Here is a 72,089-nt window from a genome sequence, read left to right on the forward strand (position 1 = left end):
GAAGCTATAAAGAAATCATGTACACTCAGTATAGGCTTTTGCCTTGTGCACCAAAACTCTTTGTAATACAGCATGATTACTCTTCGAAAAAAAATGTTAGAGTTGCTGCTGCTATTATTATGCAGTATGTGCAACAGGCTTTAAATCAGGGTGTTGCTGCTGCTGCCAGACCTTGGACAGGAAGTAGGGTGTTTAAATCCAGATGGACTGCATGACACAGAAATTGTTGAGAGATACAAGGTAGACAGGGAAACACTGGTGGAAATGTGCTTCTCTGCCACCCCTACACAGCCCCCAGGGAAATCATGGAGAACCCATCTCAGAGGAAATAAAGGCAGGTTTATTGTTACATAAACTAGATTCTGATACTTTTCAGAGACCCATGTAGATATACTAGGTGTGTCACAGGTATCAGCCTCTAGAAGATTACATCGGTTTTTAAATGCAATGCTGCAATATGGTCCCCACAGGAGAGAGCAAGAACCACCCAGGAATTCTATGCGGTAGCACACTTCCTTAAAGTTTTCCAAGCCATAGATTGCTCACACATAGAAAAAAATCCCCACCTGGGGAACAAGGTAGGAGGTACAGCAAATGAAAAGGTCTCCATTCTGTAAACTGTCAGTGTGTTGGTAAGGCCCAAGGGATCACCTCCAATGTCTGTAACCAAGGCAATTTCCACAATTCACATATATGGCACACTCATGAGCTATATAAGTTTGCTAGGGGTGACATTCCTGAAGTTCATCTAGTGGGGGATGCAACTTATGTGCTGGAGCCTCGGCTCATGACACCCATGAATACCCCACACAACTCACTGAGCAAGGATACGATGATACTCGTGCTCAAACTATGAATATCATAGAATGTGTGTTTGGATTGCTGAAATCAAGGTTCCATTGACTAGGCACATCAGGATGTGCATTGCAGTACAACCCAGGCAACTCACCCAAAATCTTTATAGTCTGGACCCTGTTACATGATATAATATTCAGGACGCATCTTCAACAAGGAGTGCAAGGGGTAGGACCACAGTATCAAGGACAACAGGCAGGGCTAGCAGCAGCAGCAGCAGGCACATATGAGGAATCTGAGGGAGAACCACCACCTGCAGATGGTGCTGGCAGACAGAAGCATGCACAGTATGCCCTGGCTCTGGTTAAAGGGCAAAGGATAGCACACACACTCACTACCTAGCTCAAAGCCTAAGATCCTACCCACATACAAATAGAAAAGCTGATGCATTTCAAACAGCACAAACTTTACTTAACCATGTAGTGGCTTTGTTCTGAGACCATCAGTCAGGGAAAACTCCACGGACAAGATTTGTACCTGCAATAATGACAATTTAAGTGTGGAACCTGTAAAGAAAAACATTACATAGCTGATTGCTCTTATATGGGAATATGTATAAACCCCTAAGCAGAGCATTTGTCTGAGGTATATAGTTATGTCAGTAATATCTCTGATGGTAGATTTTTGCTATATTTACTTGTGTATTACAAACAATACCATGCATCAAGCATTTCAGTTGTCCATCATCTATAAAACATGGAAGAGATTGATTGTATCCTCATTTGCACAACTATATCAAGAAGCAAGACTAAAGTCCCTAGTGCTTCCAATGCTGTAACGGCACTAACTGAAATGTAATAATGTTCAACAATTATAGAATTGATCATTTACAAATGAGTATGAACAATAAATCAACAACATTTTTTCTACAATCCATATTGATAAATGCAAACTTGTGAATACACAAACATTAGCTATCCGGTGTGTGCATCAGACAAATGTGCAACCCTAAGTCACTAAGACTTGTGCAAAGGGCATGACATAGTTATCATCATTTGCACAGGGTGGGAGCAGGATAGGTTCAAGGCTATCACCAAAGAACTGAGTGCATGCAGGTAAGAAATACATGTATCTCTGAGAATACAGTGTTCAGGGCCAGTAACAGCAGATGTTCAGCAGTGAACAGTACTATTTAAGACAGTTTGTATGTGTGTGAAGTGGTATGAGCAAGTTATTTTTTTTTTATATTTGTGTGTGCTTCTGTATGAACACAATCAAACACTGTGCTAGCACTATGTCCTTGCATCTCAGACAGGTGTGAGCAATGCATAGTAGAATAGTCAGCTCAGTGTCATCACCTCCGACCACAAGAACCACCTCTGTCAGGAGTTGTAGTGCTACATTCATGGCCCTAGCTAATAATCAGAGTGATACCTGAATATGAGTGATATCTGCTGGATGAGCTCTCCTTGTGACTACATCCAGGACCATGACCCCATGGCTTACCATATCTGGGTGCAGACACCACAATTGCTGATGAAGCAGTGGATGTAGTGTCACTATGGGAGCAGGACCTTGCACATCCCTGTCTGCTAACATGAGAAGATGTAGCAGTTCTCTGGCCACATGGATGCCCACCCTCCCTCAACAGACATTCCATCAGAGACACTGCCAGATTTAGTGTGTCATTCATTCTGTCCAGTGAGTTGCCCATATGGTTTAAGGAGTCACTCACATTAGAAAGCACACTTAGTAGTAGAACTATCTCTTCTGAGGCTCTAATGGAACATGCTTGTGCCTTCACTACTGAGCTACACATATGCAGGACCTAATGGCACACCATCATCAGGAGGAGAGTAGACAGCAGGCATGCTCTGAGCATCCCCACCAATCCTCCTGTGTGGCAAAACACCATCACAATGGCTACCAGTTGAAGCAACCAGATCTGCAACTGGAGTAAACACACTACCCTGATCAACTATGTCACTCTCAACCTGTCCTATATAAGAGGTCTCTATGTCATGGATATAAGTAGACATACTGATTGTGTCCAAATATGGGCAGGTGATGTGAGAGCCACAACACCAGTGCCAGACTGACCTTTGACACGCACAGACTGAGTCTCTTTCTAACCATCATCCTCACCAGTGGCTCTGACCTCAGGTGGTATGAGATCCAAACTGTCAATTTCAGAATCATATTTGATAACAAGCAATAAACACAATAAACAGAAAAGGAATAAAACTGATCACATATATTTGTTATACGATAGGCATGCTAAACTTTAACAGATGCTGAAGCAAAACAAACTTTACTCTTATATAAACAAGAATCTACTGTATATAAAGTAATAGCAATAACCAAATGTGAGCTTACATTTGCTGATGAAGCAATGGATGTAGTGTCACTATGGGAGCAGGACCTTGCACATCCCTGTCTGCTAACACGAGAAGATGTAGCAGTTCTCTGGCCACATGGATGCCCACCCTCCCTCAACAGACATTCCATCAGAGACACTGCCAGATTTAGTGTGTCATTCATTCTGTCTAGTGAGTTGCCCCCATGGTTTAAAGAGTCACTCACATTAGAAAGCACACTTAGTAGTGGGCTGGAAGCCTGCAATCCAGAAGTTCCTGTATTTGAAGAATGGAATGGAAAGAAGTCTGCTAAGTATCACACTACAAATTAAACAAGAATAAGCAGACAATCCTCTTCACAAGTACACATTAAAAATGTTGTCATACAAAGACATAGTGAGCAGTTGGAGTCCCCACCACCAAAACACCCTCCATATTTCTTAATGACTGTAGTCTGGCTCATAGTTAATGCTATCTCTCTGTCTCTGTATCTCTCTCTCTCTCTCTCTCTGTATATCTGTATTTATCTATATATATATATATATATATATATATATATATATATATATATATATATATACATATATATATATGTATATCAGACATCTAAGATCAACACATATAAAGATACAAAAATGACACTTGCATTTTACATACCTGGTAGGTCTACTTGTGACACTTTGTGTCTGTCAGTCACATCTGAAGCAACATTAAAGATTCTTTGTGAACCCTCTACTGAGTTATCTGGAGAGGAACTCCTCTATTTCAGTTAGTGATAGTTCGGTAGCTAGACTACCCTCCCCTATAGCCACCTCTCTCTAGGTAATTGCAGGCACCTTAGATCATGCAGAAGTTATCATAACACTTTTCTGGTGTCATATCTCAGAGTAAGTTTGCCCCTACCCTCCCACAGCATTAATGTTGTAGAGCACTTACTGCCATATCATATCTCAGGTAGATTGGTCACCTCTGCCTTTTCCTAACAGAAGAGATACCTGGTGGCATAAATCCTGGATAATGACCTAATTTTCTGCATAAGTGTATGGTGGCTTGAGGTGTATATATTTCTTCGGTGCTATATCCTGCAGAAAACTGACATGCATAATTACTTATATAATGCACAGACAGGATGGCTGTGAACTCAGCTATGTGTGACTTGACGCATCTGGCATGCACCCAGCAATTTAAAAGTTAATGCTCGCAATGACTACACTAAAATTAGTACAACCCCGCACCCCCCAAAAATCTAAATCAAATATCAACAACAATCTAAAACAGTTCTTTAATACAGATTACACAGGTTTAACTATGTAATACATTGCAACATTAACAATAACAATTAAAAATGTAAGCTGAAACTATTATAAGTGCATCTCAACTAATGTGGAGGGCAGTCAGGTAGAAATCCACAAACATGACATCTTTTTCTTTTTCTTCAAACACAAGCAAAAATGACATACTTTACTACAAAGCCATACTACACTCATCTGCAATAATTGTGCAAACACAGTTTAAAAAAATAGGTCATGCAGCACTCTGATGCATACTTGTTGTAATACAGACATGGTTATGCCAAAAGAAAGGGATAAAGATAAAACAATTAAGATAAAAAAGAAAAAAAATGCTTTTCAGTGGCGAGTATAATTCATCTTTTAATGTTAAACTTAAAGCTTTATGTTAGAAATAGCAACATACATTGACTATATAGGCGTGGAGAAAATAAATAATTCTCCAAAACTGGTGTTTTTAGCAGTATCAAGCTGTCTAGATCCTAACAGTCTCTCCATTATGGTTCAAGGCATTAACTGCATGATTATCTTTATATAGGGCAGAGTCAGCCATATGAGTACTGTGAGTGTAATGAGTTGAAAAATCATTAGCATTCCTGAATACTACAGTCTAAACTAAGTGTAGGGAATATAAACATAGTGTAAGGACCTAAATAATTACATATACACTCCCTAGCAATGCAAGGATCAGCAATGAGTCGTTTTCCATGTTAATGGCTTTCAGATGTTTATGATTACTCTGAATGCAGAAACAGTCAGGTTTCAAAGCCTATCTTCTTTAATGTACACCTACTGAGGGTGGGTCAGGTAGAAGAGACTTGCCAAAAGGATTGAAAGCACATTGACTGATTTAGGAGACTGACATTTTTAACATTCAAATGCTGGATTTAATGACCACAGATACTGCCCCTTGGCAAAAAATTTGTTTATTCAAGGGAGTACTTTAGGCAGTGATAAAGATAATATATAAAACAGAGACAGAATTTAAATAAGAAAGCATAGATATAGGAATGAGGCTCCATACCAAAGAAAGGAATACACCTGCAGTGTTTGCAGTTTATGTTTAATAATATGTCAGTACATAGGCAACCTAAATGTTTGCAATGTCCCAGTCACCAAGACACTTCCTGTCAAATGAGAAAGGACAACTTCTGTAACTTGTTTTTGTTGCACTTTCAAAGTGACTTGATACAATGTCACATTAACAGTGCATCTAAATACTTTTTCTCCTTGCTAACATGTGTCTTTGTCTGTCACAACTATGGGAAAAAACTCTTAAATGATTGCTCTCGCTACCCTTGTTTGACTGTTCAAATCCATACAGGTTCCTGTTGCAAGATAACAAAGTTGCTTAAACATGTGAAATATACATTTAAAGTATTTGTTCAATGTTTTTTTTTTCTTTTATCATTTGGATGCTGTTTGGTATTGTGCTTCATTGACTGGCAGTGGTCAGTAGCAGTGAATGGCATTTCACTGGCCAACTTAGCAAATGACACTATTTGATTTGGACTGTTTGAATAGTGCAATGAAGACTAGCATTGCCATGCTTTCCTCAGGAACCTGGAAAGTAATGAGTGAGGAAATCCAAGTTGTTATACTCCTCTCTCTGTGGCTTAATGTGCAAACATATTGATCTTAGAGAAACAGTACATGTGATGCAGGGTTCAAACCTATTTAGAGATATTTTACTAAGGAAAAGCATACTACATATTGATACTCATTTTGGTGTATGAATGTGTTGAAGTGCAAAAATCAAGTAAAGTCAGTATGGATTAAAAGTGACAGACAGAAAAGTCCTTTGAAATTATGTCAATATTAAGTGTGTTTGCTGTATGAACAATAAAAGTAATTCTGCTGTTCCCTGTACCCTTCTCCATTCCCATGGCATTGGGTAAAGTCCTGATATTGTGAGACATACCTGATAGTACTGATGTGGAAAGGAGATATGAGAAGGCTGAGTGTATCACTGTAATGCCATAGTAGCTCATTGCTATGCATACACTGTGATTCATTTCATATGTTTTTAAGTGATTATTCACAACAAATAATTTGAATGCTTCTGATAATTATTGCCTTCTGCATTTGTGTGCCACTTGGCAGCATGAAATTTACTTTCACAGCTTAAGGAAAAAAGTAAAAAAAAATAAATATAGACTGTGTTATGTAGTGCAAACAAGAACAGTGCCATTGAGTGGATGTCAGCACTGTAGGTAGCACTTAGTGAAGAAAATATACCTGTCATGTAACTTTCATTGTGAAACAAGGTGGAGGTGCAGTGAGCTTTGTAAAAAGAACAGCTGATGCATGGTTTAAGTCCACTTAACTGATTATTTCACATAGGGTGGTCTAAATATATACATTTAATCATATTTTGTGATACAATTGTGCTGTTGTTTAAAAAGCAGCTCTTGCCACTATTGCTAACAACATGTGATTTTTTTGTCTGTCTGCTTTCATATTATTTGTCATTAAGTACCAGTTTGATATTGTGTTCCACAAAGTGCATTTCTGAGGTTGCAATGATGAGTGAGAAGGATGAATGTGTCACTTGAATGGACTTTTTGCTCTGGTCATTGCTACATATACCAATTAATTATTAATTTCAATTAATTTATTTTAGCCTTTTTCTCTATCATATATACATTATATATATTCCTAATGCCTTTTCCATTTGCTCAGTCACTGGCTAAAGAACACTTTAAGTGGCTTTATGTATAACACAGATGTACCTGATGTCAAATTCTGTGGCACAAGGTGTAACTGAAGTGAATTGAAGGAAAGAAGGCACATGAAGCATTGTTTGAATCTAGTTTAGAGCTCATTTTTCAATTACTTACAATATCTATTTTTTTAGTTGTTTTAATTTGTATTTATTCTCGACTTGGCAGTGCACAAACACAGTTCACTATCTAAGGAATAAATGAAACATTTTTAGGCTGCCTTATGTAGAGATAATATGACAAATGTTATTGTACCACCCTAGACACCATGGATAGTATTTACTGCAGAGAATGCCCCTGACAGATGTCCAATTCTGTGGAGCAAGGTGCAAATGAAGTGAATTGAGAGAAAGAAAGCTCATGAAGCATTGTTCAAATCATGTTTACAGATCACATTGCTATTATTTACCATATCTATGCATTTATTTGCACTTTGATAAATAAAAAAAATAAATATTGTAAATAATTACAGTGTGGCCTGTAAACATGATTTGAACAATGCTTCATGAGCTTATGTTTAGTTTCAAGTAATTTTAGTGTGCATTTGCTTTCTGCTTAGCAGTGCACAAATACTGTTTACTAAGGAACATTTTCAAATATTTAGTTACTGTTTACTAAGGAACATTTTCAAATATTTAGTTTAGGCTGCCTTATGTTGAGTAAATATGCCTGGCATCATTGGACACTGTTCTACATCTTGGATAGTACTTACTACAGAGTATCAACCTAAAAATCTTCTAATTCTGTGACCCAAGTGGAAACTGAAGTCAATTGAGAGAAACAAGTCAAAATGTATCATTGTTCGAATCATGTTTAGCAATACATTGTAATTATTTACAATATGTATTTATTTTAGTCATTTTAACTTGCATTTTATCTCTGCTTAGCAACATGGAAACATGGTTCACTACCTAAGGAAAAAGTGAAAATAATTAGTTTTTGTTGCCTTATGTAGTGCAATCATGCTTGGCAATGGTATGCTTTCCTCAGCACTCTGGACAGTACTTAGTAGAGAAATTCCACCTGTCACATACCTACTTCTGTGTCTCAAGGTATAACTGCAGTTAGTTTAGATAAAGAACACCATTGATTAAGGGTTAGAATCTAGCTAAAATGATACTTTTACAATGGGTTCCTATTACTTGATCGAAGTTTTGAAATTTCAAACACAATATCGAACTTGTCTGTTCGAAGTTTCAAAACTTCAAACACAGTAAAAAAAAAGATGCAACAGAAAACTAACAGTTGCAAGCAGGGGAGCAAGCCCCCCTGCACCCCCCCCACACCACCGCTCTTTAAATATACCAACTCCGAGATCGCACTACAGTACAGTAAAGGGAGTTTACTGTTGCATCTTTTATTTATATTTTTTTTATGTATTCAAAGTTCAGCAAGTTCGACTATATGGTTTCGATCATATAGGGTTCGAACTTGTTGAAGTTCGATAACGTAATAGGAACCCTTTTACAATGTGTGTAAGAATGCCATTTGTAACATTTTGGTTAGAATTGTATCACTAAAAATTATACTATTAAACATGTTTCTTGCAAGCAAATATCAGTAATGCTTACATAAGTGAACTTTTATATTTAGTGTATACCGTTAGTGTTTCACATATAATGACCTCAAGCTAATGTGTGTCCAATTTCTTCAACCTGAGAATGATAAGATTTACTATAAAATTAATTTACATATGTATGATGGCACAATAAATTTGTTATAATTATCATTACTCATCACATGCTCAAACTATGTTTTTAAGACAGTTATGTCTTATGGAGTAAGTGTATAACACAACATATGTTTTCATATTTCTGTAAATACCTCAATAAACATGCACTCATAAAAGAAGTTTGTGTTGTCATGTGAATGCTTATGTCTGGCTAACAAAAGTGTTCTATCAATATATGTGCAGGTTGTACAGTTCCCAAGATATGACAATTTGTTTGTTAAAGTTTAGCAAAAAATATAATTTGGGGTTGTGTGCATTATAATATATTATAGTATTTATGGAAAGGCTATGAATGTACTGAATATTATCACTGTAAAGAATATATTTTACTGATAATGTTATCTGTGCAGTTTTAATAGAATTTACTGTTCTGAAAATATTGACATTTATCTATATAATGCTTTTTAAGTTTGTTTTTCAGAAAATACTCAGGAATGTAAACATTATCTATGCTGCTGGAGGGGTGGCATTTCATACCACAAAGGTCTTAATAAGCTAGCATTGTGTAAGCCCCAACATCAGAATATTTCATAGTTAAGTTTCTTTCTCCTTTCAAACTGCAATAAATGAAAACTATTATATTAAGAGTTGTATTGTTAATCACTGGAACCTGTGCCAATATATTAAGCACAACACATGGCAAAGCTCAATGCACATTTCACACCTTTACAGCTATGTGATATAAGTAGTTCTGATGTGTCTGACATGGAGTCCATTTGCTTTTAAACATGCAAATGCAGTTGGCAAGGATGTTCATCCTTGTTCTCAACCATTTACCTGCAAGATCTGAACTGGGCACCAATTCAGACATTTTATTAGCCTGACTTTTGCAGAAATGTCTGGCAAGGGAGAGGGAATAGTGCTAAATTTAGAAAAGAAACGTGGGGTGTTGAGGAGTTCAGGATATTTGAGGCACTCTTCTTGAAGCACTATAACCATAGGCTGCTTCAATGGGATTATACTGGGTCTCTGTATAAGGCTGAGGCTTCAAATAGCTTAGCAAAAGGCCATCTCCAATGCAACAGGCATTCCATGCACTGGGGAACAATGTAATCACCACTATAGTGACCTTAGAAAGAGCAAGTAGGTCCTCCTAAGCCAATGGGAGGCTGACTTTCGGACTGCATAGACCTCATAGTTGTGCATGTATACTGACTCATAACCTGTCTTTGATATAGCATTAATGATGTAGCCTGCCAACACAGCTACTCATTATGCTTTCATATTTATTTCTTTTCTTTTTGTACTGTACAGCTACAGTGGAGGTAGCTGCAAACTATGAGGTACACCAGGAGAGCTTAACTTGCCCTAGAGAGGCATGGGGGAAATAACTCATGCCAGAAATTTCTTCTTATTCCCTCAAGCACTACCATCTTAAGCAGGCATACCTCAACCTGCATATCAAGCATGTATTCCTCCCCAGTAACTCTTGTTGCTTGCATTAGGCAATGAGAAATGCAGTAATCTGGGTGTGGATTCAGTACCCAGAAGCAGCAATTCATTTTACTGCTGGATAAGTATTTATAAATTATTAACAACAATAATATGTCATAATGAATTAAATTATGGTAATTGCAATTACTAAATTTGAATGCATATTTCCTATCTGACATTGAGAATTAAAGGCTGTTCTTTGTTATATTATAGCAGTGAAATTTGTTTATTTTATAACACACAAGTATCCTTCCATCATATATAGATGTTACAAAGGTGTACAGCAGTAAATTATTATAATTCCTTATGTGTTACTAAACAAAGTTTATTGAAAAAAATACAGTACTATGACATGCCTAGTATATAATTATCTATTTTGTTTGTTTTCTCCCACCACTTCTGTCTCATTTTAATAAATTTTTGGGGGTATATAATTTATTAACAATCTGCTGGTTATGTAACTTGCTGCTAAAAAATGAATGGTCAATACCACAGAGAGGTAGACCAACCACTGCTGCTATGTCCACCATACCTCCACAGATGGCAGCATAGACTCCAGCACTTTAGGATCACAACCCCTGCCCAGTTTGCTCCAACTCTGTCAGGTAGCTCTGTCCTGGCTGCTGGTACAGTAGTACCCTCAAGGAGAAGTAGTAATGGAGGTTGTGATTTTTGTCACCTGGCAGGAGTTGACAGGGCTGGTGGAGGATAACATGAAAAAGGGCTTTGGTGAACACATCAGTAGAGTAGAAAATGTCATGCATCAGATTCCAAAAGTGATGCCAAGTACAGCATTGACGTAGGGAGCTGCTTCAAGAGACAGTGATGACAGTTCTGAGGGCAAGGACTATATTTTCACTGTTTTCAAGCTGCATATGGATGCACATCCAATGTCCTTTACCTATCCCCATTCATTGTATCCCCCAACCTTTTGTCTCCATCACCATCCCTGACTGTCTTGTATGCCCTGTATGTCTGCACATGCTTGATGACCTACCCTGCTTACCTGATCCTCTCATTCCTAAGCTCCTTTCCCGACACTCCAAAAAAACAATAAAACATTGTCACTTGTACCACAACAATTTGCTCTCAATACATAGCTTCCCACTTACAAAGAATACAACATTGTCACTTGTACCACAACAATTCATTGTCACTTGTACCACAACAATTTACTCTCAATACATAGCACAAAGAATACAACATTGTCACTTGTACCACAACAATTTACTCTCAATACATAGCTTCCCACTTACAAAGAATACAACATTGTCACTTGTACCACAACAATTTACTCTCAATACATAGCTTCCCACTTTGCCTGCATGTTTTCTTGACAAAGTTGATTTGATCCAATTGTCTATACAGTTTTATTCTGTTGTTATCAACCGTCACTAGTGTGGTGACTCTGCAAAGCCATGAAATTGTGTGTACAATTTTACATTTATCTCATGAAAAATTGGACAGCTATGGTGCTGTCCCATGACTGACCTGCATATTCTTGTATTCTTCCCCCTGTGTCCTACAGTCTGCTTGCCAACCCCATTTTCATCACTGTCCTATACACACCTTTTTCACATTTAATCTTGTCAAAAAATAGATGCACACACAAAACACATGGCTAGAAATGGCCCATGGAAAAGTCTACAATTTTTGCCCACTGGATTTGTGCAGAGGTTGGCATAGTACAGCAATGCTGAGTGACATTGAACATCATTTAATTTCTTATTGCAAAAGCTGAGGATTTCAATGTAATCTGCAGTGCTTCAGTTACTGCTTAGCAAATATGGTTGAATCTACTGCACTGTGAGAATGCAGAGTAAAGGCCAACTAAATGCAGTACAGTGGAACAGTTAATGTAACAGTTCTTAGGCTGCTGGATTTAATAAAGCAGGCATCAAATGTGGCATGTTGAGATGATTACCCTGTTTGTAGCCTGATGTTTTTGCATAGTGCCATGTGTTCAATTACAACAGTAGATTAATTTATTAATTCTATACAGTTCATATTCCTATGAAAATTTTAACTTCAAATGTCTGTATTTCTCTCCATGTAAAAAAATCATTAGCACACCATTTGAATTGTGAGCAAGACCTCATTTGCAAAAACATTGCAGCCCCAACATGGAGAGTTATTAAGTCATTCCTGTCCTGTTTATTGCATCCTCTTGCCCCTTATTTGTATCTATAGCATTGTATACTTTATTGTACCGAGTATGACAGTTTAAAGATGTTTTAATAAGTAAGAGTAACTCACAATGCAGATGTTTCAACATGTTACACAAGACATTTTGTTGCAGTTCCTCTCTGCATCTGTCTCTGTTCACCCTTTTTGCTTCAGTAAGTTGTTGCTGTACTTCAGTTATATCATTTTAATGTTGTAAAGTAGTAATTCCTTTCTGGCATGAGTGAATGCTCTCATGTATAGAATGATTTTTGATTTATTTTATGAGTTCACTATTTTATGTGCACCCATTGGCTACATCTTGTTATGAGCCACCATTATGATTCCATCATAAGCTACTTTGTCCCTGCATCCATCTCACCCTGTTAATGCATCTTCTTCCTTTTGTATCATTATTTATCCACCTCTGCATTTGTGCAATGCCTGGCACCGGACAGAAGTTGCAACTAGGGCTAAATGGATGTACACAGCTTATGACAATGTTTTGTGATTTTATTGCATTCTTCTGCATTCCTGTGTTACACTTCACACCACTGTGCTAAGCTATGTTTATTCAGTTTAGTGTACATTTTAACAAGGTGTATAGTTGAATGTACAGATTACAGTGGTCAATAGGCTAATGAAGGTGAATATGTACATTTACATTTGCTGAAATGTGGTGTCAAATGTTAACTATCAGAAATATGATTTCCTACATGGTATACTTAGATAACATTCAGACATAAGTATTTTTTCTTGCAATACTGTAAAGGTTCAAATCCAGATTGATAAAAATGTTTCAGGATGTTTTGTCTTACTTCTGTGGTTGTAAATGTTATCTATATCTTTTCTTAGCACATCCTTATCCTGCTGCTACATTAATGTGCCTGCTAGTCATTGTAAATCCTGTCTTGTATAGATCTACTAATTTCTGTTGCAACTTCAGCTCTTCACAATATCATTGCACTGATATAAGCAGCACAGTTTAGCTTAGCAGCATTGTGCTTGAGTAAAAAAAATCAAATTATTGTATTAGGTTGCACAAAATGTTTGTGTCTATATTACTTTTTTCAACAGGTGATCTTGATTTCAGAATGATTTTGATCCAGTGACTTCAGTTGTTTTTGCTCAACAATGTTTACAATTGCAACTGTGCTGCAAGTTTGGTTAAACTATTCTCACATAATCCACCACTGTTATTATGAAGTGCATCATCCAATGTATTGACTGTATGTTTGTCTTGGCAATGCATGTACTGCAAATATTAACAATACAAGTGTGCAATCATGCCAACATGAATTTACAGGAAAATGTGATAATCCACTAGAGCACAACAAACAGTACATATGTCATTTCATAATTTGAAACATGTCAATATCCCTCACAGTATTGCAATGTACATGAAGGACAGTATCAACATATTAGTGGAAAAGTATGTTGTTACATGTGACAATCATGATGATGTTACATTGTCCTGTGGGTACATATGCATTTGCTGCTTAACCTGTGATGCATAGTACCATCTGTTCCAAACAGTGGATTTTAAAACAGATTAAATGTCCTATTTTACATCACTGACATAAGTCCTCTCTAGTGGTGCTTGCAATTTATACAGCACTCTTCATATTGTGTAACTTGATTGATAGGAGGTTTGATGCCCAACATGGGAAATGTGTGTTTGTGTGTGTGTGTGTGTGTGTGTGTGTGTGTGTGTGTGTGTGTGTGTGTGTGTGTGTGACTGTGTGTAATACGTGATTCTGTATCTACTTCCCTGAGAATAAAGCATTTAACTCTTCACACAACTCCCTTATCCTACTTCTTACTTAAAAATCCTCTGTAGAACACACTGATGATGTCATCCTGACAAAAGTGAATTCTCTATCTTTGAGTGTGAGATTTCTCCTGTGGACCCTGTGAATAATACAGTATTCTTTAGATTGTGTAACTAGATGGGTAGGAGGTTCAATGCCAAACATGGGAAACTTGTGTGTGGGGGCATGTGTAACGCTGCTGTATCCACCTCTCCTGAGAAGAATGTATTTATCTCTTCACACAGCTACCTTATCCTACTTTTTTACTTAGACATCCTCTGAAACACACTGATAAGGTTATCCTGAAAAAAGTACACTATCTAACCTTAAGAGTCAGACATCTCCAGTAGTGCTTGCGACTAATGCAGCTCTCTCTAGACTGTGTAACTAGATAGATAGAGGACTCAATGCTAAACTTGGGAAACTGTTGTTTGTATAACACTTGGTTCTGTATCCACTCACCCAAGAAGAATGCATTTAAATGGGCATACAACTTCCTTATTACACTTTTTACTGAAATGCCAGCTCACTCACCCTAGTTTTTACAGCTACCTTATCCTACTTTTTTACTTAGACATCCTCCATGAAATAAACTGATGAGGTTATCCTAACAAAAGTGTGTTTCTACCATTAAGAGTCAGACTTCTCTTGTGGTTCTTTTAACTAATACAGTGATTCTAGATAGTGCAATTAGATAGGTACAAGGTTTGATGCTAAAAATGAGAAATGTCTGTCTGTGTGAAAGTATGTGCAATGTTTGGTGTTGTGTCCATTGCAAGATATTAATCATGTAGGTGCTCTTATAAATACCTTAGAATGCAAAGAAGTTCTCTGACAAATCATTCCTGATGTTGATGAATTTACTGGTTTAAATGAGTGTGTTAATGTAAAATGTTTTTTAAAGATTTGATTTTCGCAAATACAATTTTTAAAGTTGTAATTTTATAATATAATATATCTGGCAATATACTGCCCTTTTAAGAGTTTTAAAACAGTTTATTTACAGCCATATTTCTTTGGTATTTAGAAAGCATGCAATTATGACTAATTGTTATTTAAAAACTTGTTTGTCTATGGTATGTTAGTCTGAAGAAGTTCTTGGTATCAATTCAAGATACAAAAAGCACTTACTGTACTTCATGTTGTGTAGACTTGATTATTTGATTTTTAGAGGCTGAACATTTTTGTTGCTTTTATTCATTTCTTACCATTGTTCTGTCACTGGTCATTTTTTATGTGTACTGAATCACCTTTTGAGTCTGGAAAAACACTTTAAACTGTTAGATGACTCCACCAACCACTAATCCCAAACTGCAACTTCTTTGCAACTCAAGGATACAGATTGTATGCAACTGCGTACACTTTTCTATCCATTACTTAAAGAAACCATGGCTTTTTTAGGCTGTACAATGTCCATAGATATCTGACATAATGCTTTTAATAAGAGTCTCACACACTGAAAAAAATATATGCATTTCATGTATTTAGAGGGAAGTCATGCAGTAAGCAAACACAATTGCAACATTATATTCTCTGCCTACACCCCTGGTGCAACACATTGATGATGTAATTCTTTAAAAAGTGAACTGCTGAAAATTAAATGTCAAACTTCTACAAGTGTGTCTGTGTGTGTGTGTGTGTGTGTGTGTGTGTGTGTGTGTGTGTGTGTGTGTGTATGTGTATGTGTGACAACAAACTAATTCAGGATTGGTTTACATAAATTTGCAGTGCCAATCTTTACAACCCCAGATGCCTATAAAAGTAATTTTACAATTTGCAGTACAACGATGATGTCGTACTTTCACTGATGCTGCAAGCTACACTTGTACACAGTAAATTTTTGTGTGTAGATGGTGTAAGTGAAGAGCTTGGTGTTTTAATTCCATCAGTGGTTAAATAGTGTGACTCTGATTACTGTCATAAACCACTGGCCACTTCAGAACCACATTTATGCACATTTCAACTTATGAGATGGATTTATGGTGGCACATTGTTGCAGTAGCAAATCTTAGCATCCATAGAAAATCACTTTTTGGCCACACAATAATTATATAATGCTACCAGGACTGTAGTATCTCAAAGGTGGAGTGTAAATTCTCCTTTGTTGTGTGACTTTGATACAGTGTTTTGTGAACTGTGTAACTACATATATAGGATGTCTGAGACCAGCTGTGAGTGTGTCTGTCACCCTCATACTGTGAATAGCTCTCTTCAAAAAAAAAAAAAAATATATATATATATATATATATATAGATATATATATATATATATATATATATATATATATATATATATATATATATATATATATATACACGTGTGTGTGTGTGTTAGGTAGCTGTACAGTGTTATGCACTTCAACCACTTTTTAGCATAAACATCCAGCTGATAAACAGTGGTGATGTCATCCACAGAAATGTGTAGTGACCCAGTATTACTGCAACATGTCTTATGATATTTGTGATTCAGACACTAACGTTTAGCTTGTGATCTTTGTTAGTTAGTTCAAATCCAGACATTACTGCTCAGACTACATTGTGTCAGTCTTATTGTGACTGTACATGTAACAAACACTGGTGTCAAATGCATCTGTTGTGTAGTTTTATAGATGTTGATTCCTGGTACAAAAAGCTTTGATAATTTCTCACATATCAACATTTTTCTCAGAGTGGTTGCATTTTCATTGCATAACATATGTAGAAAGTGTTATACTCTGGCACAAAGTAGTGAGATAACATTGCTGTATGTTGTTGACTTAATGCAGCATTTACAGGTACACGTATCCATTGCAGCAATGACATGATATAATGCCTTCATATACTGACATTTCTCACAATCGTAGGAACACTTTTACTTTGGTGCATTCATCTTGTACAGTGTTATGTATTTTGTGTTGTCAAATGCTCATGTGTTCAACATCCACATTCAGTGTATGTTAGCATTGTTGGATCTAATGGCATGCACTACAGTTATAATTTGCCCATTTACAGTGGGAGAAGCTGTCATCATCTCAAAGATAATGTTTTCAACACATACATCTGATGAAATAAGTTAGTACAGGCGGAGGTTCACAGCTGTGTTAAGTTTTCTAATGTGGCGCTTTTGGTTAATAAGTATGACATTAGTTGGTGTAGTCACATAGCTTGCTCTTCAATTCCTGAAAGGGCAGTACTATTTGAATGTACTGACATTACATGAACATCATTGTATCTGGTTATTATTCCATTTTTATGTTAGGTAATGATATATCATCACAGGCTGTGATTCCATGGCAGTGAAATGGTCATTTGGGTCATGTCATGCTGTGAATGCTTCTGTGGCATGTGCATTGAGTAATGGCTTAGATAGCATACCTACACAGATAGACTGTGATACATTTCTGGAACAGTGTGTTTAATATATGCGGGAAACAGCTTCCTTGCCAAAGATGCATTGATGTCATTCTGCCCACTATTGTATGGACAGTAACATGTATAGCTCCTTTCCAGCACTCTGACTAACTCTGGCTGCTCATATTATATTTATAATTTCTTTCTTAATGTACACATTTAATTCAGTTATTTGTGACAGCCTCCATTGCTATGTGATATGGCACATGCAGTCAATACAGATGTGTAAAGAGAGCTTAGTATAATAAGCAGGAGTATAAATCTGGTAACATCTGCCTGTCAGAAAAATGTATCAAACAGCCATGGCATGCACTCATACAATAGTTATGGCACACTCAGAAGGCCACCTTTTTCAGGTCTTGTTCTACAAGGTAGGGCATCCATGCCCATTATGATAGGAAAGTGCTGTAACCCTTTCAGGAGTATTATTCATGACATGGTCAATATGCATATTTCTGTGGCTTCCATGATTCCATGCATCTGTTTCTTACATCTGTCCTGGTATGTGTTCCAAAATTACAAGATTCGAATGGTTATCTTGCCATTCATTGCTCACAGTCATTGCCTGTTCCCAAGATAATTATGTTCTGTATTACATGTTTTCATCCGGACATATCTTTATTACTGCAAATGTTTTCGTCACACTATACAGTTTAATGGCAGATGAAGGATTGCATAAACATTTCATAGTCTATGGCATGCTGCCATACCATCAGAAATCGTGATTGTTCCTCTGTTACAACACCTTCTTGTGTGTTACATCTGTTGAATTACTGTAATGTTACTGTTTCCTACAATTCCATGAGAACATGCCCACTATAATGATGTCTGATATGTTTGCAAATCAGCAATGGAAAACTTGAACTCATGACATGTTAATCGCTCTGTGTTGTCATTGTCGTTTGTTACTTGCTTGTCTTGCATTACATGTTCATGGGTGCTAAACCCCTTTACTATGGCTGTCAGTGCGATTTCTTTCAAATACATATCCATTTCTGATATACATGACATTACAGCTGTAAGATTAATCTGCTCTTGTGTATACTTGCTGAGGTGGAGAATATACAGTGGTGTCAGCTTGCTTACATAAATTCCTAGTATATATATCGCATATGCATTTACTGCAGTCTATGCATTCATCCCATAAAGTATCTTTTGTCCTTGTTAACTGTTATCTCAACTCAGCAGTTAATTAACATGTATAACACAATGTTACACTGCAGCTTTATCGCACTATCAATCTGTTGTTAGCATGTTAGCTTTTATTTATGTACAGAACTCTGGTATTGTCACTGACATTAATTATCATTACTTCAGTATTGCAGGGTTTATGTCAGAAATGCTTCTTTGACACTTCAGCACTTTTTCTTGTAGTGTACGACTACACTTTACACTTCCCCTTCCACATTAATTAATTATGCAGTATAAAACAGTTATTATTTTGGCAGAATTATCCCATTTCACTTCTCCTCCTCTAGTACTCTCACTTTACTTGCCCTTAATATTTAAGTGCTAGCCGTGTGCTTATATGTGAGCTTTGCCTATATCCAAGCTGTTTTGATTGCCTTTGGTGGTCATGCTTGCAAGTACCTTTCAAAGGTTGTGAGCACTATTGCTGGCCACAAGAATGTACCTGCAAATGTGTATGTACTATGAGCAGCATGCATGTTCAATTAGCGCCAACATGCTTATATCATGTAGGCAAAGTGCGGCACCTACACAATTCTTACTACATCCCAGGGCATGCCTTCCACTTCCAATAATCTAAACCTATCATCTTTTAATAAAATAAATGAAAACAAGGAGAGGCAGTGACAGGCTATCTTTGTGGGCCCAAAGTTCTCTACGATAGTGAGTTGGGCCATAAAATTAAATGACACACACTTCTGGGGAGGACAGCTGTGGCAAATCCGTAAAAAATATTAAAAGGCCAAGACATTGCATTGTCATTAACAGTTCATATGCTAAAAGTATTGTTTTCCCAACAACAATACCAAGCTGAGAGAGATTGGCCTTTAAGTAATGTGTGCTTTGAAAATTAATACTTTTGATGCAAATGGTGCTGGAAAACATTTGAAAATGCTGTGAATTTCGAGAAGATTAAATTGGTGAAATTTTAGGAAATAAAACAAAATTTTTACTTGAAGATCTGGTAGTAAAACTTAAAGTGATATAGTTTCCATATATACAACAAAGACAAAGACAGGCTTCTACAACTAAACCACTGATGTATAAAGGGTACTATTGAAGCACTGTACATGAGCTTATAAAAATTTAAAGAAGTATAGGTGAACAGGCAGGCCTGATATTTTAAACTCCTTGGGGTCATGAATAGCCAGATTCAATTAAATGACTAAACAACAACAGCAGCAGTAGAATTTCATCATCTTTTACATTTTATTTGAAACAATAAAGGTATCTGTAATTTATTGTTTTTTATCCTATACTGTTGAGAGTATGTTCATTAACTACAACTCATCGGCTGCATAACTGCTAAGGGACTGCTGTTATAATCTTCATTATAGAATTACCTAAGGTTACAGTTCATTTCTTCTGTGGTAAATTTCAGGATTTATGGGTTATTATGTTTTCACACTTTGACAACACACTTCTTGCTATTTGTTTTCTTGGTGATTAGTTCAGTGAGCATCTTCTACTTCATTAATATCTGCTTCAGACAGTGTTTAATGTTTGCTTATTTTGAGTTGCTTTCTGAATTACTTGCAGTTTCTGTGGTAAGGGATTTTATGACTGTACTGTTTTCTTATTTTTTCTTCCATTTTTTATGATACTTTCTGGTTCTTTTGTTAAAGATATGAGGAAGTTGGTTGAAGTATCTTCTCACTTTGCAGATCAGAATCAGTGAGGAGAAAAATTAAACATGCTGCCAGTGAGACCTTAGAATTTCTAAAGCCAAAAGGATCTGAGATTGAATGTTAAGTCAAAACGGCCTATTCTTTTTTTTTCGGGTACTATGAAGGCCAGATAAATTAAATTTTGTTTTCGGTTACCATTTTCTACATACATTGTTCATGACAGTTGTTCTGTCTGTTAACAAAAGAATGGTATGCAGGGGTGATGATATATAATATTTACCTATGCTAGTAACTTTGTGTGGTTAATGCTTGGGAAAAGCCTGATACCTAGTTTTTAGCCAAGGCAGGGTAAATAAGAACCCATCATGGAAATCCGTGACCAGAATTTTACATTTATGGAGATAATCTAGCTTAATAAATGATTCTTCCCATGTTTAGAGAGAAACTGAAGGACAGGAAATCACTAACAACTCTACCATTCCTTGTCACATTGTACTCTTAAGCAATAATTTATTTGCAGTGCACTTGACTTGTCTATCTGACATGTAACTATTGAACTGAGTTGTCTTATTCATTCTTTAAGGAAGTCTCACGTTCAGAACTATATCTGACTGGGTGTTGTGTATGCAGAATATATTGTAAATGTATATGTTTTTTATTTCTCTTTCCTCTTGTTCTTCTAGATTATGGCTGGTGCTTTGCAGCATGAGACAAAACATGTAAGAACAACTGCATAGGAGATAGTGCCGTAAGAATAACTCAATTAGCAAGTTTCACCTGAAAAAGAGTAACTATCCAACTGTTATCAATGTTAACCTTTAGCAATGCTCATCACAACATAAATAAATCATAAAAACTATAAAGAAGCAGACTTAAAGCAATTAAAATGTATAAAATACTTTAAAATTCTACAAAAGGCCCTTACAGAAACAGATGCCTGGTGCCAGAGCCATGGGCTTGAGCTTAATGCCAAGAAATGTATAGTTATCCCCTTTGGAAAAAAACATGTACCCATGAATTACCACATAGGTGGCAGGACACTAAACATTGAAAGTGTGATGAGAGACTTAGGGACACAGGTGGACAGTGGTCTCACTTTCAATAACCACATTGCCACAACAGTCAGGAAATCCTTCTATGTGGCACACCTCATCACTAAGGGCTTTTCATCCAGAAAAAAGGAGGTCATTGCCCCAATGTACTCATCCCTCATTAGACCCATTATAGAGTATAATGCCCCGTTTGGTATGTACCTCACAAGGCATCTGCAACAGCTTGAAAGGCCACAGAAATACCTCACTAAAAGAATCATAGGCCTAAAGCAGATGTCATATACTGACCATCTAAAAAAACTCCAGATATACTCTGTGACATATCATTTACTCAGAGGCAATCTCTGCTTAACATACAAGGCCATGTCAAACCCTGAGCTGTTGGACATACTCCACTTAAAGAAATCCCAATCCCTCAGAGCCACATGCTCCAGGGATCTAAACCTTGTCATCACAATGAACAAAACATGCTGGAGGGATAGGTTCCTGACCCAGAGACTCCCCATACTCTGGAATAGACTGCCCATACATATTAAGCAGAGTGCCTCTTTGGCCCTCTTCAAAAGGAACCTTGATGATTGGATGGGAAATAGGAAATTCACCCCGGGGATCATGTCAGTCACCCTGCTAGACAGGGGCCTGGAGAAGTAAATATCGTGGGAAGAAATATCCAGGGAATTGTTATGGCTAGGCTTGCATAGGCCCTAGGGCCAATAGCCTAGTACCAACCTATGAACCTATGAACCTATGTGCAATGTGTGATTTATTTTGATCCATCATGCTAAAAATGAAATGTGAGGTATCCATGCAGAATGCACATTTTGAAGTGGAAGTTGAATTAAATTATTTGATATGGCAAGATAAAGGAAACTACAGATTTGCAGCACAAAATGGTAACTATCATGTATGCATCTGCTGGTATACATATCACAGATGTGTCTATCATCACAGCTGAGTTTTTATTCATTGCAAATTCCTTGAGAAGGATGGGACAGGAATGCCACCTGCCCCAAATGCTAACCTACAGGATGTATTATCTGTCTAAGCAATCTTGATAACAGTCACTTAATGACAATTTGTAAACTTTCAAATTGTTCTTTTTTAAGGTTAACAATGAATTATGAGGTTAACAAACATACTTCTTATAAACCTCTCTGCTGCAGCTAAGCTATTACTGTACAGTTGAAGTGATAGTTGCATTTTAATACTGCCACCCACATTACAATTCTTTTAAGTCCTAGATGAAAGAACTTACAAATAGCATGATCACACAAATAGTTTTCATTGTGTGACATCCCTAAAATCAAGAAATGTGTGAAAGGGTTGAAGTAAACTACTTCTTTTGTGTCAATTGTGATGGGCCCAGGGGTACGTGCTTTAAATATACACCACTGTCATTGTCACTAATAGCCATCAGTGCAATGATCTTTCATTTAACACTAGCTGCAGCAAACACCATTGTTTGTATCCATCTCTCTCTCTCTCTCTCTCTATACATATATATATATATATATATATATATATAGAGAGAGAGAGAGAGAGATACAGAAAGAGAGAGAGAAACATATATGTCTACTAAATCATCAAGGCAAATGTAAACATGTCACTACACATGCACCAAAGGAATTTCACACACCATGCAATTAAAACAAAACAAACAAACAAATAAAAAGATAAACAAATAAACAGAACAAACTATTATGCAGGGGCACAAGCCCCTTTGCACCCCAAACACCCCTTGTTAATTATATATGATAATTTTGAGCTTGCACAATACTGGTGAAAGAGTGTATTCCACAACCCAGTGATTGTGTGATCTTGCACACCCGCTGACCATTTGTTTAGTTGACAACACAAAACAAAACAGAAAAATCTTTCTTGTTTAGCTTGGCAGCTTTACAATCATGACTACCATCCACCATACAGAAAACAAAAAGTTGTACATTTTTTCTAATAACAATTACTTCCCTGGCAGAGAAAAAAATCACCATGTACAACTTGCAGTTAGATAGCTACAACTCCTGTGTGTGTGTGTGTGTGTGTGTGTGTGTGTGTGTGTGTATTTATGTGTATTGTAACATATTTTTACATAACAATTTGTAAAGTTTTCTCTTCTACATATCTGCTGTACATTTTGTGATTTATACATGCTTGCTGTATTTCAAAGATGAACATAGTTGTAAGTTTTCAATAATTTATATATTTTACAGGGTAAATCACGCGTTTATATTTTTATGCTATTAAAAACAGTTGCAAGTTCAAACACATACTCACATTTTATATTTGGAATATACCCACACTAGCTGCAGTTTATAACATCATTCTCACATTTGTCAATATTTTTTTGCAGAACTGGATAAGTGGTTACCTCTTTAATAATAGTTTGCTGTAGATAATATGTTCATTGCTACATGTGGTGGCTTATATACCAAGATGCAGACTTGCCACTCCTAAACAAAGGGGGCTGTTTTTTATAATAAAAAGCTTTATAAACTTTTTATTAAGCCTCAATTCGAAAAAATCTGTTTTATTCTCCAGTGATATCATGGCAGACATAGCATGTATGCATTAAAGGACTTTATTGGAAGTGCCTTACATAGGCACAGAGATGTGTCCATTAAAGTCTAAGGATGACAGGAGTTATAGAGGTCAACTGACATCAAATGAAAGAAATTGTTAAGTATTGCAAAAGATATTATGTAGACAAATTCAAGAAACAGAATGAATGAAAGGGGCAAAATTTACTAGACTTCAAAAATCATGTTAGCGTGCAAAACAAATATGTCAAACATTTGTGACAAATTCATTAAGAAGTTAAAATGTTTTATAAATAAAATCACAGTATTATGTCCATGAATTCCTCACAAAAATGTCTTGATTACTTTATAGAAGGCATGGAAGATTATCCTACATCTCCACTGCACGATGCTCAACAGATGAAGAATATTCAGACTATTGATCAACATCTCTGCTGCTCACAATGACTGCAGTTATATGCCCTTCCAGCAGCTGAGCCTGAATTTGTGACTTCACTAAGATCTTCAAGCATACTAACTGGTATAAAAATATGTTCATGGGGGCTTTGGAACAGAGGCATAGAGGAATAAGGCCCAAACTACATTCTAGTCATGTCTCATTCAGCTAATGGTTTCAATACTGCAAGGGATAAAACAGGGATGTGAGCTGTTGCTGGCTACATAGAAGCACTACCACTCCTGACTTGCATATGTAATTGCTGAACCTATTGATCCTCAGTTACATGATATGAACAAGAGGGATAACACCAAGGTAATAAAATGACAGGTTTGTTAAGGATAAAAACATAAATACTGAACAAGCAATATTATATCAGAGGATGAGGGAGCACTGAACAAAACTGTCATACCTAGCATTAATAATACTAAGAAAAACAATGAAACATCTAGGTTGAATCTTTGTTGGACTGAAGAATTACAGGCTTGATATCATCTACAGAAATGCATAACATGGTATGAGATCTGATCCTAAAACCAGAACAGGGACATAACAATCTATTGGATAAACTAGATAGCAAAATATCATTGCATGACATAAATATGAAGATGCAGACACTATTGTAAAAAATACACCTGTCCCAAAGTCATCTTAGCAAGTGTAGGCAAGGTAAATACAAATCAGGTAAATGGCACCTTGACACAAACACAGAGGATTATGATCATGTTTCTGATGATAACCAGCTTATTATGAATTTGAGAAGCAGATGCCAAGAAATTCACCTTGAGAATGTAGCTCAATAGGTGAGTTTTGGCATCCAAGTCAAGGATGCAAAATGTTATGATAATGGCCCAGTCATAATTCTTTGTAGTGCATCAACTTTTATTTGCTCCTTGTACTAACAGTGACAGAAAGAAAGAAAGAAAGAAAGAAAGAAAGAAAGAAAGAAAGAAAGAAAGAAAGAAAGAAAGAAAGAATGAGAAAGTATAGGAAGCAAAGTGTTTATGCAGTGGAATAGCACTCAACATCTTTTAAGAATTCTAACCAAATCCAAAAATAATGGAGAAACAAAGGATTAAAATCAGGGACAGTTTTTAAATATTACCTAGGTCACTTAAGTTAATAGAACAGCAGTTTTTGCATCAGCATATATATTTGGAACAGAAAGAAATATAAAGCTGTGGTATTTGGCATCATTGTTTGAAAGCAATCTTCAGCGATATGCTAGAAAAACTACAATTTTATGAGGGAACGGTTAAAAATAAGAGGCAAAATCATGGACATTTTACAAAATGAAGGACCGTTGAGAGGTATGGCACAACAGACATAGATTAAGTGTTCCTCTCTAGAACTAATGGCTTTAAAGGTTGTTTGACATTTCATTCTGCCACAATATCAGCTTTTAAAATGAGATATATTGAAGTTTGAACTACTTTTAAAGATGATTTTCCTTCTGTTGCTGTTATTTGCCAGGAGGCAGTGTTTGCTGCTAGCCCATAACATGACACCTAAACATAAAAGTATTTATGTGCCTTTTCAGATTTTGATAAGCAACTCCATATGCTATTAAGACTGTGTTGTGCTAAGGAAGCACTTTACACATACATTTTCCCAGTTATGGAGCTTAATCACATTACTCTGAACACAGCATGTCAGTTGACAATAATAAAAAATACATAAAACAAAGTAAAGACATATTTGGTCAATATGAGACAGATGTGTGACTCATTTTAGAAGAACAAAAGGAGGAAAAACACTAAAAGCATTAGCTAAGTGTAAATATGCTCCCATATAGAGCACAGTGCTTCAGCAATTCTGAGTAGAATGAATCCCGCTTTCATCCGAATGTTGAGGGAAAGTCTTTCTACCAACAGAATAGACAGAACTTAAGCACTGGCATCTCAGTGTGGAAAAATACCAAATGATTTTAGTTGGGCCGATAGTGCAGTGAGTGCACTATAATCTATGAAACTAAATAAGGCAAGGGTATATATGGTAGAATGCAAGGAATGAAAAGAGAAGGGCACAAAATTAAAGGACTGTAAACGTAGTTTTCATAAAAACTGATAAACTACTTTCACTATGAATGCAGTTCTCTCATATGGGAGGAATGTGTGGATGACATGATGAAATCAAAAGACCTAGCATAATCTTTTGTGTAACCTTGTGCTCTGCGGTAGGAGTAATGAAGTCAGTCTGTCATGAAATTATGGTTTTGCCCTGGTAAATGTAGTTGACCATGATAAAGTGATTACTCACAGCAGTAGGGAAAAATCATGAAATTAATATTTTCCAATAGTCATATGACTGACCACAAAAATCTGGCAAGCAGCAGTAGTACCCTATTAAAATGAAGACAATTCTTGCACATGCATTATTGGTTTAGTTTGAGGCTGACAAGTTTAACTTCAGACAGGAAGTAGGAGATCTGTATAAACTACAAATTCTACCATTCATATTATTAGTATTTATTACTATTATTATTATTATTATTATATTATTATTATTTCAACTATTACTATTCAAACTATGCACTACAAATACTTTTATTAACTTGATATATTTGCAGTTTACACTATCTGTCTTCGTATCCAATCTCTGTTGCTTTCTTTATTTCTGTGGCTGAATAAACAGAATTGATTAAACAGTATTTTTACTTAGCAGAATATGCAAACAGAACTACTAAAATGTAACACACTGGGTTTATTTTGTTGTATTGTATACCTCTATAATATGTATTTGTCTTATATATCTACTTCAATTTGTATTATATAAAAACTTTCTTGACTGAAGTTAAGCTGATGTTATGTAAACATTTTTGTTATTGTATGGAGCTTTTCTTCCCAGGCCTCCACTGAAAATGGGTCGCTGGGCCCAGAGGACATTCCAGGTCAAAAAATGTCACTCAATCCTAAATAAATAAATAATTTGGGAAACTACAGTCATTGTGATGATGGAGAGAAACTTTTGAAATCATGCATCATAGCCAACTTTTAGGTATTAGATGCATGAGGAATAACTTTATAACCATGAATCTTTTTGTTTCAAGAAAACAAGGAGAAAATTTTGGTGAAGGAATCCCTATTAGAAGTAAGGTCAGTTTAGAGATATGTAGGTTAGCATATATATATATATATATATATATATATATATATATATATATATACTTGCATGTATAGATATAAATAGGTTTACCATCACGTTTCTGAAAACCACTCGGTCGAGTGATAACCTAATTGAAAAAAATATACAGAAAATAAAAACATCGCCAAGGCAAAATGATGAAAACAGTAATGTCAACACATCCATATTTGACTTTGTTGAAAGTAGCCAATGTACATTGTAGTCCAGTGATTTCCAACAAACATTTTGGTGGGGGGCAAGGCCCCCTCCACCCCCCCACACCACCCTGCTACTGATATATGCAAACTCCGAGATCTCACTACAGTGACAAAAAGGGTACATTTCCTGATCCCCACTGCAGTGTGATCTTCAAGCAGAACGTTGACCTCACTATTGAGAATGCGCACTAGCATTCACTGTTATGGACTCAACCATTTTCGGTTCTGCATTACAAGAACTGGAAAACAGCCTTTTGACCATCCCAGTTTGAGTGACTGCCATTCTAACATGTGATCGTAAACCATATAAATATATATACATATATACATATATAACGCATATATATATATATATATATATATATATATATATATATATATATATGAGTCTACTTTTACTTACTGAATTTTCACTTCAACTAATTGGAAATTGTCAATTCCAGTTCATTGAAACTCCAGTACACCAAAACAATGGACTACCAAACAGCTTTTCCTGGGGAAATGAACACCTTGGCTACCAGGGAAAATTAATGGAAAAAAATTAAACCCACTCGAGTGGGGGGCTTCGACCCCCACACAACCCTAACTAAATATACCAACTCTGAGATCATACTACACTGGGGAAAAGAGCAAAGTTCACCCTGGTGGCCAAGTGGTTCATTTCCCAATAAAAGCTGTTCGGTAGTCCTTTGTTTCAGTTTACTCAAGTTTATTGAACTGGAGTCGTCAATTTCCAATTCGGTGATGTGAAAATTCGGTAAGTAAAATTAGACCCATATATATATATATATATATATATATATATATATATATATATATATATATATATATATATATAAACACACACACACACACACACACACACACACACACACGCACACACACACACACACACACACACACACACACACACACACACACACACACACACATATATATATATATATATATATAGCATGGCAATGCTCAGTCATGGTCCAGGTTTCGCAGTACTGGGTTGGATGCTGTCTCATACCATTTCAAGCAATACCGGAGATATATGTGTAAAGATACTGTAAAATAGTGCCAGTGATATGTAATTGTTTCGATATTTTAGCATGTAAAAATCTGTGCAGTTGTGGTTTACACATCACCAATGACATAAAGTGCTATAGCAAAATATAGAAAATCCACTAGAGTCACTCACCATGACAACAGGGCAGTGCATTGTCTGCTTCTTATAGAGCACTTCATTCAGTGAATAAGTGGGTGGAGACTTCCTTGTCAGAGATTGTTCACTAAATACTGTTGGTCTTTGCCATGGAAATAATTCCTACGTGAGAGCCTAGATAAACTCAATGAAGATAATGCACAGATTACAGAGAATGTGATTATCCCTCCTGGTAACAATATTCCTATACCTGAAAGTATGCTAACAAATGCAATTGCCAGCAAAACTATTATACCAGGTGACATCAACATTAATTGGCTAAATCTAAAGACTGACTTCCCATCAAAGAGTATAAACCTACATAGGTTTTCACAACTAATTACTACCCCTACAATATAAATATACAATAAAACCAAAAATCAAGACTCTACTCTGGACTAGATCTTAGTCTCTGACACTATCAGATATAGCAATTCTGGCAGACTCTTAGACAACATTAGTGACAATCTGCTAGTCTACACAAATAGAGCAACTTCCAAATAGGCAAAGAACACAACTACAAAATAACTTCTACCCTTCCTAAATCTGACCATTAGGATTCTGTTGACATACTGAAAGCCATTAACTGGACAGCATTAAAACTCTCCCCTTAAATAATGCTGACAATCTTTTTAACGTAATATTCCTAAACATCCAATGCAGCCTAGCCTCCTCTCCCCACTATAAGAATTAAATCTTACTAGACTAGATGGCTGTCAAAATGAAGTCAACATCTCATGACAGCAGAGGTAGGGCTTGGAAGGAATGTGTAAAGGAGAAAACTACCGAAAACCTACAAAAGGTTAAACATCTGTATAACCAGGTCAAAAGACAGGTAACTTCTTCTTTCGGCTGTTCCCATTAGGGGTCACCACAGTGAATCATCTATTTCCATTTCTTTCTGTCCTCTGAATCTTGCTCTGTCACACCAACCACTTGCATGTCCTCTCTCACCACATCCATAAACCTTGTCTTAGGCCTTCCTCATTTTCTGTTACCTGGCAGTTCTGTCCTTAGCATCCTTTTCCCAATATACCCAGCATCCCTCTTCAGCACATGTCCAAGCCAACACAATCTTACCTCTCTGGTTTTGTCTCCAAACCATCTAACTTGAGCTGACCCTCTAATATACTGATTCCAAGTCCTGTCCATCCTCGTCACACCCAATGCAAATCTTAACATCTTTAACTGTGTCACTTCCAGCTCTGACTCCTGCCTGTTTGTCAGTGCCACTGTCTCCAACCCAAATAACATAGCTGGTCTCACTACCCTCTTGCTGATCTCCCTTTTCACTCTTACTGGTACTTGTCTGTCACAAATCACTCCTGACACTCTTCTCCACCCACTCCACCCTGCCTGTACTCTCATCTTCATCCCTCTTCCACTCACCATTACTCTGAACTATTGATCTCAAATATTTAAACTCATCCACCTTTGCCAGCTCTACTCCCTGCACCCTCACCATTCCTCTGTCCTTCCTCTCATTCACATACATATATTCTGTCTTTGTCCTGCTTACCTTCATTCCTCTCCTCTCCTCTCTAGAGCATACCTCCACCTTTCCAGGGTCTCTTAAACCTGTTCTCTACTTTCACTACAGATCACAATGTCATCTGCAAACATCATAGTCCGTGGGGAATCCTGTCTGATCTCTTCTGTCGACCTTCCCATCACCATTGCAAATAAGAAAGGGCTCACAGCTGATCCTTGATGTAATCCCACCTCCACCTTAAACGCATCTGTCACTCCTACCTCAGACCTCACCACTATTACACCACCCTTGTACATATGCTTTACCACTCTTACATACTTCTCTGCCACTCCCGACTTCCTCATACAGTACCACAACTCCTCTCTAGGCACCCTGCCATATGCTTTCTCTATGTCCAGAAAGACACAATGCAACTCCTTCTGACCTTCTCTGTACTTCTCCATCAACACTCTCAGAGCATACATCGCATCTGTAGTGCTCTTTCCCAATATGAAACCATATTGCTGTTCACTAATCATCACCTCCCTTCTTAACCTAGTTTTCACTACTCTTTCCCATAACTTCATGCTGTGACTGATCAGTTTTATCTCTCTGTAGTTACTACAGCTCTGCACATTACCTTTATTCTTAAAAAAATGGTACCAAAACACTTCTTCTCCACTCCTCAGGCATCCTCTCACTTTCCAAGATTTCATTAAACAATCTGGTTAAAGACTCCACTGCCATCTCTCCTAAACACATCCATGCTTCCACAAGTATGTCATCTGTATCAACACCCTTACCATTCTTCAACCTCTTCATAGCTGTCCTTACTTCATCCTTGCTAATCCAATGCACTTCCTGATTCACTATCCCCACATCATCCAACCTTTTCTCTCTCTCATTGTCTTCAATCATCAGCCTCTCAAAGTATTCTTTCCATCTGCTAAACACACTCTCCTCACATGTGAGCATGCTTCATCTGGTCTCTTGCACACACAATATATCAACCTTCCTTCTCTCTTAATATCAGCAAGCTCTCTCCTTATACCAGTCATACTGCCAACATTTGAAGTTCCTACCCTCACTACCACACTCCTAAACTCCTCCGCTGTTCCTGCCTTCAGGCATGCCTTCCTCCTCTTCTCCTTCTTCTTCAGCCAACAGTAGCTCAATTTCCACCAACACCCTGTCGGCTAACAGTACTGCTAATGGTTGTTGTTAATATGGGCCTTGGCCGATCCATTATGGAAATCTGTATTATTGCCCGCATATGCCATTTGGCAAAAGTATTACACAAGATGCCCTTCCTGATGTAACCCTCCCTATTAATCCAGGTTTGGGATCGGCATGAATAAATGCACTGGCTTGTGCATCCCCAGTGGCTGGGTTCTCAAAAGACAACAGATAACTAAAGGTAAAAAATGATGTTATACTTTCCAGCAAACCAGTTTTAGACACTACCCCTCAAAACTCTTGTCATTTATAAATTCTCTTCTGTACCCTGACTACTAAAACAACCTTATCTCTCAAAAGAAAACATATCATTTCAAATAGCCATGATGTTTAATACCTACTTTATCAACAGTATTGGCAACATAACCATATGCTTTCCTCAACCCCTTCTAACCACCTTCGCTCTAACTCCTCTATTCTTTTTCTACTATAAGCTCCACCCTTAGCACTCATAACAACTCTCACATCAACTACCTGACCCTACTCCTCTTATCATGTCACTATCAATTTGTCCTCCTCTACTCTTCAGCCAGTCTCCATTGCTTCTATAGAAAACACTCATTGAGTGGCCAATACCAGCTTGCCCATCTTGATAGAGGACAAACAGCCCAGCTTGCTGCAATAGCAACAAAAACAGTCTCACAAGCTCTGTGCTGCAAGTGCTGTCTTGCTTTTTTGGGAGGTTAATCATCTGCAGAAGTGAGCATGTAACTCCTGAAGGCAGCCATAGCAGAGCTCCTGAGGCTGCTTTGATATTGTGGGTTTGGGCATGCATCCTTGCAGTAGTGTGATGCTGGCAGAAGTGAGCATGCAACTCCTGAAATCCTTGCAGTAGTGTGATGCTGGCAGAAGTGAGCATACAACTCCTGAAGACAGCCATAGCAGAGTTCCTGAGGCTGCAGTGTGGTGTTCGTATTGTGAGTGCATCCTGACAATAGAATTATGCTGGCAGAAGTGAGCATGCAACTCCTGAAGGCAGCCGTAGCAGAGCTCCTGAGGCTGTGGTGAGGTGGTGGGTTTGGGCATGCATCCTTGCAGTAGTGTGATGCTGGCAGAAGGACCATGAAACTCCTGAAGGCAGCCGTAGCAGAGCTCCTGAGGTTGCAGTGAGATGGTAGATTTGGGAGTGCACACTGGCAGTCGTATGATGCTGCACTACCATCACTGATCTCAACGACAGCACCACACTTGGGTCAGGTTGAGCCTTGGAAAATTTAATAAGAGTCCCAGAGTCCCATTAAACCTGGAGATGAGCAGATGAAACTGATATTCATTTTTGGGAAGTTTAAAAAGTAAATAAATAATCTACTGGTCCTACAGGAAGGATTCACTATGCAACAGCAATAATCTCAACAGTCCTGCTATTATGAATGAAACCAATTTCCAACTTTAGCTTCACAGCATACTGAGCCACTGTCAGTGATGAATGCAAGGTACAGGTGCACAATTAGAAAGCATTTCATTTATTTTTCACTAGCCATTTCACTGTTATTATTACAATTAGGTGCATTGATATTATTCCCATCTCTAACCATTTTACAATTATTAGCACTATTAAGTCTGTTAATATTACTTTCATCTTGTTACTACATAGTAGCTTTATACCCACAGCTCTGGTGAATTCATGGTAGGAAAAAAAATATTTCCACTGCTGTAGAATAGAGTGTTCACATAAAGTCTTATGTGCGGTGATAATTCCAAGGTAGACAGCATGTTGTATGTACAGCTCCATTATTAAACTGCATGCTTCATTCATATTTGCAATGCTGATGAACGATTTGCTATAGAAGAGCTTAAGAATCATTATTTTCTTAAGACAGACATCTCACAAATGTTTTGATATAGTCACATTACCATGATCTGGGCTTCCTATGGTGCTGATAAGAAGGTTATGACATTAAGTTATAGGCGATTACCAAAACTATTATTATAAATTAAATTAAATACCATTGTTGCATTCTTGCGGTAATTCTTAAATAATTTGCATTTTCTGATTTACATTCTTTAAATTACTTTAAATTGTATACCATTTTTTACTTTTTATTTGAATAGGGTCACCACTAAAAAGGGCCATAGTCACCTGCATGTAAGTAAATAAATGAATACATAAATAACGTCTTTTTATAAAGGGCAGATATTAAGGTTCATTAGTTATCAGCTGTCAGTCACTCACAGTAAGACCACAGTTCTGTACAAACAATAAATTGATGGCATTTCATTAAGCTTCTTTATATAAAGGATTGTCGGTGAACTTGTTTGCCCTTATTTAAATAATAAACCCTCCTAATATGATTACATATTACTTAAAATGCTCATGTAGTTCACAGTTACTTCTCTCTGTATACTGATTTTTCTGGTTATAATTAACTAAAGTTATTTTATGTATTCACTATATTAATCACATTTCAGTTAGCAGGAACATGGATAATCGATCCTAAAATATTTAAGTCTATATGTAATCTCAGCCACTAGGAGCCGCTATTAAAATATCATCATATACTCATTATATACTCTTAAAAATATTGCTCTGCCCCTACACACACTATTTTAACATTTAGTAAATCTGAGATTGCACAAATTCCTACAAAAGGAAAATTATGTAAATTAAAGCAAAATCTCACATTTTCTATCTTCCCCATCTCTCATGATACAAAACCTAAATAAAACACAGCATATGCACCTACATAAATACTGGCATACTAAAATATTAAGCAGACCGTATCATCTTTCTTCCACAATGTTTTATAATACTGTATGATGGCCACATGACAAACCAAATGCTCCACTGTTTCACATTACTGTGAATCTTTTCATTGTCAAGAAATGCTAATGGTGCTTCTCTTTGGAATGGATAAGTTGGTTTTCGAAAGCTCCTGGAAACTGTAGGTATCTTTGGGACTTTTAAATTCAGCAACTGTAAGCAATGCTGCTTTATTTCCAACACCACAAGTATTTTTTGAGTGATTTAAACATGGGCATTTTATCTACCAGAGGTACAGTTGCAATTCTGAATGTGTAGTCTACTTAGGCTGATGTTATTCATGTACCTTAGACTATGTTGGTAAAACTACAAGAAGCTGGCATGCAGAATTTATGAACTTTCACTAGCGATTAGAAAAGGGGATATTGGTAATGCCTTGGTGAGACATCCTTTACAGTGTAATAACTTTAAGAAATTTAGATTTTTTTTGTGCTGGACTCTGTTGAAATGAACAACTTCTGTGGCAACTACAAAGTACTATTAGAGTACAGAGAGTCTGTATGGCAGATCAAGCTTAATGCTGATAAATTTCCTGGGCTGAACATGAGTGTGAATATAAAATGTTTTTTGTAAGCAGAGAGTTTACAGATCATTAAGCAAACAGCTCTTAATGTATACAGTGATGTATATAGTTCTCTATATATTCATTTACATTCTTATGGTTTTAGTTTTTAGTTGTATTGTTCCTTTAAATTTCTTTGAACATTGCCTAATTAAAGGTGGCTAGGGATTGGTTGTTTTGAACACGTGATTTGTTTGGTATTGTTTTTAAATGTAGAAACTTGACTCAGTAGTCAAATCTGAAGAAGTTCTTGGTGTAAGATAAAAGAACAAAAGCGCTCATTTACATTACTGTTGACTCCTTACATGCTGCTTTATAGAACATTTTTTTCCTTTCCCAGGTGATGCAGTGATATGCTAGTGTGACAGTGTGCCACTGTAATTTAATCCTGTAATTAGAAAGATACATAAAGGTGATTGTGAGGTATCCAGTGCTAAATGACACTAAAGACTGTCACACTATCGAAGCATTGATGGACTGGAACTAACTACCTATCCACTTACAACCTCTATTATGTACATTATCAGCAGCCAGCACAACAGGAGAATAATGACTGCAGTTGAGACATACAGCATCTATGAAGGGATGACATCAACACTATATTGGCAAGGAGATGTATCTGGTAACAGTTTTACAGCCAATCAGGACTTGGAAAAGTTGCCACTACATATGTGTGTAAAACAATCATGACTCCATTGGTAGTCACACTTGCAGAAGTTAATCACTGCTGCATTCGAATGTCCTACCTGTTTAGTTACATAATATAGAGAATAATGTAAGTTAAGCAGGTATCACAGGAGATGTCTGATATTCAAATAGCTTCAGTTCACTTGCAATACAATTATCTCATCATGTGGTGAACCAGGGGTGTAAGTAGAAAATGTAATGTTGTAATCTTGTGCACTTACTGATGCCACTCAACACATTTGGAGAATGGAAATGCTCTCTCCCCAACCCACTTCTCCAATATTTGCTTCACTTTCCCTCTAAAAAACATTAAATGGCTATATTTCAACCCATGACATTGTTATTTTAAATATTACTGTAAAATTTGTGGACATAGTATTGCCTAAAGAAAAAAGTTTTCTTTATATAATGCACGGAAAATAGTACTCATTACATTACAAACAGTATGGATAGCTACACCCTTGTGTAGCAATGAAGTTATGGATGTGAAGGGTGGGCTTAGGGAATAGAGTAGTCATCTTTGCATTTAGAAAATATATCCAGACTGTAAGATCAATGAGCATATGCTCACCTAACTGGAAGCAAACTCTCACACACACATACACACACACACACACACACACACACACACACACACACACACACACACACACACACACACACACACACACACACACACACACACACACACACACACACACACACACATTTTCCATGACAAGTATCAAGCTACCTACCTGCGTATCAAAGCTTCACAACCTAGAGAGCATTGTATCAGTCACAAGTGCCACAGGGAAGTCTGATTCTTAATGAAGAGATTGCACTTTTGTCAGAATGAGTTCATCAGTGTGTTTCAGAGAGGATGTTACTGTAAAAATAGGGATAAGGGAGCTGTGAGAACAATTAAATTCATTATCCTCAGGAGAGGTGGATACACCACCAAGTAACACACACAGTCTCTCTCAGATGTGACTTCTGCGTTAGGCATCAAACTTCCTACCTACGTTTCACAATCTAGAGAGCATTTCATTAATTGCAAGTGTCACAAGAGAAGTCTGATATTCTGGATATAGAGTACACTTTTGTCAGAATGACCTCATCAGTGTGTTTCATACAGGAAGTTACTGTAAAAATAGTGACAAAGAAGCTGTGAAAAAAGTTAAATGTATTATTTTCAGAGGAAGTAGATATACCACCATATGATATACACATTTTACACACAAACGAATACACACTTGTCTTCCATGTTGAGTGTTGAACCTCCTACCTAAGTTACACAACCTGGAGACCAGTCTGCTAGTCACAAGTGCCACAGGAACAGAGACTGTACTTTTTTCAGGATGGCCTCATCAGTGTGGTGCAGAGAGAGTGTTCATGTAAAACTAGGGATAAGGGAGCAGGGAAGACAGTTAAATGTATTAATCTCCGGAGAAGTAGATACACCACCAAATGATAAACACAGATCTTCCATGGTGAGTTCCGAAACACCTACCAATTTAGGCTACACAAGTTAAAGAGCAATCTACTAGTCACAAGCACCTCACGAGAAGATGGATAATGCTTATTTGAAAATGAATATTAGAATATTTGTAAAAAGCAATGCTTTAAAGAGATGTTTCTATGTGTCCCCAGATGATGCAACAATTGCATATGTTTGCACAGGACAATGTAACATCTCTATGATTGTCACATATAATGACATGATTGTATAATGAAATGTAGACATTGTCCTTACTGTATATTGTGTTACTGTAAAAACTGATGTTGCAAACAATGGGATGACATACACATTTACTGTTGCACACCACTGGATTATCAATGAAATATTGCTGTGACATCATGTTGGGATGAGTGCACACCTAATTTGTTTCATACTTGCACTATGTGCAATGGCAAGACAAGTCGTACATAAGACAGTGCAATGCAGAATGATGCATAGTGATGGATTTAGTCTAAAAGATTAACCAAGCTGTTAACGCAGTGCAAGTGCAAACACTGCAGAGCAGACATATTACCTTATATGAATGAATGAAGTGAATAAACATCATTCAAAAATCACAATTATCTTTGATCAACAGCAATATAAACATACAAATGTTATACAACCAAAAACTATCATTATTTGATCTCATCTTTTTTTTCTTGTACTCCTTGAGTGGAGTGCCGCTAAGCTGATTTGTACTGCTGATGTCAAAGTGTTTGCATTTGCGTAATCATATTTTGAAGTGTTGAACTTACAAAGGAAATTAGCAATACACTATGTTGCTCTGTGATGCCTTCCAACAAATATCTTTACAAGAGAGCTTTCACAATAGGTACCAGGCAGATTGTTGTAGTAGCAGGATGATATTTATGTATTTATTTATTTATGTATTTATTTATTTTTATTTATTTATTTAACATTTATTTACTGGGAAAATCCGACTTGAAAAGAGACTATTTTCAGTGGAGGCATGGGGTGAAATACTTCAGATGCATGTCTTTGTAACATGGGAGAAAACCAGAGCACAGGGAGGACACCAATCCATATGATGTGTGAAGTAAAGGTTTAACCATCATTTGCAGACACTGTAGTCAGACAAAACTTCATAAAACCTGTTGCCATCCAAATGTGTTCAAACATTTTCAGCATGTCAAGAAAAACATTTAATCCTGACTATTATCTTAACACAATTAGAAATTCATATTTACAAAAGTTGATATTTGACAACAAATCTCAGGAAATGTGATTGTATGGTATTATCTTTATTACCCAACTGACCACTGTCATCCATATATCCGACTCTTCATCTTGCTTAAAATTACATTAAGTGAATAAACATAGTTTAGCACAGCAGCATAAAGTGAGACAAACTCATGTAGGTACAGGCAATTAAATCCAAAGATATTGCCATACACTTTGTACTTCCATTTAGCCTTAGTTGCATTTGTTGCTCAGCTCCAGACAATGTACAAAGCAGAGCTGGAAGAATAATGATACAGAAGGGAGAAGATACATCCTGAGTGTGACATGGAGGCAGACACAAAATAAATTATAACTGAAGAATGTTAATGGTGACTCACAATAACATGTAGCCAGCAGGTACACCTAAACTACTGAAACATAAACACTAATTAACACTAAGCTAATGGCTGGAATAGAACCCTTGAAATTATTCAAACATCTTTCTACACATCTGAATATGCACTCATCACACCACAAAGGAATTACTACTTCAGAGCATTAAAATAACACTGAAGCACACTGAAAACTTACTGAAGAAGGAAGGGTGAACAGAGAAAGTCAGAGATGGCTGCAGAGGGTAATAACAAATCTATTTTTGTAGGGCATGTAGGAACATCTCTATGGTGTTTTAGTCTTACTTATGAAATCATCATTAACCTGTCATGCCCTGTACAATAAACTGATTGCTGCAACTGCAAACATGGACTAGACGAGTGCAGTAAATATGAATACCAAACCAGGATAACATTTGCTTACTAAGACTCTCTGTTGGGGTTGCAATGGTTTTGAAAATTATGTCTTACTGCACTTTTCCAAAGTTACATTAAGGAAATGTGTTATATGTTATGAAATACGGAAGGTTGCAAGTAAATATATGATAGTAATATGAAATGTCATGAAGTAATAAGGTGGCATACAGCTGTAATCAAACTCATCACACTATGCCAAAACATTAGGATATAGACAGGGTTATTATCTCAACATACCACACCGGAACTCCTAGTTTAATACCTTCAGCAGCCTAATAAATGTTACATTAAATGTTCCACAGTACTGCCTTTAGTAAGAATTTAGTTTGCATCTCCATTGCAAAGTGGATTTAAGCACATTTGCATGCCAGTAATCAGACCACTGCCAATTAGACTGAAATCTTCAGCTATAGTAATAAGAAGTTAAACAGCATTTACAATCACTCAGTATTGCAACACTATGCTAACCTCCACACAAACGCCATGAACATAATGTAAAGAATTTTTTCATGTGCCACTTCTAGCCATGTGTGTTTTGAGTGTAGTGGTATTTTCCCCTTTTGGTACATACCTTTCCAGGCACCTGAAGCAATTGGATAAACCACAATGGTTCTTCACAAGAAAAAATCAAGTTCTTTAGCATCTGTCCTATGTGGATCATCTGAAATCACTGTCAAATTATTCTGTTTCATACGGACTACTCAGAGGCGATCTCTGCCATGCATATAAGGCAATCTCTGACCCTGCTATATTGGAAATATTGCATATCTGCAAGTCAAATGGCACATGGTTACTCGTTCTAAAGACCTTAACCTGGTATGTGACATTAATAGAACCTGCTGAATGGACGGATTTGTCTCCGTAAGGTTACCACACCTTTGAAACAGACTCCCCACTTCATGTCAAACAAAGCACCTCATTGGCACTCTACAAATGTAATCTGGACGATTGGATAACTAACCATAAATTCACCTGGGGGTTCCACCTGTATCCCTCTTGGATGCTGGCATTAGGTGATAATCATGGAAACAAGGGTAGAACTTGGCTAGGCTTATAAGGGCCCTAAGGCCATTAGCCTAGTAACTTCCTATGATCCCATGATCATATGATCAGATTAAAAGTGTGAAAAAGAGTAGATAGGACAATGCTGAAAATGGGGTTGGCAAGCAGAGGGTAACTCACAGGGAAAATATATAGGAATTTGCAAGAAGGTCATGGGAGAACATCTTAGCTATTTACTTCTGCACAGCATCAATGTACAATTGCACACATAATTTCATGACTTTGCAGAATCACCATACAAGTGATGGGTGATAATGGAATAATGTTGCATGACCAATTGTTCCTAATCAGTCATGTGTAGGCAAAGTGGAGAGCTATATATGGGGTGTCCTTTTTTTTTAATTTGGGAGAGAGAGGAGAGAGGAATTTTGGTAAAGGTACTTAGGAATGAGAGGTTCAGGAAGGTAGGGTATGGAAGCATCCGCAGACATACAGAACATACAAGACAGACAGGAATGGTGACCGAGTCAAAAGGCTGGCTTACACCATGACTGGGGATAGGGAGGGGACATTGAGGTGCACCCACATCCAGAATGAGAACAGCAAGAATCTAGTCCTCACCCTCAGAACTGCCCTCACTGTCTCCTGCAGCAGCTCCCTGGGTCAGTGCCAGATATGGCATCACCTTTTATATGTAACACAGGACCTTTTCAATCCAGCCAAAATGTGTACTGAGACTCATCTCTGTTATATCCTCATTATATTCCCAGCCCTTTCTTCTGCTGGATGACAAAATTACCACCTCCACTAGTACTTCTCCAAAGGGTACCACTGCACTAGCAGCTCAGTCAGAGCTACCTGACACACTTGGAGCATGTAGGGCAGGGGTTGTGGCAACACTGAGAGGTTGTAACTTTGAAGTGCTGTGTGTCTGTGCTGCCATCTTTGGAGGTATGGCAGGCTGAGCTGCAGTGGACAGTCGACCTCCCTGTCCTGCTGATGATTAATTTTCAGCAACAAATTATCTAAAGAGAAGATTGTTAATAATTTATAACCCCCCCTAAAAAAATAGAGAAACAGGGTGGGTGAGAGACAAAAAAAGATAATTAGTTACATGGCATGCCACAATACTGTATATTTTAAACAAACTTGGTTTGGCAATACATAAACAATTATGATACTTTAGTATTGCACACCTTTGCACCATCCATATATGATGGAAAGGTATTCCTATCGCTGTGCTGATATAAGAAACAGTGGCTTTATTTCACAATGATGGACTGGAATTATGCATTCTATATTTATAATTGCAATTACCACAATGTAATTCTTCCTGACAGACTGTTTTGAATATCTTATATATATAATTATCAATAAAAAAAGCTGCTTCTGGGTACTGAACCCCCCCCCATACAGTAAATCTGGTATTCAAATTAACTAATGCAATACTTTTTGGGGAAGTCACACATGTTTGAGATGACTGATGATGTATGCCTACTTGAGATGCTAGTGCCTGAGGAATAAATATAATATTATGGCTTTAATTTTTACTTGATTCATACATACTCCATGCCTTAAGGTTTTCAGCTATTTCATCCACAGCTATAGAGAACAAAATAAATAAATAAATATATGTATGTGTATGTATGTACGTATGTGTATATATATATATATATATATATATATATATATATATATATATATATATATATATATATATATAGATAGGTATACATGAAAGCGTAGTGAATTACTTCGTTGCCTGACTAGATAATTACTGTCATATCATAGATGGGTTATGGATCAATATTCTTGCACAACTGCTGGTTGGCCAAGCTATTCCAAGCCTCAGCCTTATACTGAGACTTGGTATATCACCCCTGCAGCAGCCTACATCTGTAGCACTGCATGAGGAGTATCATAAATATCCTAGACTCCTCAACACCCCACCTTTGTGCTCTAAAATTTGCACCATTGTCTCCCTCTACAGTCACATCTGTAAAAGTCAACTTACCATATATGTCTGAATTGGCACCTTATTCAGAACTCACATGTTACTGCTATGTACAAAGATGCACAATCTTGCCAACTGTATTTGTGCAATTGAATGCAGGTGGACTTCTTGGCAGATACACTGGCACTACTTATAGCACATAACAGTAAAGATGTGAAACATGTCATTGAGCTGTGCCATTTGTGATGCTCCACCCATTATCACAGTTTTCAATGTTCAACAGTGGACTGCATACTGGTGTGGCTTTTGACTGTTGCACTTTGGAAGGTGGAAGATGTTGAAATCTAGTATATTATCATGTTCAGCCTTACCCAGTGTTAAAAAAATATTGGAACAGCTGGGAATCAAACCCATGGGACAAGTGAGGCAAAACATGCAACTTAACATATTAACTGAAATTTTCACAGGATAACTAACTTTCCACCTTTGAAATTTGACATATAATGATATCTGAATGAATGGAAATAAGCTTCAGAGAGGCCTGTGTGTGGTTGCAATTATGTCTTTGAATACATTCCTATGTAAAAGTCATTCTTACTGTAAATAACTGTGGTACACATGGCTACAATTGAAAGGGATGATTAATACAGGTCAGTGTATGTTATATGTATACTTCAGAAGACATAAGGGTCCTAAACACTTAGCTGAGATATGTGATGAGTATTGATATCTACAACAAAAGTACTGTGCCCGTCATACAAATGCAAGTGATTTTTATATCAAATATATTTATTGCCATGTATGGGAAGGTGAACATACAATAGGTTGTGTTTATCTGTGAAACATTTATCATGCATACTAAACATTGCTTCCAAGAAACATACTTAACATTATCTGTTTTCTTTACTGTTATAGTCCTATTCAAAAAGTTGTGAGAAATGTGATTATTACATCCTTTTTAAAAAGTATCTCAGAGTTGTATTTGAACCCTAAAAGGCCTTATTATTTTTCAAAAGTCACTACCTTTATACATTGTGTCACAGAGATAGCACTATCATCAGTGGAATTTCTCCTCTCAGTCCCGTCCAAAGTGATGAAGAAAGCACAGCATTGCCAGGCATGTTTGTGCTATCTAAAGTAGCCTAAACTAAATTTTTCACTTTTTTCCTTTGGTTGTATGCCCTGTTTGTGCACTGCCTAGTGAAAAGCAAATAAATCTTAAAAAGAAGGGGAGAAAAGATGTATTGTGATAAATGGCAATGTGATGTCTACAAATGATTCAAACAATGTTCCATGTGTCTTATTTCACTTGATTCACTTGTACCACAGAATTTGATATATGTCAGGTGCATTTACTGAAGTAAGTGATCTCCCTGTTGCAGGGGGTCACACAATGACCTCAGGCTTTTTTGAGTACCTAAGGTACCCTAAAAAACATTTTTCACTTTTTTCCTTAGGTAGTGAACCAGGTTTTCATGCTGCAATGAGGTGATCAGATGTACCTTAAAATAAAAAAAAGAAAGAAAAAGAAATGCTGTGAACAATGGCAAAGTATTCTATAAATAGGATATAGGCAATGCTTCATGTGCCTTAAGTCTCTTGATCCACTTCAGTTATACCTTGTACCATCTGTCAGGTGCATTTACTGCAGTAACTATTCTCCATGTTGCGGGGAGCTGTGTAATGATGTCAGGCATGTTTGAGCTATTTCAGGCAGTCTAAATTAAATTTTTTACTTTTTTTCCTTAAGTAGTGAACCATGTTTGCATGCTGTCAAGTGGAGAAAACAAAAAAAGACAATAGAAGAGTAATATATGTTAGAGAAATTACAGAAAGTGAATGAAGTGCAATGCATTGTTGTATGTAGCAATGACAACAGCAAGAAGTGTATTCAAGTAAACAATTCTTTCTTCTCACATTTCCTTGAAACATCAGACATGCACTCTGTGGAACACATTATCAGAATTGTAGTTAATGAGAAATTATGTTAAAGTTTACAGATTAATGATCACATGCTATCAGCAACAGTGCAACAGTTGATTTTTAAACAACAAAACAATGGTATCATCAAATGTGATTAAATGTGTATTCAGACAATCCTCTATAAAAATATCATGTCAGTGGATCTGAATGATGCATCAGATATATTTTAGCTATACGATCCCTGCACATATACCTTGTGCAACAGAGAAAGTTAAATGTCAGTTTATTTTCTTCCCTAAGTACTATCCAGAGAGCTGATGGCCGCACAATGCCACCTGGCTGGTTTGCACTAGCTATGGCAGCCTTAACTAAATGTTTCACCTTTTTTCTTAAGCTATGAAAGTGTTTTTTGCACTGTCAAATGAGACATAAATGATACAAGAAAAAATATATAAATTATTGTATATCAAATACTTTACCTGTACATTAGCAAAACTGTGTTATGTTACAACATGGAGCTGTATAGATTTTAACCCATTATTTCACACTATTTCCCAGATTTGAAAGACAGCAATACATATATTAGCAAGGTGATAAAGAGTTTAGATGCAATGATATGGTGGCATTGTATCAAGTCACATTGAAAGTACAATACAAATAAGTTATGAAAGTAGTCCCATCACATTTGATTGTGAATATTCTGGATGACTGGGATATTTCCAACAGCTAGCACAGGCACATACTTACACAATATTATGCAAAGATCACAATCATTGCAGGTCTATCTTTTGCTTTCTGTCTGTTGTATCCTTTCATTATCTGTGCTTTCATAATAACAACTCTATCTCAGTTTTCTTGCCTTATATTATCTTTAACAGTGCTTATAATACTCCTTTAATATGAGCAACATCTCTTAATAAGAACCAATAACTCTGGTAATTTAAGCCTGCATGTGAAAGTTAGGTCTGTTGTTTTCCTAAATCAGTCACTGTACTTTCAAACTATTTTTAAACCTCTTCTCCATTATCCCCCCTTAGTAGGTATATATCAAAGAAGGGAGAATGTGAAAGCTGACTGCTCCTGCAGGCAGAGTAATCAAAGACACCTGCAAGCCATTAACAGAAAGCACTTCTTAGTGCTGATCAATGCATTACTAGGGTGTGTGCATGGAATTGTGTAAGGCCTTACATCATGTTTACATTCCCTACACTTAGTGCATCATTTGGTATTCAGGAATGCTAATGATTTGACACCTCATCTGCAAAATCATTATGCTCACAGGGTTGACTCTGCACTATATATTAAGGTAATGGTGTAGCTAATGCCCTTGTATTTGAGAGAGTGTTTTGAAATATAGAGCTCAATTCTGCTAGTCAAACAAGACTAGAGGATACTTATCTATTTTCTGGAATGATGTATTGTCAACGTATTTTGCTATTCTTAAGTAATGTTTTTAAATTAACATTAAAAGATAAAGTGCAGTGCCTGATGAAAAGCATTTGTATAATGTTACATTTATTTACTTTTCTTCCTTCCTTTTGCAATAGTCATGTCTGCAGTTCTATAATTATGCTATAACATGCTACATGACCAAGATATTATCATTATTTTATTTTGAATGTCTTGTTTTCACACTTATTCCAGATGATTGCATTGTAAGTATATAGTAAGGTCTGGTGTTCTTATCTGTGTTAGCAGAGAAAGAAAAAAAGTGTTCCGTATTTGAATTCCTAACATACTGAACTCTACAGTAGTGGATATTGCAGTTATAACATTCTGGTGTTACTTTTCTAATGCTGAATTTATCATTTTTATTATTAATGAAGCAATCTATTACAAAGTTTAAACCTGTGTCATATCCATTACAGAAGTGTTACAATATCTGTGTTGATAATTGAGTCTTAAATCTGTTTTGTTGTTTTGTTTTGATAGGGGTTATTGGCAGGGATTTAGGGGGTTGTGGTGGGGGATTAGGTGAGGGGATTGGAAGGTTCATGAAAGACTTGGGGCCTAACTTATGTGTAGTTATAAATGAGCACTTAGTGCATTTTGGTTGCATGCAGTCACATGGATCTAAGCTCACAGCCATCTTGCCTGTTCACTGTATATGTAATTATGTAGGTCTGTTTTCTGTTTCTTCTCATACAGGGATATCATACCCAAGAAAACAATGTGTACCTCATAAGCCCCCATGTAGTGTTGCAGAAAATGTGTTCATTATCCAGGCTTTACATTGTCATGGGGATTTTCTGTTTTGGAGAGGTAGAGGTGACCAGTCTGCCCAAGATAGGCTATGGCAGCAGGTGTTCAATAACCTTAATGCAGTTGGAGGTCATGGGAGATTCTACTCCTAGATACGACAATGAACAACTGACATAATAACCTCTGCTCACAGTAGAGCCACTGCAGTTGCCTAGGAGTACATGGCTATGGGGGTAGTCTTGCTACAGAACCACCACTAATTGAAACTGAATAGTTCCTGTCTACTATCACAGATCAAGACAGGTCATAAGAAAGTTCCACCAGAATTCTTGACATTGGTGCAGATATGGATAACAGACCCAGAGTGTCACAGGAAAACCTTCCAGGTAAGCAAGAAGCAAGTGCCATTGTTATATCTTTATATGCATATATCTGAGATGTATGATATGTATACATAAAGCCAGTGATATCTGTATGACTCAGACTATAGTTGTGCAGAAAAGAGTGGAGTTTGATTTAGGTTTGGTGGGGCAGATCCTTTTTTTATGAGAACCTTTTTAATGGGGACCATTATTCCTTGTTTCATTTGCATTGTGAGTCTTATCACATCATTCCTTTCCATTCTTCTTATACAGGCACTTCTGAGTTTCAGGCTGCCAGCTCACCTGCGCATGGTAAGTGCTGTGAAGTCTGGTAGAGAAGGATGAAGGCTGCCAGCCTAGTCAAATAGAATTTGATCATAATTCTGGCATTTGTAAACATATAAAATAAAGGCTTGTTTCTTAAATGAAAGAAAACACTGTAAAATGTGAACGTCAGGATTGTAGCAACATTGCCATCTGCTGTAAGGAAAACTAAGCCAAGAATTTCAAATGTTCTTTGAAATTAAAATTATGTTCTGTATGTCATTTGAAGTTAGAATTTGGAGTTGATGAGTCTGGAGTAAACATCCTTCTTATTGTTTTAAGGCTAAAGTTAATGACCGAAATTTACATGTGGAATATCCTTTATTGCTCTAAGTGTAAAAGAATGTAAATACAGTTTTGGTGTGGCCTGGGAACCAGGAAAGTGTAAACAAATGATGAAATGTTTTTAGCAGAACTGGAGTTTCAATTTAAACAGTGAGAACCAGAAATTATTAAGCATTTTTGTCTTAATATTCAACTCAGCACTGCCTTGCTCTATGTAAGTAAATTACTTTAGAAGTATGTTTTCTTGTAGAAATAACTAGGACTATAAAGTTTCGACTAAGTGTTTTTCTGTTATGTCACAACTGTACTACAGAATTATTTTAAGTTTCTGAGTGATCTCTGAACTCTTGAGTAGCACTGTGGTGTAGTAGTATTATCTTGTGTTTTTAGTATTTATTATTAACTCTTTTAAAACATTTCAACTGTGGCTAGTTTATGTAGAGATAATTAAGCTCTACAGTACATTGCATATTTATAGAGTTTATTGTACAATTCCACTCTAATAAGCCTTGACTGATTAGTCACCTTTCCAATTGGATAATAATATTGCACAGTAATAATTGGACACCCTTTTAAGGGCCTTTGGGTAGCTGATAGTTATTAGCTGGTGGTGGCAGTAATTACTACCATATAGTCTGTTTAATGGGGCACAGCTGGGGAATCTGTGTCAGCCTCTCCCAGGAGTGCCTGTGAAGTTGTATAAATACTTATCTCAAAGTGTGTCAGCTACTTGGGCAGGCACGAAGAACTGGTTGGACAGGGAGGGTACTGGAGGTTAGCTTGCCAGTTAGGCTGAGATCTGGACCCTATAGCTCATGCCAATGGTGAGTCTTTTTGGGGACCTGGAGAGCAAGGGAGCAACCAGCCCCAGACTGACTTTGATCTCTGTGTGCACTTAAGGGAAATGGTACTTTACTGTGTGTATTTGTTATCCTTTCCTCTTATATGAAATGTCCTTTCTGGTGTTAGTGGTGAGGATTGAGGCTCCTTGATTGCTGGGTCAGGGCGTGGGTGTCACATGTGGTTTGCAGTGGTGGGATCCACTTCACAATTGTGGTGGCGGTGGATTTCCACATCACATATTAATTAGTTGGCAAATACTAATTGGCTTGTAGTGGTGTAGGTAGAGTGAATCCTGTAGCTTATGTACAGCGATCTCTGAAGGTGTTTTATACTCTAAAACAGCTACACAGTGAATACCGAGAGTTCATATCACAATTGTTTTATTTCTTTTGTTAGCTTAGTTAGTCAGGGTGAGCAGGCAGCATGTCAGTAAAGGAGTATGGAAAGCTGACAAGAAGCCAGCTGGTGGAGATGTGCCAGGCAAGGGGAATGGTGCATGGAAACCTGACTAATGCAGACCTGATTGCGGCCTTGATTACAGCTGCATCAGAAAACAGCATCCAGGAGGACAAGCAGACTGGCAGTGGAGATACAATATCCTCGAAGAATTGACAGCTCAACCTTTCTGCAAGGGGCAATTAGACGGGCAGTGGAGATACAATATCCTTGGAAAATGGACAGCTCAACCCTTCTGCAGTAGACTTAAAAATCCAGCTGGAGCTAAAGAGACTTGAGTTGGAGGCCAGGCATTTGGAGACAGAAGCCAAAGAAAACGAGCGTCAGATGAGGCATGAGAGGGAAATGCTGACTCTTCGCCAGAGTCATGGAGGTAATGGGGAAGGGAGTATCTGGACCCCATAAGCACAACAGGTCACAGTAAATTTCTTATGCAATTTAAAGAGGGGGATGATTTTGATAGTTTCATTCATATGTTTGAAAGGGTATGCAAACAGTATAGTGTTGACCAAAGGTTCTGGGTACAGTTCCTGACCCCCTTACTCCATGGAAAAGCTGTAATGTTTTTATCAAAAATGCCGGACTCTGTCTGTTTTGATTATGCTGCTGTAACAAAATGCCTTTTAGAATGTTTTAAGCTAACACCTGAAATGTATAGGAAAAAGTTTCATGAGCATAGATGCAAGGCAGCTGAAAGTGTGTGTGAATATGTTGCTGAACTGAGCACTTATTTTCATAGCTGGGTGAGTGGATGTCTGGCCACCACTATTAAAGGGCTGGCAGACTTTTGTTGAGAGAACAAGCCCTTAGCACTTTGCCTGAGGACATGAGGATCTGGTTAGCTGTTAGATAATGTGCTACTTCAGATGAGTTTGGAAGCAGGGAGACCTATACCTAGCCAGCACGACAGCCCTGCACAGGAAGAGGACCCCCAGTACTGCTCATGGGTCTAAAGAAACCCATGGTGGGCAGCACAGACTGCCCCAACAGAATCTGCCAGTAGCAGGGGATGCCACTTGTCCAGGTACACATCCAGGAGCTAGGGTTAAATGTTTTGAAAACAACCAGTGGGGCCATGTGGCATACAGGTGTCCATGGAGGCAAGGTGGGGAACCAAAGGTGAGTAAGCCAGTAAGTGGGAAAAACAAAAGCCCAATAGTAGGTTATCTTGAGACAACAGGGGTACTAAACTACCATCCTGCAGATGTCCTGAGAGGGAAGGATTTGGATGAGGCAGTACCATGTACTTATGCAGTTACACTCGGTCAGGCTAGGAGACAAGCATGTGCATCTGGTAGCCTGGGGGAGACCCAGACAGACTGCATACTTACAGCCAGGACTGGTGAGGTGGTTACCTCAGGGAGGGAGCTACACTGTAGCAGTGAAACTGAAGGTGAGCCACAGTTGCTTGTGGGTACTGATGTTCCCTTGGACAGGGTAACTGCAAAGGCAGAGGTGAGTAGTAGTACCCAGGCTGACAGTGAGGCACCACTGTCACAGGATGCCAGACTTCCTGTGGAAGTGGAGCTGGGAAAGGTTACAAGGAGAGAGTTGAGACAGGCTCAGCTATCAGACCCTACATTGCAAGGACTGAGGCAGGTAGCTAGGGCGGCACCTGATTCTTAAGGGAAGAGGGAATCTGTATACTGGGACCAAGGGTTACTATATAGAGAGTGGACCCCTGAGGGAAGGCTAGAAGCTGAGCGAGTACAGGAGTTGGTAGTGCCTAGACCCTACCATCTGGCACTTCTAGCTATAGCCCATGATATTCCCTTTGCAGGTCATATGGGCATAAATCATACAAAGAGGCATATTATGCAGAACTTCTATTGACCTGGAATTTACAGAGATGTAACAGGGTACTGCAGGACCTGTGATCAGTGCTAAAAGGTAGGCAAGGCAGGAGACAAGCTGAGAGCTCCTTTGATGCCTTTGCCTGTGATTAAGGAGCTATTTCAGAAGGTAGATATGGATATTGTGGATCCTTTGAGTACTCCAAGTTCCACAGGTAAAAAGAATATCCTAGTGGTAGTGGATTATGCTACACGATACCCTGAGGCAGTGGCATTGTCCTCCATTGAGGCAGAGAAGGTGTCAAATGCTTTGTTAGAGATTTTCAGCAGGGTATGTTTCCCAAAAGAAATACTGTCTGACAGAAGTGCCAATTTCATGTCAGACCTGCTGGCTTGTCTGTGGAAGTCCTCTAGGGTGAAGCACATGAAGACCACCCTTTACCATCCCCAGACTAATGGTCTTGTTGAGAGGTTAAACTCGACAATCAAATCGATGCTATGGGCATTTGCAGAACAGTTTAAGAGGGAGTGGGACAAATATTTGCCCCATCTGTTGTTTGCTTACAGAGAGGTTCCCCTGGAATCCACAGGTTTTTCACTCTTTGATTTGCTGTATGGGCATATGGTGAGGGGACCTCTAGATTTAATTTGAGATGAGTGGGAAGGTGAGTGTAAGTCTCACAAGGAGTCTGTTGTGGCATATGTCCTAAGCCTCAGGACAAGACTCAGGGAACTCATGGGGTTGGCCCTGGAGAACCTGGCAGAAGCCCAACAACAGAAAAAGATGTGGTATGACAGGAATGCTCAAGCTAGAGAGTATGGTGTGGGGCAGCAAGTAATGGTTCTCATTCCTGTCAGATACAACAAGCTGCAAGCAGCTTGGGAGGGACCCTACAAGGTGGTAAGAAAGGTAAGTGATGTTAACTACATGGTGGAACTACTAAGCAGATGGCAGGGGCACAAATTGTACCATGTTAACATGATGAAACCTTACCATGATAGGGAGGCCCTTGTGCTGAGCATTTGCAGTAGATTGCAGGAGGAGTCTGAGGGAGATCTGGGGACTGATCTCCTCAGTGAGGCTCAGACTGACACCTCGGTGGAAGGGATAGCAATGTCCCAGCAGCTATCTCCTACCTAGGTTCGAGAAATCCGAGCAGTGTTGCAGGAATTTGGTGACATGTTCACTGGGAAACCAGGGTGCACCAACCTGGTGCAACACCAGGTGGATACAGGACCCCAAAGGCCTATTAGTTAGGCCCTTTGTAGGGTGCCTGAGAGAGTCAGACAGACTCTGAGGGAGGAGGTACAGGAGATGTTGGAACTAGGGGTGATTCAAGAGTCCAACAGTCCCTGGGCTTCCCCAGTGGTGGTGGTGCCAAAAAAGGATGTCAGCACCAGGTTCTGTGTGGACTACAGGAAATTAAATATTCACACAGAGTCAGATGCTTACCCCATGCCTAGGACAGATGATGCCCTAGAGCATCTAGGTGGGGCTAAGTATCTTGCAACCATTCATCTTGCCAAGAGTTATTGGCAGGTGCCCTTGACTCCCAGTGCTAGAGAGAAGTCAGCCTTTGTGACTCCTTTTGGCTTGTATGAGTTCACAAATATGCCCTTTGGGATGAGGAATGCCCCAGCAACTTTCCAGAGGCTGGTGGATACTATCCTAGCAGAAGCAGGAGGGTTTGCCCTTGCTTACTTAAATGATATTGCCATCTACAGCCATTCCTGGCCAGAGCATCTTCAGCATGGCAGCGAGGTGCTGGGCCGACCACAGAAGGCAGGGTTGACCATTAAGCCGAGCAAATGTTAGGTGGGTATGGCAGAGGTCTCCTACCTAGCACATAGAGTGAGGAGTGGTAAGATAAGGCCAGAACCTGCCAAAGTGGAAGCCATTCAGGCATGGCCTGCACCTATTACCAAAAAGCAGGTGAGGGCATTTTTAGGGACAGCAGGGTACTACAGAAAATTTGCCCCTAGTTATAGTACCATAGCTGCTCCCCTCACAGACCTGACAAAGATGAACAGGCCAGATAAGGTAGTGTGGACCCCAGCATGTGAGCAGGCATTCCAAAAGCTTAAAGAAGCTTTGGGATGACCCCCAGTGTTACTCAGCCCAGTTTACTACAAAGAATTTGTTGTGCAAGTGGATGCTTTGAACCATGGGGTGGGGGCTATACTTAGCCAGAATTATTCAGAGGGGGAAGAGCACCCAGTAGTTTATCTCAGTCATAGGCTCCAACTCAGGGGGGAATGCAATGCAGCTGTAGAAAAGAAATGTCTAGACATAGTGTGGGCACTGCAGAAACTTCAGCCTTATCTGTATGGAAGAAAATTCACTGTAATGACAGATCACAACCCTCTAACATGGTTAAACAGAGCCAGCCAGCAAAATGCCAAGTTGCTAAGATGGAGCCTGGGGTTGCAAGCATATGATATGTCAGTGCAGCACCGCAGTGGGATTAGCAATGCCAATGCAGATGGGCTCTCAAGACAGGGAATGAGATGAGGTACACCCAGATAGACCTAACCCTCTCAAGCAGCGTTTATCAAGGGTCACTTGAAAAACTAGCTTGTGTTCTCCAGGGGGGGGGGGAGAGATGTGAAGACTGTTAGAGAAGGGTGAAGGCTGCCAGCCTAGTCAAATAGAATTTGATGCATAATTCTGGCATTTGTAAATATAAATATAAAATACAGGCTTGTTTCTTAAATGAAAGAAAACACTGTAAAATGTGAACTTCAAGATTGTAGCAGCATTGCCATCTGCTGTAAGAAAAACTAAGCCAAGCATTTCAAATGTTCTTTGAAATTAAAATGATGTTCTGTTTGTCATTTTGAAGTTAGAATTTGGAGTAGATATGTCTGGAGTAAGCATTCTGCCTATTGTTTTAAGGCTAAAGTTAATGACCAGAATTTACATATGGAATGTCCTTTATTGCTCTAAGTGTAAAATAATGTAAATACAGTTTTGGTATAGCCTGGGAACCAGGAAAGTGTAAACAAATTATGTAATGTTTTTAGCAGAACTGGAGTTCCAATTTAAACAGTGAGAACCAGACATTACTACGCATTTTTGACTAGATATTCAACTCAGCACTGCCTTGCTCTATGTAAGTAAGTTACTTTAGAAGTATGTTTTCTTGTAGAAATAGCTAGGACTGTAAAGTTTAGACTTTATATCAGAACTGTACTTCGGAACTATTTTAAGATTCTGTGTGATCTCTGAACTCTTAAGTAGCATTGTGGTGTAGTAGTATTGTCTTGTGTTTTTAGTATTTATTATTAAATATTTTAAACCCTTTCAACTGTGGCTGATTTATGTAGAGATAATTAAGTTCTAATGTACATTGCATATTTATAGAGTTTATTGTACAAGGCCACTCTAATAAGCCTTGACTGATAAGTCACATTACCAATTGGATAATAATATTGCACAGTAATAATTGGACACCCTTTTAAGGGCCTTTGGGTAGCTGATAATTATTAGCTGGTGGTGGCAGTAATTACTACCATATAGTCTGAGTAAAGGGGCACAGCTGGAGAATCTGTGTCAGCCTTTACCAGGAGTATCTGTGAAGTTATATAAATACTTATCTCAAAGTGTGTCAGCTACTTAGGCAGGGACACGAAGCACTGGTTGGACAGGGAGGGTACTGGAGGTTAGCTTGCCAGCTAGGCTGACATCTGGACACTATAACTATGCAAGTGGGGAGTCTTATTGGGGACCTGGAGAGCAAGGGCACAACCAGCCTCAGACTGACTGTGATCTGTGTGTGCACTTAAGGGAAGTTGTACTTTACTGTGTGTATTTGTTATCCTTTCCTCTTATATGATATGTCCTTTCTGTTGTTAGTGGTGAGGACTGAGGCTCCTTGATTGCTGGGCCAGGGTGCGGACGTCACAAGCACATATTTGTTTATTGCTGATACTCTATATAAGGGACCTTCAGGTCTATATGACAATAATGTTTTGTAGCTTTAGCATCTGCTTTGAAGTTTAACATACCTTTATTGTAAAGGAAAGGATGTTTTTCTCCATTTTTCTGTTTATTGTATATCTTGCTTGTTATCATAGGTGATTCTGAGAGTGTCCTACCACTTGATGTCAGAGTATTTGTAGCCTCTCATTATGATGGTGGTGGTGATGAGGTACAGTCTGGTGGTGCTGAAGGTCAATCTGACACTGAATTTGTAACTCCTCCACCCCCTGCCCATATTTCAGACACAATCAGTATGCCTATGCATACCCGGGAAACAGAGACATCTAAAATAGTACACAGTTGATCAGGCGAGTGCGGCTACTCCAGTTGCAGAGGAGGTTGCCTCTCTGTGTAGCCATCCCGAGGGCATGTTACCACACAGGAGGATTGGTAGGGATGCTCAGAGGAGGCCTGCTGTCCACTCTCCTCCTGTAGTGGTGTCATTAGACCCCAACAGACGTATGTGCATGGCCATAGTGGAGGTACAGGCATGTTCCACCAAGGCCTCACAAGAGATAGTGCAACTACTGAATGTCACGCATTCTCATGTGAATCACTTCCTGAACCATGTGGATAACTCCTTAGACAGAATGAAAGAGAAACTGGATCGGACAGTTTCTGTGATGAAATGTCTACTGGGGGAGAGTGTGCATCAACATTACTGGAGACCCACTTTGTCTTCTGGTGTTAGCATACTTGGCCGTGTAAAAATCCCACTCCTACACTGACACTACATCCACTGCTCCATCAGTGACTGCAACATCCACACCCAGATATAACTGGCCACAGGGATTGTTGTTCTGGACTTAGTCCTGATCAGAGCTTGTCCAGCAGACATTGCTCATGTTCAAACAGCAACCTGACTTCTAATCAGGGCCATCAAAGTACCAGTGTAAATCAAGGCAGAGGTGGTTCTCATGGACGGGGTGGGGGGGTTGACAGTGCTGAATTGAGTAGTTTGCCATGCATGATTTCACACTTGTACATGATGTCATGACACAGAGCTTGATTTTGTTCATGCAGATGCACACATAGTAAGAACTAATTCACTTTCCCACACTACTTTACACATGTCTGAACTATCTAAACAGTACTGTTGAGTACTATACATCTGTTGTTACTGGCCCTGTACACTATGTACAATGATAGATACACATGTTTCTTACTCACACAAACTTACTACTTTGGTGTAAAGCCTTGCTCTCCTATCACTGCCCCCCCCACCCCCACACACACCCTCTGCAAATAATGACTGTGTCCTTTCATTTGCATATGTCTTTGTGACTTGGGGTTGCATATAAGTGTGATGCACACAATGGCTAGCTGATGCTTGCCTATTCACAATATAGGATTCATCAATATATATGGCATAGCTAATATTGTCGATTTATTGTTCCTACTCATTTGTGAATGCATTACTGCTATATTGTTGTACTGTATCATATTTCAGTTAGTATTGTTACTACATCAATTGAATTATTAGTTAATTCAGTTTTGCTTCTTGGTATAGTTGTGCAAATGAGGGTATACTTGACCTGTTCCATGTTTAATGGATGGTGGTCAGTTGAAATGCTTGATGCAAACTATTGCTTCTAACAAATACCTGCATGTTGCAAACATCTTACAGAGGAGATATTACAGACATGACTGTACACCTCAGACAAAGGGGTCTGATTAGGGCAAATACATATTTCCATATGAAAGTAATCAGTTATATAACTTTGTTTTTATTTACAGGTTCCACATTTAATTTGTCATTACTACAGGTAACACTTTTGTCCTTGGGGCTTGACCTTGTCTGATGCTATCAGAACACAGCCATTACATGGTTAGATAAAGGCTGTGATATCTGACAAATATCAGTTTTCCTATTTGTATGTGCATGGGATCTTAGACTTTCAGCTAAATAACTGATTATGTGTGTTATCCATTCTGTCTTTGCCAGACTCAGGACATACTGTGCTCGCCTCCATCTGGCAGCGCTATCTGCAGCTGGTGGTTCTCCCAAAGAATCCTCATCTGACCCTCCTGCTGCTGCTGCTGACTTTGCCTGTGGTCCTTGAAACTATGGTCCTACCCCCGATGTACTCATTGAAGCTGTTTCTTGAGAATTATATTGTGTAACATAGCACAGACTATAAGTATCTCAGCACAGATGCCTGGATTATTCTGTAGTGTATCTCCTGATCTGTCTAGATACTGGAACCTTGATTTAAGCAAACCAAATGCATATTATATGATATACCTACTTTGAGCGTGGGTCATTGCAACATTGCTCAGTGAGGTCGTGTGCATTTCTCATGGGCATCATGAGCTAGGGCTCCAGTGTCTAAACTGCACCCCAGCTAGATGCCCTTGAGGAATGTCACCCCAAGCAAACCTGGTATACTGCTCACAGGTGTGCCATATGTGCGAGTCATAGAAACTGACTGTGTTACATGCACAGACATTTTAGATGATCCCTTGGGCATTATGGGCAGCCAGGCAGTTTATAAAGTAAAAACCTTTTCTGTTGATGTACCTCCTTTCCCTTTCCCTGGGTTGGGCTTTTATTTCTATTTATTTGCAATCTATTGCCCCAAAAACTTCAGGGAAGTGTGCTATTGCATAACATTCCTGCATGGTCTCAGTCTCTCCTGTTGTGTTCATGTGAAGCGGATATGTTCACTTGCATGTAACATCCTTGTATTTAAAAGCTGATGCAATATTCTAGAGACTGATTTCTGTAACACTGCTAATATATCCATTGCAGGTCTCTGGAAAGTTCCGGTAGCCAGTATACATAATGTTACACATACTGTTGTTTCAACTGGGATAGGTGCTCCATGATTTCCCTTTGCCCTGAGATGGGGATGGCAGCGGTTGCATAGTTCCTCCAGTGTTTCCCAGTCCACCCTGTATCTCTTAACAATTTCTGTTTCATACAGTCCATGATAAATTAAATGGAGTTTAAACGCCCTTCCTTTTGCCTGATGTCTGGCAACAACTGCATCCTGATTTAAAGCCTGTTGCACATGTAGCATAATCATAGCAGCAGCAACCATTAACATTTTTTTTTCTAAGTGTGACCATGCCTATATTCCAAAATGTTTAGGTGTACATGGCAAAAGACTACACTGAGTGTAAGCAATTGTTTAATGGCTTTCTGAATAGCTCCACCTTGGATTAGTTAATTAGCATGTACTTCAGCTATTTATGCTTTCCTTAGAATATTCTGTTTTTTTCTTTGTTTAGCGATTTGTAGAGCCACTTAGTGAATACTAGTTAGCACAACCAATATCGCTACACTTCATGTAGATCTTTATGAATGCTGGCCATTATTTTCAATGAATGCTTAACTATTAACGTTTTCCCTTATCATTGTCAAAATAGCATTGTTTTGCTTATTACTTTGTACATCTAATTCAAACCTTTTTTTTATCTCAAATTTCAGAAATGCACTTGTGCCTTTACGCTAATGATTGTCTAATTTTGTCTGTCTCCACTCTAAACTTTTATCTTCGCATTCTACAAATATTACAATACAATGTTTATGTAGCATTTTTGCTATTCAAACTAGATCTGTTCCCATCCCAAACAAGTAAACAAACTGCCAAATGGCTATTTTTTTACTTAAAAAGCAGGGCTGCAGTAAAAACACAATGTGATAGCCGCATTGGATTGCAGTTAACAAAAAATAGTAGATCGATCAGGGTTTGCAGTATTTGCGACCCTATTATTTCCAGGTATAGTAGGGATGCAAAAGCTGAAAGTAGAATTTGTTATGGTTTAAGGCAATGAAATGAGGCATATCATGCCTAAAAGAAGTTCATATGATTTAAAATAGCAGCGATAAGTAGTATATGATGAAACAGCCAAAAGCATCATACAAAGATTTAATCACTCTGCATGCATGTAAAACCAGTTTATGAACTGCTCTCTTAAACTGAAATAAACAGGGTTTATCTTAAGATTCATTACTCTGACAGAGATGTTTTGCTATTGAATACTTTACTGAACTGCTTGCAGTTGTCTGCATGGGGCACACTGTGTTTGTATTGAAGCAAAGTAACAAACAGGCTTGTAATAAATACAGATAACAAACATCATGAAAATGTTATGCAGCATGTTTGTTTTCATATTCTGATGCTTAAATCTCATTTGTTTACTATTGGTGAAATGTTGATATGGCTGATCTAATAGTTGTGTGGCTTAGAAATAATATTTCAATCTAACTTCATTTAGAGTGAGGACTTACAATTGACAGGGATAACCTGTGCTAGTCCACGTCCTTGTTCTGGTTGCACTGTACTGGTACCCCAAGAGCAAACTGAGCTGAGTACTGCATGATCAGTGGCAGTGGAACACTGCTCATGACTATGATGCTGTTTTTTACAAGCATCTGTAGTTCTGGCATAAATTCTTAGCCTAGAATCAGAGGGTTAGATGTTTTGTGAATCTCACTCTGAATCATTTTTTTGTGGCTACATTGCATTGACATTGTGAGAATGAACTGAACAAGGTACTACATGATAAGTAATGGTGGAGGGTTGTGTGATTGTGTGTGTGTGTGTGTGTGTGTGTGTGTGTGTGTGTGTGTGTGTGTGTGTGTGTGTGTGTGTGTGTGTGTGTGTGTGTGTGTGTGCGTGCACTGGGGGTGTCCGGCTTACTTGCAGGACATGTGGGGATGCCTATCTTCGATGCTATTTCTGTCTTCTTTCCCAGCAAAGTACTGTCCTACCCTATGGAGCTATTTCTAAGGTCTAGCATCTCAGGGGAAAAGTACCTCAGCAAGTGGAATCCCCAATAGCTTTGTCTATGTCTATATCTGACAGCATAAGCTTGCTAGGCTTGAACTCCACGGGATGCTTGAAAAATATTATGTCCTTAAATATTCCAGGTTAGAATCCTTTGGAACCATTCCAACTGAAGGATATGTTTAGGTCTGTCTGTATCAAAGTGGGCATTATATTTAATGATAGGTCTCATAACAGACAAGTGCAGTGGTTGGATGATTTAATTACTTCTTGAAGATATTTCCTTGGACATTAACAACACAAGATTGAATTATTTCCTGACAATGGAAGAAGCACAATGATCAAATTACGGATAGTTGTCTGAATCAGGGCCCTTCTCTTCTCTTTATTTGTCTGAAAAGTACAACATATGACCATTTTTGGTACACCAGGTATGTGCATTTTCCAGTGTTTTCTGGAGCTATTTGGTTATCAATTGGTTTGAAGATAACAGTGTCCAGCTTGCAGACATCAACAAACCTGAACAACTACAGTTCTGGAATACTGGCTTGGATGTTTGCAAAATAAATGCCAAATAGATAAGGCCCTCACTGATCTCTGTGGTATCCAAGTAGTTCTTGTTTTGCATCCAGAAAGGGTAGCAGCTTCCATAACTTATTTTCACAGGGCTATAAAGGAATTAGTTCTAAACACATTACAGAATTCTCTCGCAACCAAAATGAAATATATCAGGCTAATGGAATGCCATAAAGATCCTCTCAATAAAATTAATCACCACTATGACTATTGCTTACAATGCATCTGAAGGTTACTGTATTTATGATCATGATCAATGTAAGATGTTTAATTCTGCTGTACATATATTAATATATATCAATATCTGTTGATGTAAGTCAGCCTTCTATCCATTTCTAAAATGTTACTACTTAATATTTTGTCAACCAAATGCAAAAACACTATTCAGTTTTAGTGACAACAACAAAGTGGGCATCCATATCTATGGACGGCACAGAGGTATCAAATTCCTGTCACACTGCATGAATGTTCTGCAGAGGGTGACTGATAAGTAGAAACTAAGATGGGAGATGAGCAGTTCCAGTTCAGAACAGGATGCAGCACAACTGACCCAGTGTTTGCAGTAAGACAGATAGTTGAGAAGAAGCTAGAGATGAGATAGACTCCAATTTGGCATTCCTAGACTTGGAGAAAGCATATGACAAGGAACCAAGAAGTTCTGTAGTGTTTGAAGTCCCCAAAACATTGGTAGAAGTATTGCAGGCTATGTACAATGACACAATGACTGAAGTATGAACAATGTTCGGTCTCACAGAGGGGTTCCCAGTGGGAGTGGATGTGTGTTAGGATTCAGCTCTTAGACCGCTGCAGTTCATATTGGCGATGGATCACATTAATAAATAAGGCAGTGGGGATAGATCAGCAAAGCGGCTGTAGGCAGGCATTTTGGATCTACAGGTAGACACTGAGCAAGAACTTCAGCAAAGGAGAGGAAAATGGAATGCAGAATTGAAGACACATGGGATGAAACTGAGTATAGACATGACAGTTGTAATGTCAGCAAATGCAGGAGATCAGAGGAAGTTGAGAAGTGAGATAGAAGGGAAAATAGTGGAGTCAGTAACAACTTCAATTATCTGGAAAAAGTTGCTAAAGAAAAGGGAAGGCTAAATGATGAGGTCAAAGCTAGGATCAAATCGAAAAATGTCAAGATCAGTAACGAGTGAGAAGAAGTGAAATATAAGGCTGGAAATGATTTTATCCATGGTGGCTTCTTCATTATCCTACTGTTGTTGTTTGACTTGCTGAACAAAGTGCCTTTAGCAGTGTCACTTGGTTTTCATCTCTGTCCGTGTTACTGTAGAACAGAAGAATTCTAAAGAAGCTGAAAAGTAAGTTGCAAAAAACAACAATTGCGCAATCAGTAATACTGTATGGTACAGAAAACCTTGCTGTTAAAGGCAGAGCAGTTTAGGAAGGTAGAGGTGATGGAGGTGAAGTGCCTGAGATGGGTGGTAGGATGCACACTATGAGACAGACAAAGAAATGAGGACATCAGAACAGAAACCCATATGCCTCCAACCACAGACAAGGTCAAAACAGCAGATTACAGTGGTTCTGGCATATGTGCCAAAAACCAGAAGACAGTCAGGTAAATAAGATTTTGGACAGACAGGAAAAAGGCAAGAGGAAACAAGGGTGTCCAGCAAATAAGTGGATGGATTGTGTGAGAGAAGACCTAAGACAGTCAGGCATGACTCTCAAAGAAGGTAGGAGAGTGACCCAGTACTGAAAGGGGTATCTTATAGGTTCATAGGTTCGTACTAGGCTATCTGCCCTAAGGCATTTATAAGCCTAGCCAGAGTGTATGTGGCTTACACCACCCCTTAGGATGAGAATACTACGCCCTTTTAGGGTTTAGTTTACTATGCCTCTGTCTAGTAGTGACACAGAGATGACCCCCGGGGTAAACCTATGATCTCCCATCCACTCGTCGAGATTTCTCTTGAATAGAGTCAGTGAGGGGCTCTGCCTAACATGGACTGGGATTCTGTTCCAGAGTGTAGGGAGCCTCTGGGTTATGAATCTGTCCCTCCAGCACGTCCTATTTATTTCTGTGTTGAGGTTTGAGTCACTTGTTCTCGTGGCTCTGATGGATATGGATTTTCTGAGGTGGAGCATGTCCATTAATTCAGGATTGGACATGGCCTTGTACGTCAGGCACAGATCACCTCTGAGTAGGCAGTATGCGACTGAATAGAGCTGGAGTTTTTTCAGTCGGGCAGCATATGACATATGTTTAAGACCCTTTATCCTCTTGGTGAGGAACTTTTGGGGTCTTTCCAACTGCTGCAGGTGTCGGGTGAGATACATCCCAAATAGGACATTGTACTCAATCATTGGCCTGATAAGAGAAGAGTACAGGGGCACAATGACCTCTCTTGATCTAGATGTGAAACGCTTCATGATAAGGTGGGCAATATAGAAGGTCTTCCTAACCACTTTGGCAATGTGAGTGTCAAATGAGAGGTTACTGTCAACCTGGGTCCCTAGGTCCCTGATTACCTCTTCCGTACTTAATGGATTACCGCCTATGTGGTAATTTGTCGGTACCTTGTTTTTCCCAAAGGGTATGACTATACATTTTTTGGCGTTCAGCTTAAGGCCATGGCTCTGGCACCAATTATCCGTTTCTATGAGGCCTCTCTGAAGGATGTTTGTGTCTGCTGGAGTATCAATTATGGCACCCAGTTTGCAGTCATCTGCGAACTTTGTCAGCCACAATCCTCCTATGTTTGCCTGTACCTCGGAAAAATAAATGCCGAACAAGAGGGGTCCCAGGACTGAGCCCTGTGGGACACCGCTTGTGACTGGCTTAGAGTCTGACATAGCTCCAGCAACTCTGACCCTGTGGGTTCTGTCCTTGAGCCAGTTTGCAACCCATCTTGTGACATATGGGTTTACATTTAAGCTGGTGAGTTTGTCAATGATGCCCGAGTGGGGTATTGTGTCAAAGGCTTTTGCAAGGTCAAGGTAGGCTGTGTGAACTGCCTTACCCTCATCAATGGCCTTAGTGACTGTTTCAAAAAAGTCGACCAAGTTCAAAAGGCAGGATCTGCCCTTGACAAAGCCAAATTGGGTATGATCCAATGTCTGTAGGTCCCCAATGTCTTTGTTTATGAGTTCCATAATGATCCTCTCCATAGCTTTGCAGACCAGGCTCGTCAAGCTTATGGGGCAGTAATTTCCAGGGTCTGTAGAAGCACCGCCTTTGTGAAGTGGGACCACTGTTGCCATACGCCACTCTTTGGGTACGTATCCTGTAGTAAGGCTAAGATTAAACAGCAGCCTTATGTGTGGGTTTAGTTCCTCTTGGAGTTCATGTAGCACACAGCCCGGGACACCATCCGTTCCCATTGATGCTGTGTTTTTAGCTTTAGAGAGGGCGGCTCTCACCTGGGCATCTGAGATGTTAGGGAGGCTACACTCTGCTGGGATAGTTATTTCTCCTTTTGGGGGGGAGGGGGAGGAGAAATTTGCACTGAACCTGTCTGCCAGAATGTTGGCAATGTCAGTGGGTTCAGTGTATTTTGTGTCATTTTGGACTAACTCTGAGCATATCTGGGAGTTTCCACCCAGGTTTCTAACATAGCTAAAGAAGGCCTTGTGATTGTCTTTTGTGTCTTTTGCGATTTTTCTCTCAAAGTTGGCCTTGGATGATTTTATGAGTGATCGTAGTTTTTTGCTAGTACTGATCAGAGACACCTTCCCTTTTAGGGATTTTGCTCTGTCATGTAGTAGCTTCCTCCTCCTGTTGTAAAGTTTGTTTATGGCTGGGGTCCACCAGACCGGGTGCCTGCCTTTGGGGGAATGAGTCTTGGTTTTATTTGGGATTGCATGATCCATGCATTCTTGAAAGTGCCCATAGAAGGCATTTGCAAAGGATTCAGCAGTGTGGGCTGTGGTTTCCACTGGCCCAGGGGCCTTGAAGGATACCACTTCAGTCTTAAGAAGTGTGAAGTTTGCTTTTGAGAAGTTCTTCACTGTGGTCTTTTGTGCAGGGGGTGGGGGCGGGATGTGGATTTCCAGTGAGATTAATTTATGGTCTGATCTTACCAAAGAGGGATATACTTTCGGTGTGGAGCATTTTGTCCCCATGTTTGTGATGATCAGGTCTAGTATATTGTCTCCTCTTGTGTGAATGGTGACTAGTTGTTCCATTGCATTTGAGTTTATGAATTCTAGGAACCTTTGGGCTAGGGTGTTGGGGCTTGAGTAATGTTCCCAGTCTATGTTTGGGTAGTTGAAGTCTCCCAAAATGATGGTATTTGGAGAGACATTCATACTCTCCAGTGTCTTCAGGAAGGCTGTGTGGGGTTCCTGAGTTTGAGAGGGTGGTCTGTAGCATGCTACAAACTGTAAGGCAGTTTTGCCTATGGTTAGTTGCACCTGGATAGTCTCCGATGCTTCGTGCATTGCCACTAACCTGGAGGTGTGGGTATCTTTGATGAAAATGGATACTCCCCCTCCTTTTGTGGTTCGGTCCAAGTTTTGGGGCCGAAAAGCATGATATGAGGTAAAACCTGATAGTGCCGGGGTGCTCTCAGGAGCCTTGAACCAGGTTTCAGTCATTGCACAGACATCAATGTTCTCCATACTGAGTAGGGCTTCGAGGGCGTGCATCTTGAGGTTTAGACTTCTGGCATTGAGCAGCATTACCCTTAGTTTTTTTCCACTTGTGTTTTCTAGGGAGGTAGGTTTTTCATTTGAGCCTTGCCTAAAAAAGGCACTATGGGGGTGGCAAGAGCCTTGGCCAATATCCAGAAGCCCAGGGGTGACAGGTGCAAGCCATCCCTTGTGAAGCAGCGTGGCTTGTCAAGCATGTCATCCCAAGCAGACAGACATTGTATCCCCTTAGAATGACACCAGTAATTAAGCCAATTGTTAAAACTGATCATTTTGTCTTTGTACTGTGGCATCATTCTTGGTGAGGGTAAGATGCTGCTCGGGGTCAGGGTCATACCGGCCTGGGCTACATAATCAGAGAGCTCCTCTATGTCTCTTTTCATGTAGTCCAGGGAGGTACGTCTCAGGTCGTTCACACCGGCATGTACAATGACTGAGTCATATTTGTACTTGCTGTGGAGTGACCTGAGCGCTTGTGTTATGTGGCGGATTCTAGCTCCCGACAGGCAGCTTACTGTGACCTTTTCCTTGTTCAGTCTGGTGAGCGGGACGTCAGTGTGTCTGACTATGGAGTCACCTATTACAAGTGTGTCTGGCATGTTGTTTGGCCTTAAGGGCTGTGACTGTTTAGCACGCTGACTTTGTGAACTATGTGTTGCATGTGCTATGTCTTGAGGTGGTGGTTGCTTGGGTGTCTGCTTTGGAGGCCTCTGTTGTTTTGGTAGATTTTTAATCAGCGCGTCCGAGTATGTTTTTGTGTGTTTATGTGTTTGGTTTGCTGTTGTGATAGTTCTATGTGAGACTGGGTTTGTGGTGTGCGTGGTTACCTTCTCCTCCTTACTGGTCTTGCCAGTACTGAATTGAGAGAGCTCAGCCTCTAGTTTGGCTATATAGTTGCATCTCTCGCATATATTTGTATTTGTTGGGAGGAGGAGAGGGTTGTCTGTGTACATGAGGCAATTGCAACATTGCCTCAAGATTCCCAGATTCACCAGCTGAACAGGAGAGGACGCCAGCAACTGACCCTTTGACATGCTAGAAATAGTGAAAAAGATTGCTGTGTAACTGAGTCAGAAAGGACCTATAGGGAGATGTGTACTCAACAGAATTTAGGTGAATGAAGTACTTTCTTTTGTTTAAGAGTGCTTTACCTGTATAAAAATGCTTTAGGAGCAAGAGCTGAGCTTTTCAGATAGAGTATAGGCTGTTTAGATTGCAAGTAGAACAGTTCTAAGGGAAAAATTGAAGAGCAGACTTGGCGGAGCCAGAAAAAGTTTAACCTTGCTTAACCAAGTTTAACCTTGTTTAACCGGCGCTGCGCTATGCGCACGACCGAGCAAAGCCGTGCAAAGCCGGATTTTAAGCAGTGAACTACAAAAGAGCTAGGAATGGTCCCAAACAACCAATTACTACAGCTTCTTGTGCTGAGGTCACTTCCCCCAAGGACAGGTAGGCTGCTCAAGGCTCCCCACTCCCACTGGTGAGCAAAGAAACTTCCTTCTATCCAAGTAAGGTAATGGACAACACAGGAACTACACCACAGCCCAGAATACAGCAATGCCTGTATACTGGTCTAAACTAGTCCGGGAAAACAAGGATTATTTTTTTTTGTTTTTTTGTTTTTTTTTGTAGAAATACACAGAAAATGCAGAGACAGTGAAAAATTAGTTACACAGGCTAGCACACTTTAGTGGGCAGCCTCCACAGTTAAATTAAACAAACAAACAAGCAAACTTTCGATTAAATTTGACTAAATGTAACTTTAAGTGCAGATTTAAAAATAAATGCAGTAATCAGAAAAAAAACAGTTCAGGCTAGTTTACTCAGATGGACTATCCTGGGATAATATATATGGGATAATGACCTTTGATGTAAAAGGGATTTTGTTGAAAACAGATATAGCTGATACAGGTGACTGAAAAAATCAGCTGAATGTTACCTGCTTTTTCTTGTGTGAAATGGTGGAGCAGCATGGATTGTGCAAATTGTTCTTTCCTCTCTGTAGTGTGATCTCAAAGTTGATGTATATAATTAGCAGGTGGTATGTGTGGATGGGGGTTGCAGGTGCCATGTTCCCCCAACAAAAAACATGTTTATTGTGGATTTTATATGTTTTTCAATGAGAATACATGTCTAGCATTTCTGCTTGATTATTTGTGGTTTAATTTTACAGTAGATTGTCATAAACATACATATGTCTCCATGATGATAGATCAAAGTCTCAAAAGAGTGAACATTAGTAGATATAGCCTGGGTACTCAAGAACCCAAAGCTCAGATGGCATGGCCTGTTGTTATACGAGATTACAATACAGTGAGGAACAGAGGTTTGCTCCCTTCTCCAATGTAGTATGATCTCCAAATTGGTATATATAATTAGCAGGGAGTGTGAGGGATGCCTCACTGCAATTAAGCAGATTTTCTCTATGTGCAATTCTATTCGATCTTTTGTTTTTTGAGTATCTGGTCTCGATGCTCTAATGCTCATTATTTTGAGAGTTCAGTCTTTCATCATGGACCCATATATCTATATCTATATCTATATCTATCTATCTATCTATCTATCTATCTATCTATCTATCTATCTATCTATCTATCTATCTATCTATCTGTCTGTCTATCTATCTATCTATCTATCTATCTATCTATCTATCTATCTATCTATCTATCTATCTATCTATCTATCTAACTATCTATGTTCTCCCTGGATTTGATCAAACATTAGTGTGTGTGTGTGTGTGTGTGTGTGTGTGTGTGTGTGTGTGTGTGTGTGTGTGTATGTGTGTGTGTCTGTGTGTTAGTTAGGGTTAGTGTCAGGGATAGCTGGGTGGATAGGTTTTGTATGTTTGTGTGAAAGTGTGTGTATTTTAGGGTTGGGGTCAAGGTTAGGTAAGAGTGTAGCTGCAGTGATGTTAATGTCTATTTGTGTGTGTCTGAGTGAGTCTTGTGTAACAGCAGTATTATGGGAAGGTTTATCTTATGTTAAGTTATAGGGTTAGAGTTGTGGAAGGGCAGCATCTATTTCTAAGGTGGTACTACAAAAGGAAATATTGATTATCAGCACAAACATTATTTAAAAATAAAATTAAAATGAATTATGGGTCTTGCAATATGCAGAAGGTCTGTAAACCATGTCTATCAGTATTATTCAACCAGGAAATTATGGTAAATTAAGGATCAAGGAACTGCCATGCCACAAAAATGTGTGTCATGATGGCTGACACCCATGCCGTGGCTTGATATGCAAGCAAAGCAGTATTGATGGAGTAATAGTCCTTGGGTTGCTTTCACATGACAGATTAACTTTATTTAACACTAACACTATTTCCTTTACATGTAGGGACATGCATAGTCATAAATCACTTACTTGTGCAAGGCTTTTGTTTAGTAAAATTATTCAATAAGGTCTTCAACCCTATGGCTCTAGTGTATGTCTAATTCAGGCTTGAGTTGTGACTGCAGTACCTGACTACCAGTAGTGCCCTGGAGACAGCCCTTTTAACAGGGAGAGTAGTTCCACAAAAGACTGATCAACTGGACATGACAGCTGATTGTGAGAAGGGAATGCTACATAGCTGACTGTCTCGTTGAGGACAAAATAGCAAGGAGAAGAAAAGAGGATGAATTTAATCCACAACTTGTGTTTTTGTGATGGAACGGTACATGGGTAGGCACACTAGATCTGCTTTATGCATTTGCAATATGCAATGAAAGATAACTGAAGGGGGGAAAAGAGTAACAAATGCTACACAAATGTGTCTGCTTAACAAATAAAGATAGCACACTACTTAAATACATCAATTCATGTTTTGTAGTTACAAATGACCATCATATTTCTTTCTCACAATTTTGATTTAATTGCCACTTTAATAACAGTGAATACTGCTTTGCATCAAAACATGAAAATAGTAAAGGCAGTCAACTGTATACATAGAAGTTAAGGCTTAAATATTGCCATTTCTGACAAACAAAAAATAAAAGGCTGAACAACATGAAAACAAAATGTCAAACTATTAACTCAGTGCAACATTTTGTATAATGTGTTACCTGTGTGGGGCAATCCCCCCCCTACTATTGAGAAAAAGTCCCTTACAAACCTGCTGAACTTTTATATATATATATATATATATATATATATATATATATATATATACATGTGAATGAATGAAATGTACAGTTGCAAATCTATGGATAAAAGAGAAATTAATAAAAAGAATGGTTAGTCACTGCAGGAACTCAGACAGAAACTATTACTCAAATGGAAACCATTCATTGATTCTGGCTTCAGTGAGGTAAAAGAAAGTTAATATAAGCACACTGTTCATTTTTTTCACTAGACACTGGTGACTCTTTTTCATGGGAGACCAAAGAGCACTAGCTGTATGTGAATAAGTGACTGCTGTTCACATAAACTGTCTGAAATGAGTCAGCCAAACCAAGTAGTTCATTAATATCTCATTTCCTTAATTCTGTACAGTAAACACTTGCATGAATACCAAAAGTCATAGCATCATAGGTGGTAACATTGATTGAAGCAACTTTCATTACTAGGTTTATAGGCAAGAACGAAAGGAAATGATCTGAGAAACTTGACTAATATAATCTCTTCATATTAGCTTAAGATCTTTCAATCAAATGCTGCAAGAAAACGTCAAAGAAAGAATATTTGATGTGTGAAGTTAAATTCAGCAGAGTGCAAGACATTAGTATTGTTTCTTTTTCGTTTTTCTGATTTACATAATCAAGTCTTTGAAGAGAAAACTGGAAAAAGAAAACTAAAACAACTGCATTACTTACTGAGTGATAACAGGAAAAGTAAAATTGAGCTTTTCTCATTTGCATACATATTGTATATGAATCAGAGCAATAGCTGTATTACTCATTTTTCTCAGGAAGTAGGAAAATTATAAGCAAGTATCTCTTGATAGAAGAAGTGATCACCAAAACTAAAAAAAGTAATATAAAAAGGAATACTTCATCTCCGATAAATTATACAAGAAACTATATGGTTTATGAAAAATTTTCAATTAAATGCAAGCTCAATTACAGAACTATAGTGCCAAGTAATGTCATTTCATGATTTTGATGGGAATAGATTGTTTCTGATGGGACTGTAATTGGTTTCTTTTAGATAATGTGAAACAAAGTGAGATGTTATAGAGAAAGCCATTTATTCACTGTTCTAGATAAAAAATACAAAATAAGGATTAGAGAAGAATCCCTAAAGAAAAACTACTCAATTTAAGGGCATTTTGTGTATTTTGTGGGAGGCAGGTTTATCTGCTTTGTAATGTATACACTTCAGAACAGTTGACATTGGTCTTTTGTAATGCATGTAAGAAAACATTATATTTAATCAAAATACTACATTAAAATCACACTGGAGATAGTATATAAACAGTTGTAAATCACTGAATAATGTAGGTAAACTTATTTGTGACACTGGCTTATTTACCTCATGCTCCAAAGGTACAAACTTTGAAATAAATATACATCTTATTTCCAGTTATAGCCAATTATCAAGAGACACACACATATAGAATTTAAGACAGTGGAATATGGAAGAGCTGGGTAAAAGTACTGTACCCCCCAGTGAGCTAAGGAACATAGACATGTAGCTGTGTAGCATAAATAAACCATTTCAGGAAATAATACGGTACAGCAGAGCACAATGATGATCAATACAGTTAAAAACATTAGACAGACCTGTAACAAACTGTGAATTTGTTTTCACATACATGAACACACATGATTTCATTTAACAAATAGGTGCATAGGTTCATAGGTGCATACTAGGCTAGCAACCACTGGGGCATTTATAAGCCTATCCATGCATTCCAAATGTGAAATCAATCAATAATCAAACAATAAATCAATGAGAAAATGGGTATGTATAAAAGTCAGAAAGAGGGGATGTACAAACAGATGACAGACAGAAGGATGAGGGGAAGGGAAGAAGAGAATGGGGTGCGGGAAGCAAAGTTATGAGTTTTTTAGGAGGACATATACATTTTTTTTCCTTTTTTGAAGAAGGGTAGAAGGTAGCAAGGGGAAGACATGAGAATGCAAGAAGGTATAGTTCATATGGCAACATTAGCAGGCAGACTAATGCAACAGACAAAGACTAACATGGAAAGTGCAGACAGAAAGTGGAGGAGGGACACAACGGGGAGAGATACAGAGAGACAGAGGGAGGACAGTGGGTATTGGAAGAAATGGGCTACAAACTGTGGAGGGAACAGACACAAAAGGAAGGGAAACAGTGTAATGGGTATCCCATGGAAGACAGCCAACTGCCACACTGTGTAGTGCCATTAACAGCTAGAGGACAGTGACCTCTGTGACAGCTCTCATAGCTTGGCTTGCTGGTCAGAGCCTGGCAGTTGTGTGACTCCATCAGTTTCATGCACATGGCTCCAGACTGCCAGTCTGGGTATTATGCTACTGATCTAGGTCTGGCACCTGGCCATCCACTTCCTGTTGGATAGCACAACATGAATTAAGAGTGGCTGTCCTAATGGAAATCTTACATCCACCAAAAAGGGGCAGCTCATGGTACTAGCTGTTGGGCTGCAAACTCCATAGTTAAAATAAATGAATAAATAACAGATAAAGCTTAAGAAGACAGCTTGCAGTATTTTATGAAAGCCTGCTATTATTTTTAATTTAAAATAATAGTTGACTTTCTTCCTTTCTCTCAGACACTCAAAACTCTCAGTATGCACATGCATACAGCTCGGAGGAGCTCAGAGTAAAAGAAAAAAAGAAAAAAAGTTTGCATATTTCATTTGCTGAGCTATTTTGAAAAAAGCCTGCTTTGGGGCTTTGGGAATTCAGTCTGATCAATTAATACAGCTGCTAAGGATATAAAATGCATCAGTCATGTGACTCATGCAGATGCTGCATGAAGCAATAAGGGCTTTTTCTGTCTGCTCAGGCTGCCTCAGGTAACTGAGACAGCATGAAACTGAAACAGCAAGAGAGCTTTAATGTAGTTTGCTGGGGCAGGAGAATACGAATATGTATTTATTTTTTTTTCAGTCAATGATCCAGGCAAACATGGAAGGTTTTTACTGTATTTTTTTTAAGTGTGTGGTGTGTATGTGTGTGTGTATGTGTGTGTGTGTATGTGTGTGTGTGTGTGTGTGTGTGTGTGTGTGTGTGTGTGTGTGTGTGTGTGTGTGATCACAAACACACAAACACATGTATATATATGTATATGTATATATATATATTATATATATATATATATATATATATATATATATATATATATATATAGGTTTACTATCAAAATGTTGAAATTCATTTGGTCTAACATTTATATCACCGCCCCATATGGTCAACACATGAATATTAAGTAGTTCATTTGGTCAACAGGAACTGCATGCAAATTACCTGTCGACATTATCTTGCAAACAGGGCAAGGATTTTCCCTTGTCTGCACTATTGTGCAATCTCGTAGTTGTAATATATAAGTAGCAGGGGATGTGGGGGGCGCAAACCTCCACAGGGGGGAGCAGGGAGGCGCAGCCCCCATGCAAAAACACTAGTGTTAGTTTGCGGGTGTTTTTCGACCATTTTTTAAATTTAGACATTTTATTTTCTGTATTTTGAACATTCGGTGTACTGACTTTTGATGTTATGAACGTCGGCCATGTGAATTTCAGCATTTTGATAGTAAACCATATATATATATATATATATATATATATATATACATATATATATATATATATATATATATATATATATATATATATATATATAT

This window comes from Protopterus annectens, chromosome 2.part1 (genome assembly GCF_019279795.1).
Source record: "Protopterus annectens isolate FY-2018-M chromosome 2.part1, PAN1.0, whole genome shotgun sequence".
NCBI lineage: Eukaryota > Metazoa > Chordata > Ceratodontiformes > Protopteridae > Protopterus > Protopterus annectens.